The following is a 71103-nucleotide window of genomic DNA, read 5'->3' on the forward strand; positions in this document are numbered from 1 at the left end:
ATGATTGGAGTTGTAGTTGAGACATTCGATACTACTCCAATCAATGAAGTCCAATAGATCCACCTGATAAAAAGATTTGTGTCTAATCAAGAATTCTTTTGTCGAACCCAGAAAGGAACAACTTTGAGAATGTAAGCAAAAACAGGGAACGGGGAAGACTGGATTAGGGTTTTTTACCTGTGATCTTTGTACAGCAGATGTGGATTCCGAAGACATGGCGAGACGGATCAAAAGATGACTCTACAATAGAAAAGACGAAAATCCCAGAAAGGATGGGAATTGGATATGGTAGTGTAGAGTGGACTGCTATATTCTCTCCTCCTTTTATAGCGTTGGGAAATGAACCAGAATCTTTTCTCTGTTCAAGTCTTAAGAACAACGCAATGGCCGCTGCGTCGCTGATTTGTGAAGGGCTTCCCTGTCAGGACCTCGAAGAGGGCATGGAAGGCATTTTAGCCATTTAGGGTGGTAATACTGTCATTTCCCCTTCAGCCTTGTCACGGACTCACGTGCTAACTCTCAAGTCTCACTGTTTTTTGACTCTAAATGGAAAACACTACTGAAAATCTCTAAGCTTTCATCGTCATCACACACAGCCCATCAACAACCTCAGAACCTCGTCTTCTTCTATTAAAGGCCAACAGAAAACGAGAAAACAGAAGAAAAGCCACTTTACACCTTCCGTTCTTCTCCTTTCTCTGCTGCTTCGATCTGATCGTCACTCTCTATTCTCAATGGCATCCATATCCCTTCTCTCCCCTTCTTCTGTCAAATCTTCCTCCTCCACTATCCAAAACGCAGCGACCCGTCTTATCCCGCGAAGCCCTTCGTCCCTGAGCTTTCGCACCCCTCGTCATGCTTCATTGTCAATCAGAGCTTTCTCCACTCCTTCCCCATCTCCACCTCTCACCCAAGATGACCTCAAGAAGCTGGCTGCAGATAAAGCTGTTGAATACGTTAGCAGTGGCATGGTCCTAGGTCTGGGCACTGGTTCCACTGCGGCTTTCGTTGTTGCCAAAATTGGCGAGCTTTACAATTCGGGCAAACTCAAGGACATTGTGGGGGTACCCACATCGAAGCGTACCGCTGAGCAAGCTGCCTCACTGGGTATTCCCCTTTCGGTGCTCGACGATCACCCTCACATTGATCTTGCTATCGATGGGGCCGATGAGGTCGACCCAAAGCTCAACTTGGTCAAGGGACGTGGTGGTGCTCTGCTGAGAGAGAAGATGGTGGAGGCAGCATCGGACAAGTTCGTTGTTGTGGCTGATGAGACAAAATTGGTTACTGGTCTCGGTGGTAGCGGCCTCGCTATGCCCGTAGAGGTCGTGCAGTTCTGCTGGAAGTACAACTTGACGAGGTTACAGGAATTGTTCAAGGAAGAAGGGTGCGATGCAAAGCTCAGAGTGGATGGAGATGGGAAGCCTTACGTTACTGATAATTCAAATTATATTGTTGATCTGTATTTCAAGACTCCAATCAAGGAAGCAGAAGCGGCAGGGAAAGAAATATCGTCATTTGAAGGAGTGGTGGAGCATGGATTGTTTCTCGACATGGCCACTGCCGTTATTATTGCCGGGAAGGAAGGAGTGAGCGTGCAGACCAAGTGAATTTTGATTTTGTGGGGTATTATAGGTTTGGATTTTCGTTCTTATAATTCAAAGTTCCTTATTTGTTGAGAATGGTTTTCCCACGTTTGTGAAATCTAGTCAGATTATCAATTAGAAAATCTGTATTTTATCCATTATCCTCTACTTGGGTTTTTGTGTCTAATGAATGTCTAGCAGCTATTGGGGAACGCAGGCGTAAGTTTGATTACTTGGGCTATTGGTAACTTTTGTTTATGAAATCTGCAAAGTCCTCAAGGGGTTGCTCAATTGGTAAAGACCAAAGTTCCCTTATAATTTAGAGTCATAAATTCAAACTTTCTTGAGGCCTATAAATTTGTGCTTAGGTCTCTGAATCCCACGCTAAAGAAGTTGCGGGAGTGGAATTTTTCGAAATGAATGTGAATGATGCTGCCTTGTAGAACTCAATGAATTTTCCTCTTTGAATTACAAATGGTGATAGATATTTCCATCCATTTGCTCTTAGTACTCATTAAAGATTGAATGCTTGCAAACGATGAATGTGGGTGACTTTTGGCTTTTTGTTTGGTACTTGCCTCATATTCTGCCTTGTATGCATTAGAATAACAATACAGAATGAAATGTGTAAAACCCACATCACAGAATTTAACAAGGTCTGATTTGAGCAGCTTTTGTTCCAAGTCAGCAACTTGTATCTATACATGAATCTGATCATTGTAAATCACACGAGATGTAATAGCCATCATATGAGGATCATTGAGATGATGTCAGATCTTAACCGGCTTAAATATTCATCAAGTCATCTAAACTCATTTCTAGGCATTCTCTTCAAGCGAGAAAAACTTTGAGCTGAAAATTGGAGTAATTCTCTGTGGAATATTGTTCCTACCAAGTAGAAAAGGTTTGGATTCAAAAAGTCAAATGTGTATAGGAAATCTTTTCTCAGCCTTTTTTTATTTACTGCTGCTAGTTCACATTTTATTGTTTATTACAACTTCCAAAGTGATCCTTCTGTCACTGTCCAATCAACATAATGGAATTCCAGACCCTCGGTTCAGGTGTGCGGGACCCAACTTTGCCTCTGAGACAAGTTTGACAGCATTGAGTTTCAACATTGCAACAGAGATTCCTGAATTTGACATTTTCCAGTGCTTCTCTGGGAAAAATAAGTTTCAGAAGAGTGAAATGCCCAGGGTAAATGTTATGGTACTGAGGTACTCTCTTCTAATACTCTGGTGTGTCCATGTGTCTCTACTGGGTTTTTAGCATATGTGCTAATCAACTGGAGTTTTGTTGTGCAAAAAGCTAGAAATATTTCGAGCTCGAATGTCTACTTTTCTTGCAGCAGAAGATCAGGCTGTGGTTGCAGAGGCCGACTTGGATTTTAAAGAGGGGAAAGCAAGTAGCAGATAATCTCAAGAATGCTATTCTTCTAACCCTGGCAAGAAAACACCGCAACAAAGATAACTGAGTTTTCTGATTATGTCTCTATTGCCGTTAGCAGCTTCTGATTTTGCTTATCATATATGTAGTCTCTAGCATCATTCAGCTTATGAATGCTTGTAAACAGTAGAGAAGAACAAGTTGAAAACTGAGCAGCACCAGCTTTGGTGCACATGATGGGTTGTTTTGGGACAACTACTTGATTCATGCACGTGTAAACATAAGTCCCCATTATTCTTGTTTCATATAAAGTTTCTTTTCTCATGCATGTTAGAATGTTATATCTTAGACTACTGTCGAGCAGGATTTGCTGATTTTGCAGGGGCTTCTCTTTGTCAACTGATGAATCCGTAATTGCCTTTTCAATGGGTTCAGTTTCGTTGCATATGCCCACGTGGTACCAATTGTTTCGCTCTTTAGATATGGCTAACAGGTTAGATTGAAAGTTGAGCCTCCTTTTGAACTTATAAACTAGATATTGTTTAATCCAATATCCATTGCTTTTGGGGAATTTGGTCATCTGATTGATGGATATGACTGATTTCTGATTTCACCTCATCAACCGATGCACTATGCTGTCATGAATTGAGAGAACAGTTACCAGTTCATATTACTGTGATTTTGATCCGGTAATAAACTTAGAAGGTAATTTAGTTCTGCCCAAAAGATATTTTCTTTTGTTGCCATAATCTTGTAAGCTGCCAACTGTTGATGGGAACGTTCATTGCTTAATTCTTGAAATCAGAATCTTGAATAAAGAGTGCTGTAGCCTTTTAGGATTGTTTAGCATGGTCTACATAAATAGAACAAGAGGTCCATCAAAGCTCTGTGGAGTTGCAAGTAAATGTAATGGAAGGGAAGGGAAATGAAATTGTTTTAAACAAATAAAAGAGGAACATTCATTTGTACTCATAGCCTATGTTATTTTGTAACCTACTTAAGATTTAGTACTATATTTAGTATATTACTCTAGGAGAATGTTTCCATCTGGGGATGTAGTTTCCGCTAGCATTCCCAGATGAAATGACCTCTTTTGCACACTCATGCAATGACCTCTCTGCTTTCTATGTATTGAATTGATAGGGGGGCTTCCATTGGCTCTGACCTCCACACATACCATCCTTAACCAGGCATGAAGAACCTTTTCAGGTGTAATATTTATTTAACTTTACAAATCAAATGAATTTGATTGTAAAGTGAAGCAAGATTTAATAACCACAGTTGGGATTATTTGGAGTTGATCACACAAACATGTTAGATAGTGATTACAAAACTTTCATTTTTAGGAGGGATTTAATTTCACTTCCCTTTTGTTATATTTCCCTTGCAAGTGGATGCAGTCCAGCTGGATTTAGTTTAGCAACACCTCTGGAAATTGTGAGTACTTTGTTTGGGATTTCTCTTTTTCTGATTTGTTGGTTAAATCTATTCTATTTAAAGTAGGTTTTGAGTTTCAAATCACAATTATCAAATGAATAGTTACTGTTTCCACCTTGACTTGTGCAGCTAAAGGATGTTTGAAGTGCTAAAAACCTGTTGCTCTTTCCTCTCTCCCCTCCCTTGTGTAGGACAGAATTATTCATGGAATAGAAGGTCTGGCACTGAATTTTTGCAATCCCTTGTATTTTTACATTTGAATTTTTATAAACTAAAAGGTATAATTCTGACCTGTTCAATGGTTGAGGGTTCTGCCCTCTTCAATCAATAGACTAAACTTTTATGACCTTAAATCTGTTACTTGATTTCAGATATCATCTCTAGTCAAGACTGCATTGATATGCATGCAGGATACAATAAGAAATTTAGCATCCGAAGTGTAGATTTTTGGTTATTGCTCTTCACTACGGCAAGGCCAACTTCTTTACTTTAACAACTTAAGTTATCGTTGATCTGATATTCCTTATTTATCCATTGCATAAAGAAAGGATATTGGTCTTTCAATTGTTCTTTGACTTGCATGCTTGCTGGGTTTTCTTACTAGTATTGGTTGATTTGATATGCCTTGTTTATTTGCATGCACTATCCTCTTTTAATTTTAAATTGATATAGTAGAAGGACTTGGGACTTCCTGTTGTTCTTTGACTTGCATGCTTGATGATATGGGTTTTCCTACTTGGACTCTGATTAAGAAGTGGATGAGATAACAATGACTGCTTTCTCTTTTATTCTTGTCAAATTGTTAAATACACATTGGTGGTTCTGGGAATTTCTTGAATCTGTTATAAGTGGCATGTTTGTAATCTCGCAGGTGAACCTTATGAAGGATCCAAGAGCTATAATCATTTGATGTGTTTCCCTGACCTTGTAAACTTAACTTTAAAAGCAGGAATAGTGAGGTGTGGGTGTGGGAGCTTTTGAGAAGTGGGACAAAATCCTTTCTAATTATGTCTCCCAGTTTTTGTAGTAGATTGCCATCCTCAATGAGCATAGACATATTCTGCAGTGAATTGTGTAAATCTAGTAGATGCTATATTACTTTGTATTTAATTTGGTTCTTTTTTGGTTGTTTTGTATTCTGTTAAATGATATCCCAATAGCAGTAATATGTAGTGGCTGGATGATAAATTATCTAGTTTGATGAATTTGTAATGTATACAATCGCAGGAGCTTCTTCTAGTTAAATCCTAAACGTGGTTATGTTTCTTGACTTGGTTTTCCGCTTTCTGCTTGGTTCTGTGAAGCTGTTAAAAAGAGTATGCTTTGGGATGAATATATCTGTAGATGCAAATCTTTTTTATATATCTACATAGGAAGACATTACAGACTAAACATGTTTTATGTAATGGTTTATGTAACAGTTGTCATATGTAATCAAAGAAGAAGAAGATCACAGAACCATTGCAGAAAATGCAGCAAGAAAGAAGATCACAGGACCATAGAAGCACAAGGAATCGCAAGAAAAAAACCAGAAAAGCAGGCCAAAATTATTCAAGGTACAAGAAAATTAGCACAGGGGATCAAAATCATTTGCCAATGACTTTTGAGACTTTTAGGCCTTGGGCTTCACTCTATCAAAGCATGTACATCGCATACATTGCAGTCCAAGCTAATCCAAAAAAAATCTGCCCCCCCCCCCCCCCCCCCCCCACAACACTATTTTTTTTAAAAACTTCCCAAAATTTTACCCCGATATCAAGAGTCTATATTCGACAAGGAAAGCACTCCCAAGGAAACGATTGACAGTTTGAAGAGTGAAGAGAGTCCTGTCGTTTTCAACAGAGTCCTAGTGCATTCAGGCGACTGGCAAATTTGAAGCATGAAGAGTCCTTCTGCGTTAAGGTTATTAGAATTAGATTTAGAGAGTCAAGAGTCATAATACATCTAGGTTAGAGTTACATTACAGTTAGGTTTCTTTTGAAGAGTCCTACTCGAAGTAGGCTGATTTTGTTAATTAATTCGATAGGAATGTAATTGCTATAAATAGGGGGGAGGATGAGTAGAAAGGATATAGAGAGAAGTTTATGTGAGAGCCATTGCTCTTGGGTAGCCGTAGGAATCACCTACTCGCTGGTAGATTATATTGTTTCTTATTCAACTTTTATTCAAAGTCTCGTTTTTCTTCTTGAGTTATTCCACCTTGTTAAGTAACCTCATTCGTGTACTTAACAAATTGGCATCGGGCCATCGATTCTAGGGGAATGGTCAAGAGTCGAATGGAGCAGGGGTAGAGGAATTGGAAAGTATCGTGAAAGAGATTCAAGGTCAAGTGGGACTCCTAGCACAAAACATAGAGAAAGGAGAAAAGGCCAATGACGAGTTTAGAGATGAATTAAGGTTCATGTTATCGCAAGGAAAATCAGCAGAGATGCATACCTTAATGCCGGAGGTGACTAGAACCGATGGAGTTCCGGACATCAACAAGCGTACGATCGAACCGGAGAAACCGAGAGACTTCCTTCCTAGACATCTTGAGATGCCAATTTTCACGGGGAAGATCCGATGGGATGGATCGCACGAGCTGAAAGGTACTTTGATCCGTACAAACTCAGCGATGAAGAGAAACTCGTAACCGCAACCCTTTGTTTTGAAGGTGCAGACTAGGATGGATACGCTCCGAGAACTCGCAGCAGCCATTGTCATCATGGAGAAACTTGAAAGAATCAATGATCTATCGATTTAACTCAAGACAACTGAAGACTCCCCAAGAAGCATTGATTAATCACAAGCAAAGTGGAACGTTTGCAAGATATAGAGAAGGGTTTGAGAAATTAGCAAAGAAGAATGGAGCGGTAGATGGAGAATGGTTGAAGGGGGTGTTTTTCGCTGGTTTAAATGAAGAAGGGTGAAGTTCGATTATTTGGGCTCACCAATTTGGGCCAAATAATGGACCTGGCCCAAGCCGTGGAGGACAAAATGGAGTGGGGAAAAATAAGAAACCTCTTTTGGCCCAACCCACTCAATCAGCCCAAAATCTAACCTCACGTGTTATTAACTTCAGCCCACCCAACACCAATATTAAAGGAACCAATACGGTTCAGGAACCGGAATGAACCAAAGCTTTAACGGTTCAGTTCGGCCAAACCAAATAAGTGAACCCGCGTCTTCCTCTTCACAATCTCGACCCGCAACTACAATGCGACGGGGAGCTCGGACGCTCACGTTGGTTATCCCAGGAAGAAATCAAAGATAAAATGGACAAAGGGGTATGTTTCTGTGTGACGGCCCATACTCCAAAGGCCATCGATGCCCTCTCGAAGCAACTAAGGTTGTCATACTCCACGACGATGATAGTCCGTGGTTGCAGCAGCGGAAGGAGTGATCAATGATGACGATATGGAGCCGGTGCTTGAGACGGAACTCTCGCATACCTCTTTGGTGGGGATCGATTCACCACACACACCGAAACTAACGGGACAAATAAATGGCTATGAAGTCATCATTCGATCGATTGTGGAGCAACGCACAATTTCGTCGCTCAAGAGTTGGTGGAGCCGTTGGGATTGGAAATCCGTAAAACAAAATTTCAAAGTTGCTTTGGGCGATGGGACGATTAGCAAAGGTACGGGGATTTGTCGACGATTCCGATTCAGCTAGGCGGCGAGGTCTTTGTGCAAAATTTTTACCCTTTCAATTTGGGTAGCATTGATATAATCTTGGGCGTAGAATGGCTGCGACACTAGGGGAAGTACGCAGAATTGGCGCTTGAGAACCATGAGCTTTGAGTGGCAGGTGGACGACCCGTGAAACTAAATGGGGATCCAACCTTGTCGCGATTAGAAACAACATTGAAGAGTGTGCTACGCTCGGTTCAGCGGTGGTGATGGATACTAGCTACAACCTCAGCATCCCGTCGGAGACGATATAGAGGTACAAGAGAGTACAAAGCAGTTGTCACATTTATTAACCGACTTTGCTCAATTATTTGCTGAACCAACCGAACGCCGCCAAGAAGGAAGCAAGACCACCAGATACGGTTAGCCGAGAGGAGTAACCCACCTAATATTCGACCCTATCGTTACCCACATTCTCAAAAGAACGAGGTCGAAAGATTGGTACAGAAATGTTAACAGCAGGATTGGTACGACCTAGTGTGAGTCCTTACTCCACCCAAGATCGTTGGTTCGAAAGAAGGATGGCGGATGGCGTTTCGGTGGACTATCGTGCCCCGAATAAACTCACAATTCCCGACAAGTTTCCCATTCCCGCAATTGACGAACCGTTGGATGAGCTAGGCGGAGCCACGTTTTACCAAGCTTGATTTGAAAGCAGGATACCACCAAATTAGAATGACGGAAGGTGATGAAGAAAAGACGGCTTTCGGACACATAATGGGCATTACGAGTTCCCGGTGATGCCGTTTGGGCTCTCGAATGCTCCAGCCACATTTCAATCACTAATGCATGAGGTATTTCGAGAACACTTGCGAAAATTTATTTTGGTGTTCTTTGACGATATTTTGGTGTATAGCAAGACCATGGAGGAACATGTGGCCCATTTGCGAACCACCTTTATACTTCTCACACAAGACCACCTTGTAGTCAACCAAAAAATGCATGTTGGGGTTGCTACACCGAGTATTTAGGACATATCATATCTAAAGACGGAGTCACGCGGACCCACGGAAGATTAAGTGCATGGTGGAGTGGCCCCAACCTCGCCAATCTTAAAGCCTTGCGAGGGTTTTTAGGATTAACCGGTATTACCGCAGATTCGTCCGAAATTATGGTAAAATTGCCGCTCCACTCACAAACTTATTGAAGAAAGATGCATTTCGGGGGGTAACGAGGCAACGACGGCGTTTAATGCCCTCAAGACAGCCATGACAACCTGCTCCAGATTGGTGACGCCGATTTCACGAAAGAGTTTTTGGTAGAGACCGATGCTTCAGTTTTGGGTCAAAAGCGGTTTTGATGCAAGAGGGCCATCCCATTGCCTACCGGAGCCAAGTGTTGTCCCCTCGCGCACAAACCAAGTCCTCTCAGAGAAAGAACTAATGGCAATAGTACTTGCCATTCAAAAATGGCGTCATTACTTGATGGGGAGACATTTCAAAGTACGAACGGATCGAAAAGTCTGAAATATTTGCTTGGAACAACGCATTGTGGCTACCGATCAACAAAAGTGGGTCTTGAAACTTTTGGGATTTGATTTTGAGATATTGTATCGTCCGGTAGCGAAAAACAAAGCCGCCGATGCTCTCTCGCGAAGGTCGCAGGATGATAAGCACTTTATTCGATGACAACAAGAACTTGCGAAAGTGAGGGACTAGATACACGGTACACGCCCGGACCGCTACTTAAGATCGTTCAAGCCTTGTCAAGGGATCCCAGACTACCCCAGCCTACCTGCTTCAAAAGGGCACCTTACTCTATAAGAATCGGTTAGTCATCCCCGATGGGTCACCATTAATTCCCAAATTACTTTCGAGTATCATTCTACCCCATTCGGTGGGCATTCGTGGTTTTTGAGGACTTACAAGCATTAGCATGTGGTATACCGGGGTAGGAATGAAGGCCGCGTCCTCGAATTTGTGGCTAGTTGTGATGCTTGTCACAGTAAATATCAAGCCATGAAACCCGCCGGACTCCTTCAACCACTACCAATTCCGATCGCATTTGGGAAGACATTAGCATGGATTTTATTGGTGGGTTACCCAGACTAAGAGTGGAGATACCGTGCTTGTTGTAGTTGACCGGCTATCCAAATACGCGCATTTCATCGCTCTTTCACACCCTTATTCCGCCAAGGATGTGGCTATCTCGCTTCAGCAAGGAGGTTATCCGCTGCATGGGTTCCCTCAACCATCGTCTCCGATCGAGATCGTGTCTTCCTTAGTAATTTTTGGATGGAGCTTTTAAATTAGCGGTACCAACCTCAAGTTCAGCGGCCTACCATCCTCAAACGGATGGTCAAACAGAGGTGGTAAATCGCAGCCTTGAAATTTACCTACGATGTTTTTGCGCCGCCAACCGAAAGACCGGATTAATTGGTTACCGTGGGCCGAATATTGGTTCAATACGACGTTTCATTCAGCCACAAAATGACTCCCTTTCAGTTGTGTATGGACGAGACCCCCCTCTCTTGGGGATGGTCTCTGTGGATGAGGTTATGTTTCCTCAAAGCAACGTGTTGAGGATCTCAAACAAATCTGTGGCCCAGATAGGATGTCATTCCATTCAAGCGTAGGGAAGTGCATTATCAGTGGGGATGAAGTTTTTCTTAAGCTACAACCTTATCGCTTAAACTCGCCAAACGGCCCAACGAGAAACTCACCATCGCTACTATGGGCCGTACCGCATCATTGAGCCGGTGGGACCGCCGCCTATCGTCTACGTTTACCCGATGATTCACGGATCCACCCGGTGTTTCACGTTTCACGCTTGAAGGTGCACCGGGCAGCACATTGCCGCAGCCGCTTCCAACTTGTTTGCGGAAATGGCGAGTTGCACTCACACCCGAGCCTTGCTCAACATTCGTTCTCTACTCAAGGGTTGCTGGAGGTTTTGATTCAATGGAAAGGACTGCCGCCTTGTGAAAATACTTGGAATCTTATGCTGAAATACAGTCCCACTTTCGCATTTTCACCTTGAGGACAAGGTGAAACTTTTGGAGGGGAGTATTGATAAGCCCCCGATATCAAGAGTCTATATTCGACAAGGAAAGCACTCCCAAGGAAACGATTGACGCTTGAAGAGTGAAGAGAGTCCTCTCGTTTTCAACAGAGTCCTAGTGCATTCAAAGCACGTAAATTTGAAGCATGAAGAGTCCTTCCGTTAAGGTTATTAGAATTAGATTTAGAGAGTCAAGAGTCATAATACATCTAGGTTAGAGTTACATTACGCTAGGTTTCTTTTGAAGAGTCCTACTCAGTAGGCTGATTTTGTTTTAATTCGATAGGAATGTAATTGCTATAATAGGGGGGATGGTGAAAGGATATGAGAGAGTTTATGTGAGAGCCTTCTCGGTAGCTAGGAATCACCTACTCGTAGATTATATTGTTTCTTATTCAACTTTTATTCAAAGTCCGTTTTCTCTGAGTTATTCCACCTTGTTAAGTAACCGGTGAAGGAGGGGAAAGGGAAAGGAGAAAAAAAAAAAAAAGGGGGGAGGGGGGGGGGGGGGGGGGGGGGGGGGTTACACAAAAAAAAAGGGGGGGGGGGGGGGGAGAGGAGCACACCAAAACAGGGGCGGGGGGGGGGGGGGGGGGGGGGGGGGTTGGGGTGTGTTTGGGGGGGGTTTTCTCTTAGGGGGGGGGGGGGGGGTTGTGTTTTTTTTTGGGGGGGGGGGGGGTGTGTGGCCCCCCCCTGGTGGAAGGGCGTCCCCCTCCGGGGTAGAAAAAATTGGTCATTATCCACTAGCTTGGTTTGCCAAGATGTGTAACTCAGGAATATTTTGTCTATTTGTCTTTGGAATGAAAATTAGTTTACTAAAAAAAAATGCTTTAAAAATGAAAACAATCCAAATATTGTTTATTATAGAGATATTTTTGGAATTGAAACAAAATAAACACTGATTTTAACCATTTTCAGTGATAAATAATATATCCAATAAAAATTCAATTTTGGGGTTTTTGTATTTTTTAAACATAAAGTGAGATGTCAGTGCTTTAAGGCATCCATTTTGGAGTGTCAGTGCAATTTGCTCTTTTATTTATGACTTAACAGAATCTTGGATACAATGTTAAGAGTGTGTGACTTGTAATTTTAAGAATGTGTAATATGTAGGGGTGTCAATTTGCAGCCCGAACCGTTAAAACTAAATCGGACCGGCCCGTTATAGCCCGAATCAGCCTGAACCGAACCTTAATGGGTTGTGTTTGGGCTAAGAGTGGCGGAGCTTGCATCGACCCAAAACCGAACCGCAACCCGTTATATCCCGTTTTGTAATTTTACATTAAATGGTATTTGAATCATTATATTGCCACTAGGTAGTTGGTATAGACAATTACATAAATTAAGCATGAATTCAAAGATCAAATAGTCATTTTACTACTTAATATCTAGGTTCTTGATTTCTATAGAATGGGTGGGTTTTTTTTAATGAGAGTCTGGGTCATTTATGCCACCTCAAATTCCTACGGTGGTCTCGTAACAAAGTCGTACTAAACTCTCTCTTTCTTTCTCCCGCTAAACGAAGCCACCTTGACCGGCTTTTGAGGCGGAGAGGTTTGCCTCTGCAATCTCTCCACCCCCTGCTCCTTCTCCCGCCTCCTCTCTTGCTCCCACCTCCCTCCTCACTTCTCCTCTTGCTCCTTTCCTTGCTTCCGCCTTCTCTCCCTGCTTCCACCTCCCGCCTCCTCTGCCTGCCTTCCGCCTTTGCGGCTTCTCAGATCTTCTCTCTTGTCTCCTCTGATCCTCTTTGGTGCCACTGTCTCCGCTTTTCACCAAATCTCTTCTCCTCTTATCCTCTTTTATGTCTTCTCCCTCTTTCCCGTCTTTGTTTCCCTCTTTGTCGTCTCCACTTAAATGATCAAATCTAGGGTTTCCCCTCAGATCTGCTTGTTCTTATTGTAGATCTGGTTGCAGTATTTTTTCTTTTTTTCTTTTTTCATTATCAAATAACAAATCAATTCTCTGGATTGCAACGTTCTTTGGTGCACATCGCAGAACAACTCCAGCTCTGGGTACAAGTTCTTCTGCGGCAAGCTTGACAGGTACGCCTCTAAGGCAGAGCCGGATGGCAGGTCCGAACCTTCTCCGCACTTTTGATGCTACCATCACAACAACTGTACGAGTTTTGTGTCCGCCCTTGAGGCGTGTTGTATGTCCCCCTATGAGGGTGTTGTATGTCCGCCCTATGTGGTGTGTATTCTGTCCCCCTTTGTGGGTGTTAGTGTTTTTTTGATGCTTTTTGTTCTAAAGGTTTTTTGGGCGTGATCCATTTTGGGCTTGACCCAACCCTTACCTTGGATGACTCTGTCTATTGCATGTATGACAGTTTGGTCACTTTTCGCTCCTTGGTTCGGTTTGAATCTTGTGTACTCATGCAATTGTGTCTGTACTCTGTACTTTCTTTAGTTCTTTGAATGAAGTGCTATTTACCAAAAAAAAAAAAAGGGTGTGCTTTTTTTTATGGGAATTGACCAATAACACATTTGCTTATTATAAAATTTTCGTTTTTGTTTAAGGATGCTCAATTGTTTTTTCTTGTTCTTTTTCTTACACACCATAAACTGTTAGTTAACCCGAGTCTAAACCGTTAGCTCAAACCATTAATTAGTCCGAACCCAAACTGCACCAAAGCGGAAACTGATATTTTTCTAGTGGGTCATATTTGGGCTAGGTTTTTTTCAGACCGAAACGGTTAAGCCGAACCTGAAACCGCCCCCAACCGCGCTGTTGCCACCGTTAGTAATATGTAATTTAGAGCACTGCAGCACCCAACCTGAGTTTGAGCCCCCTGCAATTTGCAATTTACTCTAATATTTACTTACAAGCGTCTAACGCAGTCGGGCTACCGCAAAAGAAATTTCATAGCTAAACCCTAACATCTCGTCAGCAAACTGATCCGATTCCGACAGCCTAACCTCTGTGCTTTTCCTTGGAGGGAGTTAACTTTCTTTTCCAGGATTTTTGCGCTATTCTGAGGATTCGGACGCTGTGAGACTCTGCAAGAGCGAGAGCTAGGGTTTGCACTGCAATGGATTCCGCTAATGCAGACGCAGCGCCGCCTCAGCTTTCTCCTGAGGCACTCTCTGTGTTCGCCGAAGGGATCTCTTTGCTGCTCTCTCGATGGACTTCACTTCAGATGGCTGTCCAAAACGAATGGGGCGGCAGAAATTCTCGCCAGAAATCCGAGCAGCTCGCTACTGATATCTTCTCATGGTTCTCCCAATCTAAAGGTAATCCTGTTTTTTATTTAAATCTTAAAATTTTGGCACTTTAAAGGCTGCAGCGTTTAGCATAGCAGGGTCCGCGAGAGGGTCAGATGTATGTAGCCTTACCTGTTTCCAAAGAGGCTGTTTTCAGGACTTAACTGTCTCCAGGCATTCGCCAATTGTTTATGCACCTTAGTCGAAGATTATTTGCAAAATCTCCACTTTGGCTTCCACAACGAATCTTGGAATTGAGGAAACATTGTTTGGCTTAGTCAGTGGCAACTTTTTTATGGGCTTCCACCCCTTTGAAGACTGATGGTACTGATTTCAATTTGAACCGGCTTCTAACTGCTGTTCAATTTGGTCTTTCCAGAGCCACTTTACATTGATGATCTTGAAAATATGCTTGACGAGAATATGATGCTTTCTTTCAATGCGGAGATTGAGGACGGTAGCATTGAGGAGGTATGTTTGTCTGTCAATCACATTGGTTTCAATTTCAGGTTTGGGTTGACATTGATTTTCCTTCTATGTTGATTTCTTGTACTTATAGTATTAGAGCTCACTTCACCTTCTCTTAGATAAATATGTTAAAACAAGGGCGTAAAGCAACTCGTCTCTAATAGAGCATGTTGTTTGGAGTCAAGGGCATTCGCAGTCTTCTGAGAACCTGAATGGAGTGATTAGCTTCTGAAGTTTGGAACTTAGATTTTCACTTTTGAAATATCAGTTGTATAGGAAATAGTCATGTGGATCATCTGAAACTTAATCTGTTGAACTCAATTTTGATTTTAACTGTTCCTCAAACAAGGAAGAATCTTATTCATAGAGCTAGATCCCCTTTAAACACTGTGCTTAGCCCCCGGAAATTAAAAAAGATCAACTGGTTTTACTGGATTTTTAAGACATTGCATTGCAAATTCATCTATCAAAAGCTGGTTGATGATTGGCTTTTGAGAACTGGATACAATTTGTGAAGTGGTCATTTTCTTCTACTCTTTCAGTCCAAGAGAGAGGGCACTACCATCTCAATCTTCCCAACAACCCTTTAATTTAGTCTAAAGTAACTAAGTGATAAAGGAAACTTTCCACGTGGATAGGTGGTTCTTCAGGGGAAAACATCATTCAAGGGCTCCATGTATCCAAGGTTCCATGACATTATCTGTTTTCAGTATGAAAACACAGAAATATGTTTTTCTTCTTCTCTACTAGGTAATTGGTATTTTGTCTGAGGCCAGTGATATGTATTTTGTAGTCCCAGTTTAGCTTTCCTGATGTTTAGTTTCAGCAAAATTCAGTTTTATCTTTTTTTTATGTCTGTTTGCTATAGGGTTTCATGATGGCTTACTGTGCTTCAGTTTAGCAAGTCATTGCTGTCTTATGAGAAGTCAAGGGGTCAATTACGAATTCAGCATATTGTACCATTTACTGTCTTACAAACCTTAAGGTTTATGTTTTCTAGATTTAAATTTCTTGAAGAAGTTAATTTTTGTTGGCCATTTAGATGCAGTTTTTGCTTTGAATTATGTGAATTCTGTAATGACCTGGTTTCATATATCTTAGTTGATGGGTTATGTTGTCACAACCTCATTGATATCGAGGTCATTGAATTCATTGTAAATTAAAACCTTTGAAAAGCACAATCTCCTAGGTCATAATTTGGAATCGTGTCGAATGCATTCTCAAATAAACACCGTAGAGACGACATATAAAAGTAAAACATTCTTCAAAACTGAATTAAACCTTAGTGGTTAATATTGTGTTATAAGCATTGAAAAAAATTCGAAGGAAACTCAAGTTTTGATTAGGTGAAAATGGGAAACCTAGGTGAGAAACTAGGAAATTTAGAGGAAACTTAGGATTTTCTCGTGCAAGTTTCGACAGGTTTTAGGGAGTATTTTAGGGTGGGACTTTGCAGTTAAGTTAATTAGAGTATAAAGAACATATTGACACATGTATTTTACTAAAAAGTCAATGTATATATGCCATTCAATGTACATAATATTAATGTAGAGTTGTCCGAAAAGTATACTATAAACTTAACTACTTAAGTACATAGCATTCAATATATAACTTCTAAGTTCAAAGCATCAAATACGAAGTAACTGACAATAAAAGAAAGTACAACTTAGTTCCAAGAGGAGTGCCTCGATGGATCCATCCCGTGAGCTGAGTAGTACTGTGTCTATGACATCCTCTCCTCCAACTAACGAACATAGACATCCTATAACATTTTATGCCTATGGTTGTCAAAGTAATTGACAACTGCAACTTTATAAGTCTGGTCATCAACATGCCTAAGATAACTAGTTTGAAGGAATATGCAATTTGGATAGGGAAGTCCTGATGGAGGGGTATATGGGAAAATATTAAAGAAACAAAAAAAAAAAAAAAAAAAAAGGGAAAAACTACGACACTTGCAAGAAAAAGTCTTAGGTTTCCACAATTTCCCATGTTCCCAAGAAATTCTGGAATTTTTTTTTTCATGAACCATCAGGTCCAGCTAGTTTGAACCAGGTTTCGACAAAATTTCGACAGTTTTGATCGAAACTTGGGATTTTTTCGGTCACTCAAGTTTCGTTTCGAGGTTCCAAAATTGCAAAATTTCGTTTTGATCGAATTTTGTACGATGGTTATAAGTGTATAATTTATAGGACCCCAAACTTATCATGTTATTTTCGAAAATCTTTATTATATGCGTATCCTTAAAACTGCTTAGTTACATAAGACTACAATTAACAAAGTTGGAAGTATCTCAAGCTCACTCAAATGAAGCCAGTAATGATGCTGCCATCAAGTTTCTTTATTTCAGAAAACCTCCACAGTAGTAAATGCATAATTTCTGAAAAAGTCTACTTGATTTGGGTGAGCTTGCTCCCACTTGGGAAAGAACAAGTACTACACACGAACATCATTAGAGAAGGTATTATAAACATTATGAATCACATCTCGGAAATAAATTATTATTTAATGATCCATTACGCCACGGTCATTCAACCATCCCATGCAAATAAAAAGTATTTTCTATTTTATTGTTTTATTATTTTCTATAACTTTCATTACTCACATAATTGAGAACAATCCTTTCATACAGAGCTTTCACATTGTGTACAATACACTCTACTCAATCATAACGAACCAACACCATTAAGGTAAGCTCAATTGAACATAGGCAACCAACACCATGCCCTTCTCTTTTTTTTTGGGGTGGGGGTGGCAACAATTATCTCACTTCTTTGATGACATCATAGCATTGTACTACTAAACCTTTCATATCATTTCTCATTGTTCCCATAACACATCATTTCTCATCATTCAATCATTATGTGTAGAGGCATTATTCTCATTTCATCATTTTACTGAGATCTAATCCCTTGACACTACAACCATCATGGCATATATTCCATTCTTGTATATATATCCATTTCATATTACCACATCTCATTCACATGCCACAAACATTGCATCACATAAAGTAAACTTCCCTTGCACCATAACCCTTGTATTAATGCTACGATGTTACATAGCCTCTAATACCATAAAACAATAGCATATGTCCTTCGTGCATTGCTTACATGATACAAACATCATTTATAATCATTGTATCGTACTTGTTGTCATGCATAGCCATTCAATTTATACCTCTCATATATGTCTTTCCATGCATTGCATACATGATACAAGTATCATTATTATATCAAGGTGATGGGTGTTACAAATCCATCCTGAGTTGTGAAGAATTTTTAAGTGTTCGTGTTAACATTTCTAAGGATTTCTAAGACGCTAGATTTGAATTTGTACTTAATATATCTTTAGTTTTGCGTAAATGACTTCTGAAGTTTACGTATGGTTTTTCATATCCATGCAGGTAGCAGAACAGTTGATGGTTATGCATGAGGATTGTCTGCAAGGCAATTATGAGTCAGTTGAGAAGCTGAGGAACTCCGGCTCAGTGGCAGATGCTGTTTCTCAAAGCACACAGGTAATTTATAGACCCTGGATTGCTCTATGTGAAATTTTTTATCCTGGAGGGGGATGGGAAGGATAACCCTAGTGAGTAGCTGTTGTATTTGTCCATAACCGTGTCAATATGATATAGTCAATTTCCAATGGTCGATATAAGAATATTACCCACAATTGGAAGAATTTCGTCTTTACACAGGAGATGAAATGGATATAACTTTTTCCTGCAAATTCTGTGCCCTTTACTTGCGATTGCAGGTTTTCCTTTTGAGGCAGTGCTCATTGAGATATGTCTAGAGATGCCTGATGTCGTTGGCTGAATTTAGTGGTGTGGATCCTTTTGTGTCTGTGTGCATTATAATGAGAGTTATCAGAGGAATTTTATTTCTCAAGAGGATTCTTATCCGCCCTTTTTATTGTTTTTGTCTCTTTTTTTTTTTAAAGTACTTTTTTCTATAATCTTTGTACAGTTGGTAAATGCCAATGATGAAGACAATGAGAGTTCTGATGACGAGTCATCTGATATGGCAATGGATGAGCCAAAGCCGGATTTAGATCCAAAGCCAGAGTCCATGTCGGTGGATTTGCAGAGGCCAGCAGAAACCATGCAGGCTGAAGATGGTTGGACAGTTGTTGGTTCCAAGCGGAACAAGGGTAAAAGAAGTTAGGATGAAGAGCTTGAGTTTGTGTCTGCCCCATTTTGAGTTATAGGGTTTTGCTGTCCTCCCCAAAACACCCCCTCCCTCCCTGGTGGCCCAAAATTCTCTCTCTAAAGTTACAGGGTTTCTTTGTTCGTTGCTAAATATTCTGTTTTCCAAATTTTGGTTGGAGCATCTGAAGGCCCAGATTGAGTTTGCTCCTCCCCCTTTTTAAGTTATATATAATTTCATTTGTTAAATATTCAGTCCGGCAAATTTTGGTTTTGAATGTCTGCATACCCTATCTTCGCTTGGAGATGTGGTGAAAAGTAAATTTATTATAAGGCTATTATTAGTCTTCTTGTGTGTTCTATTTATTTATGTATGCTGTAGAGCTTCTTTAAAGTTTAAACTTCTCCATCTTTTTCTAGTTGTTGAAGATTGGTTAAAATCTAGAATAAAAATTTTAGAGGCCAGAATTAGTTTGGACGGGAAATGAGAGATATCTAATTACTAGAAATCCAACTGTTGGGTTAGTCCACAAATCTGGTCAAGTGTGGAGGGTAATCGGATTTTTCAACTGATAAAACGAATAATTGAAAACAAGATATGTAATTCGAGATGGTCAATTTGAAAGCATGTATGGAGGAAAGAATCTGAGAAATTGCAGCTATGTTTTGATGATCAAGAAGTATCTGAGAAACTGTTCAGCTGGAAATAATCCTGGGAAGGATACGTTATGTCGTTATCTAAGGAAAATAAGAAGCGGAAAAAGCAGTGAGGGTATATCACACTTGATAAAATATACGGTATTTCCATCCCATATGGATAACTCAATAGTTCAAACTCCAAAAACTCAAAATTTTTACTCAAATCATGCTCAGATGAAGGGGTTTTCACTGGGTTCGCTATAGACTTAGAAACAGCACACATGGAAAGAGTCATTATCTGACTGAAACATGGGAACAGTTTCTAAGGTAAAGCTTGGGCTGAGGGATTCCATCCGACCTTTGGGCTAGGTCAGGCCTGAGAGTGAGCCCTGGAAACCCAGAACTTGTTCTGGGTTATCAAAATCGAATCCCATTTCAACCTGGCCAGATCTCACCCTGACTAAGCCACAAAAACCAGTTTATAAAGTGAATTATCATTCCTCTTTCATGTTCTCCTCAATTCTGTCATTCATCTCATTTATCTCCATACATCTCCTACATCTCCTACATCTGATCGTCTCATTTTCCTTTTCTTAGGTTCGTTATTTAGACCTAAATGTTGAAAATGATCTTATCCCTCTTATGAAGTGTAAAACTCAAGAAGAAATTCATTTAAAATAATAATATTAATAAAATCATGGATTATATAACTATCAAAACAATCTCTCAGCAAAAAAATTGCTGAGGTAAAGCTACATAAGAAAATTGCCGCCCGCTCCCTCTCTTTCTTTTATACTGCTTTTGCCGAAGCCTTTAGCACCAAAGTATCATGTAACTAAAGGAAAACATGTTTGCTAAGGGAAGGGAATTGATTTTTTTTTCTTCCATTTTTTGTTTTTAATGGTAATCAACTACACAAGTAATGGTAAGATACCATGCTCTTAAAATCCATGCTCATCAAGAATTCTTGAGCATAAATCCACTAGGGGTACTATCTCATCACAACTGTTCGCGACACTCAACTTATTTGGCTATTCCCAGAAGAAAAAAAAGTGAAAAAAAGAAAAAGAATAAGGGAATCCACTAGGCTTCTTTTAAGGAACTCACAAATCTGCTTCCCTAATATATAACCTTTAAATAGATCACAAAACTGATTGCTGCTTCCTTTGCGGAGTGCAAATTTGTAGGAGTTGTTCATAAGTTCAATTATTGTAAATCCCAAAAATTGGACTTTCAGTGAAACAGTGGAAACATGAGAGAGTCCTGAAAAACCTTCTCTCGTGATCTCTGAACTCTCCAGCAGATCTCATGACAAAGGATTAGCTGGAAAAAATATATGTAACAAATAATAAGGGAAGGACTGGGCATACCAAACCATCATCAATTATTGGGTCAAATTGGATAATTTTTATAACCCTTTCTGAGCTGCCAAATTGATTCACCCAGATGGGTTTAGATACTCCCTTCAAAAGAAAGACAAAAAACAGGTATCTTCGTAAGACATCTTCCTTGTTTGTTTCAATAATTAAGTTCAGAGCACGAAAATGAATTAGCCCTTCATCAAAAAGTTATTACCAGTGCATCTGTGAATGTGCTTACTCGAATAAAATGAAGAACACAAACTGCAAGTAATTTAACGAAAGCAGCTGACAAGATAAAGAGCCCAGAGACTTATTCTCATCTCCCAACTAAGCAACGACCCACTTGCCCTTAATATCCCCTTTTGTCTCTCAGTATTCCTTCCTACTCTTTCATCATCTCCAATACTTAATAATTAAGCCTGCAAGTTTCTATAGATCCAATGGCTTTTGTCTCTATAGCTCCGCACCTGTAATCAGGTATAAGATGAGTTTTTGGATTCCTCACTATCCCATGAGTACTGAATAGGAACAGCAATCACGTTGTCTCAATTATCTTAAATTTAATATTAAAGAAATGGGTTCTAATTTTGTGAAATCTCCAAGAAAATTAATGCACTCTTGAAGCTGACTTCAAAACTTCATGGATGATTTAGTTAAAATTAATGTTTCTTAATCTTGGTGACAACACATCCACTGTCAACAGCAAAACCTTTTTTCAACTAAATGATTCATTTAACAGTAAACTGTTACGTTGCTCCTTTCATTCTAGAAACTAAAATAGGTTGTTGTCTTTATTGGCTCCCTGGGGTTCATTATGCTCTGTTTCCTCTAGTTCGGGTGAACCCATTCCCTTTGTGTGTGTCCCCGTGTTTTTCTGGTTCGCCAGCGTGTTTTCCTTTTTTCCCTGTCTCGCCTTGGTTTTGCTTGGCTTCCTGTGCTGACCAAACTTACAAAGACAGATGGGGAAAGGTGTTTCCCCAATTCCAACATTGGACTCAAATGAGGAGAGAATGGATACTATAAACAAGCCAATGTCACTGCAAACGATATGGTTTGAACATGTTAGTAAACTATATATTATTAAAATTGAATAGCTGTGCGTATGGTTTGTGTTGGATTGACAACCAGGGGCGCGTTTGGTTGCAATTTAATTTTTTTAACTTTGCAAGAATTGTTTTCTAGCTTTTATTTATTTATTTATTATTATTATTATTTTAATCAAAGAGTGGTGGTTTGAGCACAATTTTGACCGTTTGATAATTTATACTGAAAATACTTGAGGCAATGGAGATTTACAAAAAAAGAAAAATCTTATGAAGGCGGGAAGGAATTAAAAGTTGCATTTAGATAAAGTTTAGGTTGAATATAATTTTTTGACGTGCTTTTTGTATGAAACAAGTTAAAGTTGTTTGAAAATTTTTCTCAAGACAAGAAAATTGGACCAGTTTGTTCTCTGAAAACAAAAGAACGATCTATTTTACCGAACACTTTTTGGCGTTCTTCAGTGTTCTAAGAACTGAAGAATGCTGAAAACTGTTCCTTGGCTTGTTATTTTTGCATTTGTTTTCTTCTTTGATTCCCCTATTGTCTTTTGAATCAGGTCCGTCAAGAACACATCAACACGTGCCAATCACTTGTCTCGGGGTGGTTGTTTGTTTGTCTTGTTTTTTTCCTTCTCTTGACTTTGAAATCCAACCACTTCCATTTGAGATGAGAAGCAATAGAAATAGAGTTATGATAAAATAATATATATGTTAATAATATGTTTTTTTAATTTTCTTTTATATGTATAAATAGAGGATGGAAACTTTTATATATATACACCACATGAAGTATCTAATTCATGACCTTGTTAGTCGTTACTAAGAGTTGCAAGTCATTACCTACTGGGCATCCTTCGCTGGTAGTTTAGATATTGTGCATTCTTGATATCTATTCCATAGATAACTGTACATCAATCTAAAATCAGCAAGGTCAATCTTTCTTGATCCCGTTTCTATTAAAAAAAATCTTAGAATTTATCCATTATCTCAGAAGTTTTAAGATAATTCACATAATTTCTTTCTATTTTTTTAATTCACAAATCTTAGAATTTGGGGGGGAACCTATTTCTATCCAGTTTTATTAGTGATCAAATTGACATCTTCTGGTTGGCTATCAACCATATACGTTTTTATTTACTCCCAAACTTTTTTCTCCATCCTGAATAGAATGGCATATAAATGGCTAGATGAAAGGGGAAACTTCTATCCCTTGTTTTATGATTTCCAAGGAATTATGTGAGAAAATGACTCAAATAATTAAACAATTTTGGTGGAAGAATTATCAGGGTAGGGGTATTAAATGGGTTAAATGGAATACCTTATCTAGAAGCAAGCGAGATGAAGGCCTAGATTTCCATGATGTGAGTTTTTTCAATAAAGCCCTTCTTGCCAAACAAAGCTGGAGATTCTTAATATCTCTTGATCCATTATGGACTAGAGTCATGACAACTAAATACATTAGAGACAAACCTTTTTGGAAGTGCAAATCCCCACCTCATGCTCTTGGGGTTAGAGGAGTGTGCTTATAGGAAGGTGTATATGTTCTAAAAGAACACAACTTGAAACAAATAAGAAATTGATTAAGTATTGATATCTATAAAGCCCCTTAGATCCTTTCCTTGCCCTTCAAGTGCATTGCTAACCCCACTCCCTCACATGGGGGCCCTAGATTGGTTCATGAGCTTATAGTATGGCAAGACTTTCAATGGAATTTACCTTTATTGAATAGCCCATTGAAGTAACTGCTATAACATTTATCCCAATCCTATCTCCCTCTACAAATGATTCGTGGATTTGGTATAAAATTAAACATGGTAGCTTCAATGTCAAGTCAGCCTACTACCAATACATGACAATGGCAGATTGTCATGGTTATAATGTTGCATCTTCCTCAATTGTATCTTCATGTTGGAATAAGATTTGAAATATAAAAACTCTCCTCCAAAATTAAATTTTTTTTTGTGGCACTCCTCTCATGAAGCATTGGCTATTGGTAGTTGTTTATTTCCTTGAGGTAGCTCCCAAACACCTCTTTGTTTAATTTGTGGTGTTGGTATGAAATTGTAGGCCGTGCTTTATTTTTTTGTGATCAAGCTAAGGAGTGGCGGCATTTGTTCTCTCTTAAGATTTACGCATCTAACTTTTTAGGTGACTCACTATATGATTCGATGGGTTTTATTGTTCATTTCTTTAAGAATGTAGATGATAAGTATATATAGTGGATCAAATTTGGAGTGCAATGGTTTGTTGTATTTGGAAGTCTAGAAATGCTACTTTATTCAAGCATATAAAGCCTATGGTCATTCATTCCATGCACTCTTACCATTCTTTGTTTGCAAAGATTGAATTCCATGTTCGCACTGACCCTCCTATGGAATGGGCCATTGGAAATGGAGGTGGGCTTCTTCCAATTGTACGTTGATGGTTCTTGGGGGAATTTAGGCGCGATGCTTGGGATTCGGGGGTGCAAATTTAGCTTAGCCATTTGATGATGGAATTGGAAGCCATCCGTGACGGCCTTCTTCTAGCATCTTCTCTAGGAGTTTTTGCAATCCAAGTAAATTTTAGATTGCCGGTTTGCAATTTTTGCTTTACGGGATTCTTCCATTTCCTTAGACTGGTTATGTATGAGTCTTTTATGTGAGATTAAACTCCTTGTTAACATAATTATTTATATTTATTTTCAGTTTGTTTTTAGGGATCTTAATAACTTTGCTACTAGATTTACTTATGTTTTTTTTCTCAGTTCCAAGGCATCTTAATGGCGTTGCGGACTTCTTAGCCCGTGGTGCACGTCAGTTTCAATTGTTTAGGGTGTCATGGGATATCCCCCTTTGTTTGTAACTAACTCTACTTTGCTCTCTTTTGGGTCTCTTACTGGAGACTTCTTCATAATGAAAATTTCCAGCTTTTGAAAAATTAAAAAAAATAACTCCAGAATCTATTTGGAGTATGCATATTTAACACAGGTTAAGTGTATAGACCTCCTTTCAATTGCACTCTTGAGTTTTGCTGGTAATTTGAAAACCACCACCAGTTTGCCTGCTTCTGAATTTCATGTGGCAAATCCGTTTCTTCAAACATTGCATGGCGTTGGGCCTTAATTGGTTACAGTTGATAAAAAGACACAAATGAAAGGGAAAAAAAAAAAAAAAAAAAAACAGATGTAAGTCACTACAAGTATGCATAGGTTTACATAGGAAAGCTGATAACAACCAGTTTGTTTACTTGGACAGTTAATACTTTCATCTACGCAAATGTGTTCTTGGGTTTGGTAGGTACCAAATATACAGCTTCAGCTCTCATATCTTTGGGACCTCCCAGCTCCCAACTTCCAGGCCATTACCTGGAAAACAAAACCATCAAAGATCAAAAAAATTTAACTCAACCAGGGCGAAAATGCTGCATTTGCGTCAACCAGAGGCAGTTTTAAGTTCAACCTGGTGCACTGCCCCTGCACCTAACAGTTAAGGTAAACTATGACCCTCATCAGGTCAGGGTGCGGTGTTTGAAAACGCCCCAGGAACATAGGCACATAGCCCATTTGTCATACCTATTCGGATACACTGCCTCACATAACTTGTAAGATTGGAGAGGATGATGTACATGTTTCATAGGCCAAAGTGGTGAAGGTTGAGCAGCATCAGGTGCTATACCGGTGATCTGATTTCACTGCTCAAAGTGGTTAAGTGTCTCAAAACTTCCTCTCATTTCTATCAGCAGTTCGTATATCTCTCAAGACTACAAAATAAAATCAATAGAGACTCCCCCCCCCCCCCCCCCCAAAAAATAGAAAAAAAAACCAACCCCCCCCCCAAAAGGGGGGAAAAAAACACCCCCCCCCCCCTTTTTATAAAAAAAAAGCCGGCCCCCCAAAAGGTTTTTTTGATTAATTTTTTTTTTTTTTTACAAAACCTTTTAAACATGGTTTATTATAGGGTTATTTATGAAAATAAACAGTGATTTCACACCCCCTTTCCCTAATAACTTTTAAGTTTAAACATGATAAAACATAACAATAAAATAGAGGGAGAAATACTAAAAGGATCCAAAATTAAGAAAACTTACCATCCGGGTCAAAAAAGAAAGCTTGCTTTGTTTTCCCATCGGGCTGGGTCTTCAGAAAAACTTCAACACCTTTTTCCTGCAAGACCAAGCAAACGGATATATCCACTAGTTAACTGTGCTTCTACCCAGAAAATCAGAAGAGACAAAGGAAGGTGCATACAGATCAGAAATTTATTCCACACGTAAAACAAAGCAAGAAAAACATCAAATTACTTGAATAGCCCTGTCTGTTACAATTAAAGCAAAGGGACATTAAGTGATTTTTTTTTAAACTAGCAAAGTGAAATGAACTTTTGTATATGGTCTTTGATTAAAACTAAGGCAAAAGGTTATTTACCCCAAAAACCAAAGGCAAACAGTGATCTTATTCTTTTTTGGATGAATAACAGTTATCTTATTTTACTTCACTTTCACTTCATTTTCAATAAGGACCAATAACAGCCAGAAAGGCCTTTCACATGCTTAGAAACTTCCTCCAAAAATCAACTTCAGAACAGGTAGACTGAGTATTCTCAAGTCACCAATTTTGAAGAGAAGAAAAAAAATTTTGAAGGGAAGAAAAAAAATTGATGGATAAACAATAAAGGGCGTACCCAGTGCCGAAGCTCCCACACTGTGGGGTCTGGAGAAGGGACTTTCTAGGCAGCCTTACCCCTGCATTTTGCAGAGAGGATGATTGATAAACAATAAACACTACAAAATGCACAGGAACACATTCCCTTATATCTGCTGCATATAGAGCTTGAGAAGAAGGACTAACGGTACTTTGTGTTGTTATATGATACATTTACTTCCAGAATCTGTCCTGAAAACATTTGTAAATATTTCATCCAACCCAATGCAATAGTTATTACTAAGTGAAGTACAAAGACCTTCAGTCCATCAAATCTACTTGGGTAATTTCTTTGAAATATAAGTGTCCATTGTTACATCAGCAATCGACACTTGATACATAAGCACTATCAATGCAATCATATATAGCTCTTTAAAACCATTCGACCCAGATAATAGATCTAAAATTCAACTATATATGCTTTCAAAAACACGTATGCATGCATCAAAGTTGAGCTTCATGCAGTGAGGCTCATAGCTTATTGCAATAGTTTCAACTGAAATCATCCTTGAAAAGCAATAGCAAAGAATTCCAATCCTCATTGTGAAATCTATATTTAAATCTCACCATATGTGGTAAACACATTTTGCCTATTTTAGATTTTCAAATAATAAGAATGCACTAAAAAAAATTGATGTGTTTCTGGCCAGTAACACTAACACCTCATGTGAAGTTATTATTTTAAAACTTTCTATTGCAGTATCCATTTGAATTCATTTCTCCTTCTTTTATTTTCTTTATAACCGAATACAATTTATGACATTCCTAAAGTTCATTCAAACTTCCCATCAAGGCCGGAACCAGGATTTAACATTGAGAGGGGTGAAGAATGAAAGTCTAGATAACTTCTCTAAACACTAATGTTTTTTTGCTACACATATTGTGTGGGTCCTTATAAGACCCATTAAGAGTCCCACTTCTGAATTATTTTATTATACGAAGGCATATGCCACATATATTTTATGGGATCCATACATACTTGAAAATATAGGTAAATTATAGCAACAATAAAATTTATTCTCAATATTGAGGGGGACCACCGGATCGAAGAGAAAAAAAACTGAAAATTAAAGAAATTAAAAGGAAAAAAAAAAAAAAAAAAAAGAAGTGGCCGCCCCCCCCCCTCCCCTGTGGTCGCTGCCTTTGGAGACAAGAAGAAAATGGGATGACCAACATAAATTGAGAAGCCTTCCCATAGGTCGACCTGACGAAGTTTCATTTCCATATTAATCAATCTATGATCTACCCACAGAATACTGAAAGAATCAGAACCATTCACAAACAATAAAAAGGGAGGAAAATTTTACTTTCTGCATGAAGCCATGCATGAATAAGGAGAAGCGAAAGGATGAAGAAAAGAAGAATTACCTTGAGGGTTTGAACCAAGGAATCAAAGTTGGAAACGGAAAAACAGATATGATGCCCTCTTGCGAGATGTTTTGGGTCAGCGATTGGCTCCGAGGTGCTGAAAGGTCCTTCTGGGAGCCTCGACTCCGGGTTCCTCTCAATAAGGTGCAAAGATAAAGCAGGGGGAACCTTCACCCAAACCGCCTCACACTCATCAAATTTTGGGCTTTCGATCACCTCCAATCCTAGGATCTGCACCAAGAAGATAGTAAATTCAGGAATCTCATGCGAAAATTTCAAGTTTTCAACATAAATAAGTAGACCTCTTGATAGAATTTAGCAAGGCGTTGTAGGTCTGCTGTTTCCCTAGCTATATGATGAAGACATACTCCTTGCGCTGCTGCCATTTTTACTCCTGTCGTTTCTCTCCAGTTTCGACTCTGTGTTTTTAAAATTCGGTGAAGCTCTGGAATTTATAACGTTATAGTTTCTCTAGAATCTCGACTCTGTGTTTTTAAAATTCGGTGTAAGCTCTGGAATTTATAAATTCCAGAGCTTTAAAATCTGGAGTGACGTGCAAGGAATTCAGCCTCTACTTAACGAATATTTTTATAGCACTTCCACAATTTATGTTTATTAATACAAAGCATAAAAAAATTGCTTAATATGTATCGATAGTCAGGGTGATCTTGTAACAAAATGGGCATGATCTTATGCTTGATCAAGGTTCTAATCTACATGAAACAAAATTTCTCTACTGAAACATTTTTTAAAAAAATCATAAGAGAGTCATTGACCTAGTGCATGATATGTTATGTCTACGAGTAAAGAAAAAGAACTTTTTAATATTTATGAAAGAAGATTAGCACGATGGTCTCTTAAAACCACCAAAATTGATTAGAAATTCCACTAAGTCCAAAATTGTTCTTTCAAATTTGAAGAACCATGTGTTTTTAGGGATTGTCAACTATCCAGTTTGTGATGAGATCAAAGTCCAAGTTAAATTATCAAACACTTGAACAATTTGTAATGTTTAACTCAAGTGAGGTTGTATTATCTCTTCATTTTTTTATTTTAATTTATTTTGTTTGGGGTGAGGTAAAGAAGAGCAGTTGCAAGGGCTTTGTGTTTTTGGTCTAATAATAACTGGTTATAGATATAAATTAATAGGAAAAATGATGAACTGTGACTTCGGAATATGCGTATACAATTAAAGATGTGTTCTAAGTTTGGAATTAGAGGGTCTCTTAATTGCTATGGAGCCACTGTAAGGAACTAATTTGTCCATTCTGGCCGTTGGTTGGAGACACATGCATTGCCTGAATGGTTCAACTCTATGGCCAACTTCATAGAGAGAGATTAAATACAAAAGAAGATATTATGGAAAATAAAGGAGAAGCATGCTTCTTGAATTGAATGGTAATGCATTCAACATAGAAGCTGTTACAATAATTGAAGGATATCTCCAGTTCCCACTTGCCAATTTGAATTCAATCCATATCATTTTTTCTCTTCCTGATTTTACATTACAATTAGTGTCAATTTCAACTTTTAATAGTAATACATGCTGGCTCTCCTTGCTTTTGTCTTGTTTTCATCAACATAGAAGCTATTTCAACCACCATTAATGTGCATCAGATGCTTGATCTCCTCTAATCTGTACTCTAATGGAACTCCCTCCCACCATCAGTTTGTTTGTCTTGATTACTACATTGAATTCTCACTTCTATTCAAAATCCAGTGAAATAAATAGATAATAAGAATAGTTGCCAGGAGTAATTTCACATTTACTCCACGAGGGTAGTTTTCAATCCTGTTAGCTAGGATTGGCAGCATTCCCTCTTCTGGAGATTCGAGGTATGTGGAGCTGTATGATGACCTTTGTGGGTACTCATCTACAAATAAAGAAGTAAATTGACATCACTATAATACTACAAATAACAGTATCTTGGGTGGTATACTCCTTTCATCAGATGGTTTACTTAAATATTGAAAAAAATTAAAACCATTTGAAGAATCCTGATATTGAAGAGGTCAAGAAGTAGTACCCAAAAATGATAACCTAACCATGGCATCAACCAGAACTTGATCCATCCCATCAATCTTGTCTTATAGATGATCAATGGCCGCCCAATAGTGATGAAGGCAAACACACAAGCATATCAGATTTTATCAATTACAATCTTAAGAGCTTTCAGACTGCACTTATAGCTTATTGTAACAATGTAGGCCTCACTTGGAACTACTAGTCAAGCCCTTTTGGTACAGATATAATTCTGCAAGTGACAAGTGATCTTATGTCTTTGTAACTTTCAAACATAGAGATTTAATTGTAGGAAAGTCTATGAGTTCAATGGGTGCTATAATTTTAATGGCCACCTTTAAGATCTCTTTACCTTTCAAGTCATTACACACTTTAGAAAAGGAAGAGTTAGGACTAGAAAATGATCTGTAGTAACCTGCATACAATGTATACAAGCGTAACCACAAAAAACTCAAAGTGTCGAATAAAATTGATCCAAAATAATCGTGGTTCCTAACCAACCCAACTCTCACATTTAACAGTTGGAAACCTAGAGTTAAAGATCTATTAATAGATAAATCACCTGTTCAACCATAGCTCCTGAAGTACTCTGGTTCTGTGATAGATTTACTGAGACAAGACCAATGACACCACCTTGGAAGAAGAAAGAGATGTCACTTCATTTGAGTTTTCATTTTCAAGAAAAATGTAGCAAGGAAAAGTCATCCTTTACAAAGACAATGGACATGAAAACCATTTTCACCTAGGTCTCCAGAAGAGTTGCTAGAACAAGAAATGAAGGGGAAGGGGAGAAAGAGAAATGCCAATGAAAGAGTGAGAGGTCCTACCATTTATAAATCTACAAATACATACCTAAAGCCAATCAAGTGAGCATATCAATCTACATATCTAAAGCTAGGAGTGCATACCTAAAGCACCATCAATGAATTCAGGTTTCTGTTTGTACATGACTAAGTAGAGCTATACAACTCTTAAAACTCCATTCATGCCTCAAGGAATTTACATAATCGAAGTTCAAACAAACTATGAAATCTAAATACCAATTGCTCCAGATTCTCATATCACCAAATCTAAATACTACTTGTTCATAAAGAAAACCAGTGTAAATTGTCCAAAGTACTCAAGTAGCATATTATCAAGAAAAACTTAATAATATGAGCTGCATCATCCTCTTTCTTTGCCAGCATTGAGATCCCTAAGTGTTTGTGACATGTGAAAAGCTGCTTCACACACAACCAAATGTCCAATTGAAGCTTCATGACCAACACTTGTTAGTTTTCTATTCACCACTTCCACCTTTAAAGAGGATACCGAAATTCAAGAAAATATTACAAATAACACATATTTCAAGTGATTGTAATGACAAATGCATCAAAGACAGTAAACACATATCTTATCCTCTTCAAGCATATCTATGTAAGTAAAAATTGATAACAATTGCCCTATCCTCCTCTTTCTCAGTTAGTAGTACATTTTCTAGCTGGCTGTTTTTGCAAGCAGGTGGGTCTCCAAGTCAAGCTCTGTTACTGCATTAATTGTCTCACAAATAAGTTCTTCTTTATCCTTTCCTGCATGCTTGACCAAGTCTCTCAAAGCAACAGAGATCTCCTTCAACGGACTCACAACTTGTTCAACTCATTTCTTCTTCTTCTTAGGCTGTCCAAATCCATCATCATCCTGTGGTTTACCTCGAGATCGACTAGTACCTTCCTCTTATGTAGTTTGGCTACATGACATGTTAGTTGCATTGGTATCAAGGTCAAAACCCAAATTTTCAATCCAATCCGATCCAATGGGGTGTTGTACTCATTCTTCAAGCACACTGAATGATGAGTCATTCATAAAATCTAGAGCAGTTGCAGCCTCATGACCAGTTGCAATCTCGTTGCCTAGTGCTACAACAATGTCTAGGTGAATGCGACACACCAAATGCTACTTCCAATATTCTGCTCTTTTTTCTACAATTTTAAATTTAAAATTTAAAATTACAACTTAGAAGCTACCATAAAGTATTGTGAACTGACAAATGATGGTTTGTGAATATATAATGTTACCTTGACTTCACTCCAAAAGTGAGGACCAACATCGAATCTCATTTCACTTGCATTCCATCCTAGTCCACTTTGGTTTTACAAGTCACAAAGTGCACGGAGCCTAGTTTTTCAGATATGAAAATGATTGCGGCACTGTTCCCAATCATAATGTTTGCCATACATTTCATGTATCCTTTTACTAATCTCCACCCAATGTTCTTTCTTCAAACAGTTGTCTCCACCTCTACCATTGTTATGGATTTCTAAGAAAAACTCCAAGAGCGAGAGCGAGAGCGAGAGAGAGAGAGAGAGAGAGAGAGAGAGAGAGGAGAGAGAGAGAGAGAGAGAGAGAGAGAGAGAGAGAGAGAGAGAGAGAGAGAGAGATTTCTATTGGCCATGAGGCAATTTCCTTCTCTCGCAACTGTGATGTATTTCCAGGGTCCATCTAGGACAAATATAATTGAGTAACAAAGTAAATATGTGTGTGTGTGTGTGTGTGTGTGTGTGTGTGTGTGTTGTGGGGGGAGGGTGGGGGTAAAAAAATAAATTTATTTGTTTATTTATGTGAAAAAAAAAAAAACCACATAATTAAGAAACAACTAAACGGTGAAGTATATATGACAAAAAAAAAACAGTTCTTAAAGTAACAAAATACATCCATTTTTAGAGCACAAATCCTTAACCAAGCCTAGCAACTATAAATAGGATTACACAACACGCAATAAATTGTCCTATTTGTAATAGTTTAACTATGTCTATATCTTGAACTAAAATTTCCAACTGTTGCACTCCCTTCTTTTGAGATTTCAACACATCTTTCACATCCATTTTTTGTTGCCATATCTGCATATCATTGAAGTCTCTAAGGGTGGGGGTATGTTCTCCAGTTGGCTCACACCAACAAGAAAAAGAGCATCCATTAGAAAAGTCTTCACACCCTTGGTACAACCTATCAAGATACTTGGATGACACATAAATTCTGACTGCTGCCCACTTTCCTACAACTGCATCTCATACTTCAAGTAAGAAGTTCTCACATCATTTACATTAGACGTTAACATCTTGAAAGAAATGGTGGTGAAAAACAATATATGATGTACATAATACTACAAAGATGGTCGTATATAGTAGAGTTTCTATGAATAAAAAATGTATGTTGTTGATAGTAAATCCACACATTCTAAATAGTGATGCAATTCTAACATTTGAAGTAATTATATTGTGACAAATTTGAAATAATTCTATAAAATTTTAGATAAAATGAAAGAAAAAAAAAGGATAATTACTATTGCCTCCTTGTACTTTGGTTTTATTACTAATGGAACCTCTTTCTTTATGAGATTACTATTGCCCCCCTCATTTTTAATGGTGTTAAGTGGTTGTTAACATTAAATATGTAATGTCTATTTTGCCCTTCATTAAAATTAAGAAGTCAAAAATATAATATTACCCTCATTTATAGAAATTATATTGAATGTCAATTATATCCTTAAAATATTATATTTAAGAATCAATTGTGGATTTGGTGGGACCACACACTTATGGTTGTTGAAACTCTCATGTTCCACTTAAAATTTTCACAATTACAATGATGGAAGTTTTACAAACAAATTAGTATATAAAATGCTAATTGATAGGAAATTTGGTGACATGCATAATGGTCAACATATATTAGGTGATTTTGATCAATTTCCAACTGTGATTTACATTTGATATTTCCTAATATTTTAGTTTCTATTTTAGGTTTTATTCAATAACATATTTTCTTTATTCGGTGATTTCTTTTTAGAGAAGTAAAGCCAAATATTTCCTTTATTTGGAGGTTTGTTTTTAGAAAAGAAAAGTTAATTTAAAGCTGATTGTTTCCCATAGTTAATTAATGGTAGTATTATAACTTGATAAGATAGTAAATAACTAAAGAGATAGCTGCAAAGTTATTTTTGGGATTTTGAAAAATATATAAATGCCACATCATCAGTAAACTAACGGAGCTTAACGGTAAGGGGGCACTAGTACTTGTAGACAAAATTAAAGGTTGGATTAACAATTTTAAAAAGCACAGGGGATAAAGTAGTAATAAAATCAGAGTACAACAGGTCAACAATAATTATCCCAAAGACAAAGTACAATTCAAACTCAAAGACATACATTAAAATTAATGCAGCAAGTATATATGTAATTTTTTTTTATCATGGTCGCATGCAGTTAAAATGTTTTGTGTAATATGATCCTTTCTATCAGAAAACTTCTTATGTTGTTTAACGAAGACCCATGTTGGTATATGAAATCCATCAACGGCTCCAATACAATATTTGAAGAATGGGTAGAAGCTTTTACGGTTCTCTATTATCTTTGGATGCGAGGTGAGACTAGGGGTGTTTAGAAGCAATGGGTACAGTTTCATCATTGCATCTAACACTTTATTAAAGTATCAACTAATTGTCTCACCAGAATGCTCAAAAGTATGCTTCAAAGTTGAATTTTGTAATGTCCAATACAATGCAGGAACGTTGTCCCTTGTTCTCTAATTTTTCAGTAAATTAAATATCAATAAAAGAATTTGGTTTCCGGATTGGATTATCTCAGTTGATTCCTTTACCTAAGCCACTTCTCTTAACAAATGCAGAATTTAAGAATCTAGAATCTATTTTCCAACCTAAGCTTCAAATTTTGCTTGAGCACAAGCTTTAGTGTCAGTAACTTGATAGACAATAATATGTATTTTAGTGAGGCAATTGATAGCAGCTAATTGTTATTAAAATATAGAGTTAGACATTAGGGTGCAACAAAGTGAATGTTGCATACATTTGTCAGCTTATAATAAGCCCCAAAAGGAAGGGCTACTAAACTTCCAAGGGATTAGGATTGGCACAATTATTTTGTTACACCATATTGTATAGTTTAGTCATTCTTGGCATTAAAATCTGTGTTTATAAATCAATAGAACTTACTTAATTACAATCCCACTAAATACTGCCATATAGTGGCTAGCTTACTATCTCTTCACATGAAACCCAGAATAGTATTTTCCAATTCATTTCTCTAAGTATAGATCAGTCAACTTGATATACATTGTAACAAAACCTTTGACATTTTAGTAGGAGACTTATGATCAATTTGTGAAATTTTCCTTTTGCACAAATTCTTTAAACAGATTCACAATTTGCAACTCAAAACATACCACATAACATGAAAAGGGTTTTTTTTTAAGAGAGACAAAATTCTAGTGACAAATAGATTTAGATATGAAGTCAATACATGAACATTTCAATATATTCTAGTATTAGACATTCATTATCAAACCAGAACTTTACAAAACAGATGACAAACATAGATGAAATATAGGTTCAGGTTCCACCACTTTCTAAGTTCTAACACAAGATAAAATATATATGAACATTCAATATATACTAGTATTAGACATTCATTATCAAACAAAAAACTTCACAAAACAGAGGGCAAACATAGATGAAATATAGGTTCAAGTTCCACCACTTTTTAACACAAGATTAAATATACATGAACATTCAATATATATTAGTATTAGACATTCATTGTCAAACCAAAACTTCACAAAATAGAGGACAAACATAAATGAAATATAGGTTCAAGTTCCACCACTTTCTAACACAAAATTAAATATACATTAAACAGGTATCTACAACTCCAAATAACACCACAAAACAAAGAATAACAAAAGTAACTCCAAATAAAACCATGAAACAGAAGCAACTCCAAATAAAACCACGAAACAGAGAAAATTTCAAGAAAAGAATGTTTGATGTGCCTTTGATTTGGTAGAAGCCAAATAAGAAGAAGATGTAGGACTAGTTTGATTTTGTAGAAGCCAACGGAGAAGAAGATGGATGTGAGTTGTAGAGATTGGCCGCTTGAGTTAGTTTGATTTTGCAAAAGAAGAAGACGATGACAAACTCGCAGCGATATAGCTCAACGATGGAGCTCAATGATGGAGTTCCGAGACAGAGGCAACTCTTGATTCACCTGGATTTTGCAAAAGAAGAAGATCAGATAGCGTGAACTTGAGATACAGCTCAACGGTGGAGCTCAAAGACAAGATTTGCGAGACAAAGGAAAATCTTGATTCAACTTCATTTTGCATAAATGGGAAGAAGATCAGACAGTGTGAAGCCAAATTGCAGCTCAACTAGCTCAATGATGGACTTCGCAAGACAAGCTAGGGTTCAAGAGTTCCTCTTTTTCACGATAATGGGTGATTCTATGATTTTCATGACTCTATTTGGAAACCATGCACCTCTTCCATGGAATCATGTTTTTACACTAGGTTGTGGAATCACGTGGATTCCAAGTCAATATAGAACCAAACGGTTTTTTTTCTTTTCTTGGAATCATGATTCCTTGGAATCCGATTCTAGAGAATTGTGGAACCAAACGCAGGCTAAGGTAAAGCTTGGGCTGAGGGATTCCATCCGACCGTTGGGCTAGGTTAGGCCTAGGAGTGAGCCCTGGAAACCTCGAACTTGTTCTAGGTCATCAAAATCTAGTCCCATCTCAACCCGGTGATCTTACCCTGACTAAGCCACAAAAACCTGCAAAACTCAGTTTTTAAAGTGAATTATCATTTCTCTTTCATGTTCTCCTCAATTCTGTCATTCATCTCCTTTATCTCCATATATCTCCTACATCTGATCGTCTCATTTCCTTTTCTTAGGTTCGTTATTTAGACCTAAATGTTGATCGAAAATGATTTAATCCCCTTATGAAATGTAAAACTCAAGAAGAAACTCATTTAAAATAATAATACTAATAAAATCATGGATTATATAACAATCAAAACAATCTCTCAAAAAAAAATTACTGGATAAAGTTGCATAGAAAAATTTCCCCATCCCCCTCTTTTTCTCTTAGACTGCTTTTGTTGAAGTCTTTAGCACCAAAGGATCATGTAACTAAAAGAAAACACACTTGCTGGAGAAGGGACTTGATTTTTTTTTTAAGGGTAACCAACTACACAAGCAATTGTAAGCTACCATGCTCTCCTAAAATCCATGCTCATCAAGAATTCTTGAGCATAAATCCAATAGTGGTACTTTCTTCCCTTTCTCACTGTTATTACCAAGAATGGCCAACCAGATCCAACGGGGATCACCTGGAAAAAAGCCAGGGCAAACTGACCACAGTGACTAGGCCAATTAATCTCAGTGGTTAAGAACACGCTGCAATTGCCCGAATGAAGGGTCGGGTTAGACCCCATGCCACAAGAAGATGTGAGCATATGGGATAGGTGTGCAAGCAGGAAATGCAACCAAGTAACCTCTTAGGAATCAACCTTCTGTAAAAATCGGCTTTTCCCAGAAAAAAAAAAAGTTTAAAAAGAAAAAGAACAAGGGAATGCACTAGGCTTCTTTTAGGAACTCACAAATCTGCTTCCCTAATTACAGAACCTTCAAATAAATTACAAAACTGGTTGTTGCTTCCTTTGTGGAGTGCAAATTTGTAGGAGTTGTTCATAAGTTCAATTATTGTAAATCCCAAAAGTTTGAACTTTCAGTAAAACAGTGAAAACAGGAGAGATCCTGAAAAAAAAATCTCTTTCTCTCTTTCTCTCTTGTGATCTCTGAACTCTCCAGCAGATCTCATGACAAAGGATTAGCTGGAAAAATCTATGTAACAAATAATAAGGGACGGACTGGACTGGGCATACCAAACCATCATCAATTATTGAGTCAAATTGGATATTTTTATAACCCTTTCTGAGCTGCCAAACTGATTCACCCAGATGGGTTTAGATGCTCCTTTCAAAAGAAAGACAAAACAGGTATCTTCGTAAGACATCTGACTTGTTTGTTTCAATAATTAAGAGCACAAAAATGAATTAGCCCTTCATCCAAAAGTTATAACCAGGGCATCTGTGCATGTGCTTACTCGAATAAAATCAATGAAGTACACAAACTGCAAGTAATTCAACAAAAGCTGACAAGATAAAGAGCCCAGAGACTTATTCTCATTTCCCAACTAAGCAAAACCCACTTGCCCTTACTTAATATCCCCTTTTGTTTCTCAGTATTCCATTACTGTTTCATCATCATCTCCAATACTTAATAATTAAGCTGCAAGTTTCTATAGATCCAATGGCTTTTCTCTAGCTCCACCTGTAATGAGTTTTTGGATTCCTCACTCTCACATGAGTGAATAGGAACATGGCTGGAAAAGCAATCACGTTGTGTCAATTGTCTTAAATTTAATATTAAGTAAATATTAAAGAAATGGATTCTAATTTGGAGAAATCTTCAAGAAAATTAATGCACTCTTGAAGCTGACTTCAAAACTTCATGGATGCATGATTAAGTTAAAATTAATGTTTCTTAATCTTGGTCACAACACATCAACTGTCAACAGTAAACCTGTTTTCAACTAAATGATTCATTTAACAGTAAACTGTTGAATCATTTGCTCTCTTTTTCAAATTTCTATGAGAACATAAAAATAGGGTTTAGTTGTTCAACATCACAGATAAATTCTTCCTTCTTGAATATGTGATGGAAAGAACATCAAGATAGAATTATCCTCTAGTTTCGAAAGGTAGAAGTCTCGAATTCATGAAACTTTTAGATAGACGTGAATCAAGAAGGAGATTATTTACTCCACTTATGTTCCACTGAAATCTCAAGAACCTTGGAAATGCATTGGACTTCCCTAAACATGCATAGACCAACTTACAAGAACAGATGGGATAAGATGTTTCCCCAATTCCAACAATGGAGTCAAATGAGGAGAGTATATATGGATATAAACAAACCACGTCATTGCCAACGATAAGGTTTAAACATGTTAATAAACTATTATTATTAAAATTGAATGGCTGGGCATATAGTTTGCGTTTGATGCACATTTTTTGATAACGATATTCTTTGCAAGAACCATTTTTGAGTATTTTTATCATTTTAATGGTGGTTTAAGCATCTATGCTTAAACATTTTAATGGTGGTTTAAGCATCTATACTTGAGGCAATGGAGTTTTTTTTTTCTCCAAAAAAAACACGAAATTCTTATGAAGTCAGTAAAGGGTTTGAAGTTATATGTGAATGAAGTTTGTTGTTTTTGAGAACATCAAAACAAGTTAAAATTTGTTTTGTGAAAAATTTTCTCAGACAAAATAATTGAACTAGTTCGTTTCCTGAAAGCAAAAGAACAACCCATTTTACTGAACACTTTTTGGCGTTCTTCAGCGTTCTTCAGGAAAACCGAAGAATGCCAAAAACTGTTCATTGGCCCATTACCAAACATTGCCCTAATGGGTTGCGTAACCCCTACGTTCATCTCCTAACCACCACCAAATCAAGATTCTATATCTCTTCACCAAATCAAGATTCTATATCTCTTCATTTTTTTTTTTTAAAGTTCAGAAATTATTATATATCTTTGCCCAAATGATAAATAAATAGATAAAACAAAAGAAGAGAGATATCAAAATCGTATCGCTTTGCTGTCTTACCTGTTGGAATCATGTGGATCCAAAACCTGTGTCATGTTTCTCCCATATATAATTTGTGAGGTGGAAGATATTTTGGTCATGAAATTTTTCAGAGTGATTGTGAATTCTTTAAAAGAATTTTAGATTTTGGCTTTTCTTTATGTTTATTTAATAAATGATGTCTATGTGAAATGACATGAAATACCCTCATATTCTATTAATCCTATTTAGGTTGAGTATGTTTAATTACAAGAGAAATAGAAAATGAAAGCAAAGTGAAAGGAACACTTGTTCTCTTTTCTGTTGTTTAGATGCAAATGGAGTAAAGTGAAATTAATTTGACCAAATTGTTGGCCTAGTAGCAAAACTGATGTAAAATTCTTTTAAATTTATAAACACGCATACTGCATTAAAACAACCCATTTCTTGTAAATACATACTAAAAACTGCATTGCAGACATGCACGTTCTTGTTCATCTACTCATCCGCATGAATGCATTGATAATCTCGTCCTTTGACATTTATTATTTCTTAAAAAATATAAGATGGAGTTGTCTATAGATTTGCTATAGACTACCAAAGAGTCAAAATTCTTTGTGGACTTTTTTTTTTCTTTGTACAAACAGATTCTTTGGACTTTTAATTTACTTGTATTTTTAATAAGTTAAAATTACATTTTTATTTCAAATAGAAAAATGATTCTACTTAAAAAAAAAATACCCTAAAAACCAAACACCCAAATAATTTTATCTACGGATTACAAAAAATAATAATAATAATAATAATAATAATAATTTTACCTAGAAGAATAAATTTTACTCAAAATTCCTAACCTCAACTCCCTAGCATCTCATGTCCCCAACCCATGCACGACACCAAGAAAGTTACACCCCACCAACAAGAATGGAACAATTCCCTTTAAAGACAATTGTATGAAATAGAGAATAATTCCAACAGCTATTTTTGTTTTTGGATTTTTCGTAGACATTCCATTAATATTAATTTTTTTGGTTTTTTCTTAGACGTTCGCGATAGTGATTTTTTTTTGTTTTTTCGTTTTAGCTAAAATTCCCTATAGTGATAGTGATCCTACTACGATTAAATTCTTTTGGGCTTTTAGGGTCGAGAATGTTCTTCTCCAATTGCCATTATCCATCGAGTATAGATTGTGGGTTAAAGGTCGTCAGTTCATTCATTTATTTGGTTCCTTAAACTCCACGTTATGATAATGGGAAGATAAGATTTTGGTTTTTTTTTTGCCTTCAATAAATTATTTTGATATTTCATCAACATATATTTATGGGGGGTCTACTTTGTAGATTGTCAAGTGTTTAAAGCAGTGGCTCTCATGGGTTTTTGAGGTTCATCCGGGCCAGTTTGTGTGCACCTCGATTACATCGTCAGAGGGAACTTTATCATCTGTAAGAATCGAACTCAATCACTCCACTGAGAAGTATAGATTTTACCACTCTATCAACCCTGCATTGACTATTTTTTCTTATTTTTTGCTTTTTACATGTGAAATAACACTTTTCGGCCCTCCAAATATTGGAAAAAAATTTAATGGTAAAAATGATAGATATAAATGTCTTCCTCAATAATTATCCAATGGTTGCCAATGGTGGGGTAGTTGAGCGGTTAAAAGTTCAAACTACCATGGGGAGGTCATGGGTTTGCACCCATCTCGCAGCATTTCGTTTCCAGCATTAAAAAAAACACCAGTGCCGAAAAAAAAAAATTTATCCAATGATTATCATTGAACCCCAATTTTTGAGAAAAAAAAGTTCATAATTCCTAAAATCTCTCTTTATTTATTCTCACTTTTCATTACTATTTATTTTTTCATCTTTTTTTTCACTAAAAGGATCAGTATATTAAGCGAAAAACATGGGGTGAGAGAGGCTCGAACTCTCGACCTCAGGATCACTCTTTAGCTATGAGACCTACGCGCTAGCCAACTGCGCCACCACCCCATCTTGTTTTTTCATCTCTCTTCTCTCTTCACATCTCGTTTAGAAAAAGAAAAAAAAACTTGAAAAAACTAAAGATAATAGTTTTATTCCTAAATCTTATTCACAATCATGTATTCTCTTACTCTTTCTCTATTTTTATTATCTCTCTTTCTTGATTTTTTTTATTTGAATTTATATGGTCTCTCTTTCTCCATTATTTTTTCATCTCTCTTCTTTCTTCACATCTCGTTTAGAAAAAGAAAAAAAAACTTGAAAAAACTAAAGATAATAGTTTTATTCCTAAATCTTATTCACAATCATGTATTCTCTTACTCTTTCTCTATTTTTATTATCTCTCTTTCTTGATTTTTTTTATTTGAATTTATATGGTCTCTCTTTCTCCATTATTTTTTTTGCCCTTCTTTTTATTTTATTTTTAAATTGTGAATTGATATTTAGAATCTACAAAGTAACCAATTACCATGATTCATTTGGTTTGCATCTAGTTTTCTATTGTTGAAATCTTCTTCTTTTTTCCCTTAATGTAGATTTTGTAAGTTTTTTATTTTATGAAAAAAAATTAAAACTAAAAGTATTTTATAAGATATTTATTTGTTATCTATCCTAATGATTTAATTTACCTTTTTTTTTGGTAAATAATTTAATTATATTTTTGCTAAGGGTAAAAATATCATTATTAATGATTACCTTTATTTTAAATATGAATGGTCTATGTCTAAACATTACAATATAATTTAGAAGTGTGATCCTTAGTAAGTCTCGCATGAACCCATACAATGTGTAGTGAAAAACATCAGCGTTCTTCCAATGGAGAGGTGATTCAGACTCTCATTATCAACCTCCCCCCCCCCTCCAAAAAAAATATTAAATCCTGACTTTGCCTCTAGTTTAGAGATAATTCCCTTCTTAAATATATGCTAAAATAGGTCTCAACATAATGTTTTCAGGGACATTTTACAAAATGAAAGTGTTATCAAGGATTTCAACTCATCCATTTCCTCAAAACTTAGGTAATGGCATGGGGGATATTGACCCTAATTTTGCTTATTCGGCTATTAGTGTTAATTGTGGTGGGTTCAATCTCTTGCTACTTCCCAACCTCCATGATTCTCCCACAATTAAACACTTAATTAAGCCAAATGTGGTGTCGGCAGTGATTAGACATGGCTCGGTTTCAAGTCTCAAATCTATCAGAATTGATAAGGGTTTCATGCCCAAGTTGGTTTTGATTGGACCTTACATTGTAGACCCCCTATAATTAGACAATACACATTGAATTTAGCTTAACAGGCAAGCCTTCCTCTGCATTATTAGCCTTAATGAACCAACAAACCTACAGTTAGTTAATTAAGGATTTAAAAGTCTCATCAAAAGCCAATGTCACCATCAAGAGGAATAAAACAAAGTGTACCCACTGATCCCTTCCTTCCAAGCTTTCATTAAATGGATAGGGATACCCAGGAATATGACAGAAAGGTTTATAAGTTAAAAAGAATGCATAAAAGAAATTCTACCTCATGGAAGCTTTCTGCTGCTATAAGACTAGCTTCCTTTGCCTTGGGATCGCAGTGAAGAATAGCTTAACCCTACCCACATGGGTTTACCAGTCACCACGTTATAACTGTGTGGTCCCCTACTCCCCTCCCCACCCCTCCCCTCTAAGAACCATGTAGATGGAATTGCTATTAAAATCTAGTATGTATGTCTAGGAAAGTGAATTTTAGGGTTTATTTTTGTTTTCTAACTTGGACCACTTCAAGCTGGCTCCAACTTAACTCAGACCCATTAGAGCTGATGGTTTAAGTTCTGTACTGGGTAGAATTGAAACCAAACCATTAAACCACTCTTCAGTTTCAAACTGTCTCACCATCAATTTTTCCTTCTTTTTTTTCTTTCTTTGATGAAATTTCCCACCATCAATTCACAGATTAAACCTGTTTCATATTTTAATTTCGATTTCTACCGGTTCATGAAACCAGACCAATAGAAGTTTGATTCAATTTCAATTGGTCAGACCGGATGGGTTAAGAAACCGACACCTACATTGTGGTAGTCTTTGCAAAGTACAACCACCAGGCAGGGAGAGGCAGAGAGTATCTTACACGCAGTCTTTGATGAATACAGCATGGCCCTCTCTCTCACATGGTCACTGAGCTCTCTCACCGACCCCTTCCACCCCCACTAAACGACGCAACAGCATTTTATATAACATACCACGCTAAGCTAGCCAGCAGCCTTATTCTCCAATTCATCTCTCTTGCTGTCCCAAAAATTGGTTATCTTATTTAATGGGTATCCGTTTTCTTGAACCTTAGAGCTAGAATTTTCCTCATAGCTTCCCTTCCCTTCCCATTCCTGCTGGGTCATCACGCATAAGCATGCTAAACCTGTAACACAAGCTTAATAGATGAGGAGTAAAGAGGAGAGAATTATGAGCTCTCTCTTCTCTGTTATGGTTTCTTAGTTGGCTTGGAGCTTGGCAGAGATGGGGAAGACTAGCAAATGGATCAGAAGTATCTTATATGGTGGGAAGAAAGACAAGGAGAAGAACCGTAACTACAGCAGTCAGCCCACTTCCATTGCAACTGATAATCCCACCACACCCATTTCAACTCCATGTTCTACTCCCAAGGAGAAAAGAAGATGGAGTTTCAGGAGATCTTCTGCCTCGGCTATGGCTACCAAGGATTTGAATTCCCCAGACACGGTTGTTTCCAACACTGCACCAACCGACGCACTGGTAGATGCTGAGAATGACCAGAAGAAGCATGCCATGGTTGTTGCTGCTGCTACGGCTGCAGCTGCCGACGCAGCTGTTGCGGCAGCACACGCTGCCGCTGCTGTTATCCGCCTTACCAGTGCTCCTCTTGCCCCTGCTAGAACAACTGCAGTTGAAGAAGCTGCCGCCATCAGGATTCAATCTGCCTTCCGTTCTTACCTGGTATGGATTCACCAATTCTCAACCTTTCAAATCATTTTATCATTGCAAGAACCAAATTTTGTGGTAGAAGAGGGATATCTGGGGAGGTTGCAGATGAGACCAAAAATTGACCAGTTTTTAGTGTTATTGACAGGCAAAGAGGGCATTACATGCGTTGAGAGGATTAGTGAAGCTGCAGGCACTTGTGAGAGGCCACCTAGTGAGGAAACAAGCCACTGCTACCCTCCGGTGCATGCAGGCATTGATTATAGTTCAGGCAAGAGCTCGAGCTCAGCGGCTCCGGATGGCCGAGGAACCACAGCCCATCACACAGCGCCAATCAATTCAAAGAAAATCCCCACAGACGAGACAAGCATACGGCGTAAGCTTCCTCTGCTAGCAAATCTAACAATTCCTGCATCCTTGAGATCTTAAAAATGAGGAATTATCTGATTTCTTTACTGTTGGATTGAAATCTTTTGTTTCCTTTCCTTCTCTGGTCCGTTGACTCTGTTTTCCATCTGAACTAAGAAAGAAAGCTTATTCACTGGCTAAAATCTGGGCATTTCTCTGTGTAGGAGATGGATAGAGGCCTGGAGGAGAATATAAAGATCGTAGAGATGGATATTGGCCAACAAAGGGGAAGCTCAAAGAGCAGGAATAGCTACTCAAACCACTCACAAGAACGAGTAGATCCAAGATTCTCTGCGTATTACCCAAGTAATGGTGCGAACATGAAGCAGGATGAAATTCAAAACTCACCTGCTCCATCAGCATTGATTGAGATGAGCCCAAGAGCTTGCAGTGGTCATTTTGAGGAGTACTCCTTTGCTACAGCACAAAGCAGTCCTCAATACTACTCTGCCGTATCCAAAATGGACCAAACAAGAGCTTTTGCTTCCCCCCATCGTGAATATGCAGACTCTGCATCCTCTGATTACCCATTCCATCCACATTACATGGCCAACACACAATCTTCCAGGGCTAAATTGCGATCACACAGTGCACCAAAGCAAAGACCTGAATCATATGAGAGACAACCTAGCAGAAGAAGATCATCAATGGAAGGACGTAACATTCCTCGGGGTGTTCGGATGCAGCGTTCATCTTCACATGTTGGATCTGGTGCTCCTAGTTTCCAATACCCATGGTCAATCAAGCTTGATAGATCTACTGTGTCACTCAAGGATAGTGAGTGTGGTTCAACCAGTACAGTGATGACAAGTACCAATTACTGCAGATCTCTTGTTCCATATGAGGTTTGTTTATGACCCAAAGTATAAACAACTAGCACTGTTTGTGGATTTCTTACATGTTTCCTGTAAAGTAATTTCAAGAGTCAGACATGGGTTGTAGTTAGCTGCCCTATTGGGTTTCAGTTAATGGTTGGTTTTTTTAAGTCGAATTTCCTGTTAGAAAGAGAACATGTTCTGAAAAATGTTCTCTTCCCCTCCAGATATGATAGTTTTTTCTATGCTATACTGGCGTCTTAGCTCTCACCACTCACCACCACTACGATCAGAACTAGACTCTTCAAAGTAGAATAACAGTGTGGACATAACAAAGGATGACGCAAGCTGCAACCGGAGATTGTTCAGATTACAGAGCATTTGATGTGGATGAAGCTCAAAATAACCTACTGTGTTCTATTCGGAGTTTCAATTGTCTCAACAGTGGGATCTTGATTCAAGGAACACTTAGCCTGGTTGTGTTTTGGGTGTGACAGTAAACAGTTCTTCCATAAATTACCTTGTTTTATTGGCTTGACACAGAGTGAAGGGTTAAATAATTCACTTGTTGGATCAGCTGATTCACCAACCTGAATAATGAAACTTTCATTATTAGTATGAAATTATTCTTTTGCTAGGTCGATTAATGGATGGCATTAGTAGAGAAACATCAGAGATGCTTCAAGAGAGTGAAATACCATAGTCATTATGGCAGTTCTGCCAAAAGCTCGAGAGGGTTATGTAGTATCTGTCATGTCCCTTGAGTTCAGGTCTTCCACAAATTCCAAAGGGTTCTCTAGTATGTGTCATGTCCTTTGGAGCTCAGGTCTTCTGCACTTTTTGTTATCTGCTGTTCTTGCTCCAAAGTTAAGTTTGACTGATGCTTCGCTCATCCTCTACTCCATCCTTAACTTTTTTTTGGGACTAAAGTGTTCAGAATTGACACCTTTGCGTGATGCCAGAGTCCAGTATTCTCTTGCTCTAGTAGTTGCTGACCACTGAGGGCTCTTGTCACATAACTGTTCTGAGCAGTGCCCAAGTTTCATCATGCATAACCCATGCTCGTTAAAACTCCTATCCGGAATCTTACATTCACTATCTTCAAGCTATGGAATCATACATTCACTATCCTCAAGCTAAGTTAATCTTTTCTCCTTCAGTATGACTGCCCTCACCTCTGTGGTTTGACCGGCAACGTTTGAGTTCTAAACTTGATTGTTCAATATATTCCAGTTGCAGTATAATATATTACACCCTTCCATCCAGATTCTTCAGGAAAATCGCTTACTAAGCTACTGCCCTGGAATTTCACAAATTGTAAAATAGAGTTTCAGGCTGATTGACATAGATCCAACTAAAGCTAGAAACAATAAGAAACTGGCTAAAATCGAAATGCATTAATAGTATTTGTATAGTAACCAAAACAATACTTACACCTATAAAATCAAAAAACAGCCAAAGCAATTCAGTTTGCACCTAAATTTTATAATTATGATTAAGAAGTGAACCTAGTAAGCCAGTAACCACATCGCAGGGCAGGTGCTTATGGTGTTAAAGATAGCTCTTTCAGATGTGAAAAGTAATTACCACCAAATCTTTTAGCATAGTGACTATGGTCCATAGGGGGAAACCTCAGTTTAAGGATATTCGAGTTAAGTATAGTGATTTTGCTTCAGTCCTCTGCAACTGTTGGATTGTCAAACGTGGTCAAGATTCGTTGCTTTAAACCAAGAGATGCAACAACTGGTCAAGATCAAAATCTCGACCACATTTCCAAGATCCAACGGGTGTAGGAATGAAGCTTGATCCTAAGTATAGACATGAAGCGGGTTAAGATACAAAGTGAAAGGGTTGTTTGACTTGTCCAAAGTTGAAGTCTCCCAGCAGATTAAAGTTTACAAAATGTACAGGGTGTGAGGATTAAGGGTTGAATTCCTAATAAGGAATTATATTTTGAACACCAAACATGAAAATCCAAAGATTTCATATCCAGTGGTGGAATGGCTCATTACCCATAAGATATGTCAAAGCCTTGAGGCCTACACACCCAACTATCCAAGCTTTGACCCCAAAAAACAACTATCCAAGCTTGCACAATAGGCTACATGATAGAACTCGGGGGGCCTCTTCCCTTGGAAATCACTTTGAAGCTTTCCCGTGTGGCTAGCAGACAACAATAGGATAAGAGAGAAGAAAAGATAGAAAGTGTGAATATCCACCAATATGGCCCGGTTTTTCCTCCTCAAAGAGAAACCCATCTTCCCCAACCAGCAAAACAGGGGACACTTAAAACACACAAGCTCTGCTATTGATTACGAAATGAATGAGTCTTCCTAACTTACTTTTATTGTAGTCCAGGACAAGAAGTTAGAGATCTGATTCTGTAACCAAGACATGCCATGCGCCCCACCAAATATAAACTCACCGATACCAAAACTGAATTCAATAGTCTTGAAATAAGTCAAATAACAGAGAGTCTAGTAGACCAGGGAGGGAGAGGGTTACCTTAAGAAAATGGCGAAAACACTCGTGAGTGGCGTTCTGGGCAAGTTAAGGAGATACAGACGGAGCTCCGGAGCTTCCAGTAATCGCAACAGAGCAGACCAAACATCGCCAACAGTCCCAGGTTTCCTTTATAAAGTCAGCGATATGAGATCGGAGGGCACTGTAGGTCTGTAGCAGCTTGCATTGATCGCTTCTATGTCACAGGCACCGCATCCAAAGAGACCAAAATGGGAAAATGATCCCAGTGCTGAAGCTTATGGAGTCCCATGCCGGCCTCCATTTTCCTTTATGGGCTCACAAACTGGCAAGTCATACCTGCAACCCCACCGGCTTAACATAATGCCTGCTTTTGGACCGGGTTGAAGGAATGCTGAAAAGCCTATTCACAAGATTCTAAAACTCATTGGTAAAACACTTGAAAATAAAACAGGAAAAGGAAGAAGATCAAAGGAACAGATTTTCAAGTAAACTTGTTTTTGTTTGATCGTTTATTATTACTCAACACAGTCTTAAGGATCTGGCACAAAATTTAAGACCTAATATAAATCGCGTAGTAGCTATTGCACCTACCACTACTTGTTAATTTTTTTTTTCTGAAGTGTTACAAACGCTTAATTTTCTGTTTTTTGGCGACTTCACAAGGGAAAAATGGGTTTCCATTGGTCCTGCGATGTATTGGCATGAATCCATTTATCTATGTCCATGGTAATCTAACCATTGTGCAGTCTCCCATGGCATAGCATTTTCAAAGCTATGCTGATGCTAACAAATTCAGGCCTAGGATAACAGGAAAATGGAATCAATTCAATTGATGACTTGATTATGAAATTGGAGGCAGGTAATTAAATTCATCTCTCATTTGAGGCCATAATGTTCTTAATCTTCCTGTCTCATGGTAGTGGTCTCCTTAAAGCTTTTGCTTAACCAGATGGCAGTCTCCCTAGGAGAAGCTTTGCCAGGTCCAAAAGGCTTCAACAAAACCCCAAGCTCATCAAACCTCTCTTGCTGCAACAACTGCGCACTAAATTCAAGCAAACCTTCCAATGCCTCAGCTCGTTGCCGGTATGACGAGGTGTCAAACCGGCGCTGCTGATGGTCAGGGGTGGTCCATTCCGATGGCCCAGCGGTAGGGTTCCTGTCCGAGCATTCACTTCCATCTTCCCCATCCACCCAATGAGTTCTGTGTCGACTTCCATGCCATAAATCATTGAAACTTGGCCTTGCAAATGTTCTATCACGAATTTGGACTGTACACTTATCTTTGGTGATGGAGCGGTCAACACAGTGAGGTGAGGCAGAGCTGTGTGTAGACCGTGACAAAGTTCTGCGGAGGGGAGACAAGGGATCCTCAGATGAAGCCAAGGAAAACTCAGCAATCTTGTCAATTCGAGGAGAATTTACTGAGACATCTGGAGAGTTCATTTGGCCAAGGAGACGAGCATTAGATCTACAAGGGGATTCCACTCTAGCACGCAAAGGTAGTGAGGCTCTACGTATTGGCTGAACAGGTTTATTTGCTGTAGTTTTTGATGCAGGAAGCTGCATGTACAAAGAATAAGACACAATCAAGAACTGAATGTATCAAACAACAAAATTAAGAAATCAAATTAAGAGAAGCAGGAAGGATAGGACTACATTGCACAATGGCTGCACAATTCTTTATCACTATTCAAGTGACATGTACCTTAGATATCAGATGCAAAAAAGCAACAGAGGGGGGTGGACAAAATAAGCATAGATTTCTTTTAGATCTTACTGTTACCCCATGAATGATAATAATGGGTGATACGGCACTAAGCATATGTCTTCATATTTGCCAAAACTAAGAGTCAAGGTGGGATCCATTAGGTACCTTAAACCTACATGTCAACCACAGTATGTACATTTCTAACAACAGGCATGGAACCAGTCTGTTGCCCCTCAAGAATACAGTGCTTATCAATCAGTCTTGTACTTTTATATTCTCTATGAAGCTAAATTATGTGATTTGGAAAAACTTGGTGCATTTTGTAGTTCTATAACAAATTTATATTCAAAAACCAAGACATGCAGCTTTTATATAATATGTTCACTGTTAGCTCACCGATTCACAAGTTGGACGAATTTGAGTTGTCTTTGGTGTCTCTGCCCATCTCTTTGGTGCTGCAAAAGCTTTAACTGGAGTCATTCTAGAGGTCTTAGGCATGTTTGATGTCTTTTCAGTTTTTGGGTTGTGGACATCAGTTTCTTCATGGGTGCTCTCAACTGACAATTCTGATAGCTTTTCATTCAGGAAGCTTGGGAATGCCTGTATTCCTTCAGTAGAACAAAGAAACTCTTGCTCAGGACCAGATATATTTGCATTCAAGATCCTTTCATTGTTGATTGGATGTCTATTCTCCTCATCCTTGACAAGATGAACATCTTCTGGTTGAGAAAATCTTGTTTTTTTCACATAATCAGACGCAGTCGAGTGGATTGGTACAGCACTATGTCTAGGACCATTAATTTTTTTATGGATCTTAAGAATGTAAGGCTGAAGATGTGGATGCTTGAGTAGCTCTGCCGCCTGAGACAATGAAGAAACAGCTCAAGGTTAAAACAAGTGTACAACAATAAAAACTGAAAAATAAGAGAACAACCTAAAAATCTGAGCCATGTCTTGAAGTTCTTCAGCAGAACAACTACAATCTAAATGAAACCAAGGACACAGGCATAAAAAGCATATGTTTGAGCCACAACATCAGGGCATGCACGTGCTTAGGACTTTCCTTGGTATCCTGCCCAGGAGACCTAATGACACCTGATCAAGAAAAGCATGGTAACTAATTTGTGATACGGAGCACATTGATTATATCAAAACTCAGGCCACCATAATTATTGTCTGTTGGTAAAGAAATTATTGCTATTGTCATAACTTCTATATGAAATGCTGACAGCTAGTGGAGTTGGGCAAGGGGGGGGGGAGGAAGGGAGAAATAAAACATTAAATATAACCCAGGAATTGGCAGTCACATTTGAAGATCAAGCAAGTATCAGTTACCAACTTACCAAAGTTTCTCCAAACAACCCCCCCCCCCCCAAAAAAAAAAAAAAAAAAAAAGGACGTATACAATGATAGACAGTAAACATCCAGATAAATAGCACCATCTGTCAATGTACTTAAGGTTACAACACATACACTTGGCCTAAGTTCTGGATTTTTCCGCAGCATGCTTTTGATGAGTCCCCGACTGAACAATGGTTGAAACACAAGAAACCTTCATTAGTAATCAAAGCAAGACTTTCTTATCAAAATTAACAATAACTATAACAACCAAATCTCCGAGTAGCAAGACACAATGACACATCCCATATCTTATAACCTCTACTCTACTCAAAAGCCATCTTTAAATGTTACCACTTAAGAAGACTGTTTACGAAATTTATAAACATTTCAAGAATGCTGAACAAAAATATCAAAGTGAAAAAGATACTCACAATGCAGCAGAATACATGGTTGGAAGTGGAGACACTATGGACTTGTTTATTTTGTTGATGAGCGCTTGTATATCCTGCTCAAAACAGCTGACTAATTAATCTCCTGTGTGCACTAGTAAACCTCAATACCTTTGGGCCAACCCCCCCCCCCCCCGGAATAAAAAAACTACGCCAACAACAACAACAACAAAAATAATAAAAAAGGAAAAGAACTGAACTTTATTGTGAGATTTTATTTTTTTCGAAACGGTACTCTGTTGAGATGATACCTAGGTTATAACAAAGTAAATCACTAACCTAACAGCAAAAAGGTGTAAATAAAACAAGAATTAAGGATCCAGAGAAAATTATGCATTCAACAAATAATACATTAGTAGAAGAAATGACAAAGCTGTCTACACTTACAAAGGCTTTAAATGCATGCTTGTGAGCAGTCATTTCGTATATGCAACATCCTGGATAAATACATACATTAGGATATCCATCTAAGTAAAAAGTATAATACAGCCACACAAATGTCAAGAAGGCAGATTACCTAAAGACCAGATGTCTGACTTTGAACCATAAGGTATGTCAGCAAGCAACTCAGGGCACATGTAGCTAGGAGTCCCCACAACCTAAATAATGAGAAAACCCTAGTAATTACACAATCAGCTAAATAAGTTGAAACTCAGAAAAGAAACCAATATGTTCATGTCACTCACAGATGATGCAAGGTCATCTGAAGTCAAAACTTTAGCAAGTCCAAAATCACCTGCAATCAGATAATATATATGGCTCAGCAACATTGTATGTTCTTTGGGGACAAAACATTGAAAACCCTAATACATACCTATCCGTATGTCTTGCTGTTTCGTCAAGAATATATTTGAACACTGAAGAAAACTTCAAACACTATCAGTACTACAGCACAACTCTTTCAGGGATTCCATGTGGGAAAACCTAACAGAAACTATTGTCCTTATGAAGAGAAATGGTACTGACCTTCACATCACGGTGAAGAATATGATTTACATGCAAGTAATCCAGTGCCATCAAGAGTTGGACCAGCCACTTGCAAAGCTTCTATACAGTTCAAACATTCAACCATGAGATAGGAAGCTTGCACATAATATTTTTCTCAAGACTACAAACTGAAACATGATGGAGAAGCAGTGAAGAAAAGAATATACAAAATTTTACAACCTCTTCAGGAAAGTGGACTCCATTTGCTTGTTTTATAGCTTCTGCCCTGAAAGACATTAACATAATGGGAACAAAATCAGAATAACCCAGAGATATATTTTCATGCAGGTGGATCCAAAGTTCAGTAATAAGTGACTGAAAATGGATACTCACATGTCTCCTCCCTCACAGTAACCTATGATGATGCAAACGTAACAACTCTGTAGCAAGTAGTCAACAAACATTGCATAAGTTTATAAATCCAAAAAAAAAGTGAAAGGATGGTGTATGAATTTTACTCTATACTCATGTTCTGTAAAGGTTAAAGGATATACATGAAAATAAAGATTTCAAATTAAGTCAACTAGATCCTTTGAAGAAATTGTGTACTAGATTAAAGACAAAATTATAATTAATATATTCAACGTCCAACTGAAGCACTAATGCTGAGGTGAACAAAGGAAGGGAGTAATTCTCAGTCCTCTAAACAAAGGCATGTACTAATTGGTCATCTTGCATTATGTTGTAGAGAGGCCCACAGCAGTAACAATGCCACAAGTTCATAATTTCTATAAACAGAAAGCAAGGTTTCAAAGGCCTCTTTTCCCCTGAGACTTGAACCAATGTTTTGAGACATTTATCTCATGCATCTAGCGGTTCAAAGACCTTGTCTCAGGCTATGCTTCATAAAAAAGATGAAACAAATCCAATTATGGGTTTAGGATTATAAATCCAATTATGGGTTTAGGATTATAAATCCAACTCTCCTTGACAAGTAAGGACAAGTATAAGTGTCCAATCAGTAATTTAAAAATAATGTCACCCAAGATTTGATGATAACAAATAGGGAGACAACTCCTATCTTCATGTCCATGTCTACCATAGGAAGTTTGGCTGACACCCAAGATACATTGATATGCCCATAGCAACTCTACTCACGTGTTTAAGTATTAGTCCAACTGAAGTTGGGCAAATATCCATTGTGTTGATCCTAGCTGCAATCGATCTCCCACCGGTTTCCCCAGTTCGAGGCTGACTTTTGCATTATCCCTCACCACTGTCTCTCAGGAATTACAGAAGAACAATTCAAACTCATCCAGCATTTAATTGCATCACTCTAGTGGCACCATGGAAGAATCAGCGCACAGTTTGAGAAGCTAAAGGACATGGTCTTCAATTCTTGACACTTTGATGTAGTGAAGTGGGTAAACAAACAGAGACATGTGGAGACTTTACAGGAATAAAAATAATACAGTAGACAAGTTTGCTTCGACCTCTTATCACAAGTATATACCAATCTGTCTGTAGCCTCAGGCATCATCCTTGTACAGGATAAGAAGGCCAATACTTTTCTTGGTTTGAGTACCCCCCTATGGATACTGCCTACACCAACAGCCAACCTATCCTTCCCTCCTTGAGTTTAAACAGTCTTAGGGATAAGTAGGCTTGTATATGACGACGAACATCTCAGCAACAGAACAGAAGGAGAAGATTCTTGAATTGTGAAGCCATTGGGTCCCAACCAGATAAGATTATCAGATCCAAACTTAACAGCCTTAAGAAAAGATTCTCTGACTGTACATTGTTTAACATCTACCAAGCCACCATAATGCTATCTACTTTCGAAAACAACCATGACTTGTTCTAACCTTGATAAGATAAAAATACTGCAACATGGGATCATGTTCAAACACATGCGCACCATTGGCAGTCAAAATATCATCGAAATTTTAAAAAAATTAGGTACATTCATAATGCACAGAAGAAGCAGCATCATACACTCAGACCCCATGAATTTCAAAATTTGGATAAGTGTGAGAAACAACTGTTCACAGGGAAGCACAATCCTTCAAGAAACAAGAAAAGGAAATATTATACACAACACCAACATCAAAAGGCAAGAGAGAGAGAGTAGATATTTACCCTATATCACTGATCAACACACAACATGCATGTGGTAACTGTACATACAAGCAATGAAAAACTGTAAACTACCATATTAAAAAGAATGTCCTGCAGAGGTATATACTAACCTTCTCCACCCAAGAATCTTTGTATTCAACAATAAATGGGTGTCGTACTTTTGAAATAAGCTCCATCTACATTATCAGGAAAACAGTTAGCACCTAAAAGGCAAGCATATTGCTAGACAAACCAGACCAGCATCGAATTCTTTTGAGATCGAAACTCATATCATGACAAGAAAGAAAATCCAAGATGCAGCATGTAGGAATTCTAGGATGCTGTTCTTATAGGATTCAGAAGCAAGCAATATTCATCACTCAATTTTGCCTTCTTTGCACTTCTTTATTGAGAGGTGTCGCTTTAGGCTTTCATTAAAATGAATCAAAAGGAGCAGGGAGATGCAATTCTGCATTTTGATGAATCCTTTAACATGAAGAGTGGACTTTCTCATGCCAGAGGGGCACAAGAATTTGGTGTCGCTACCTACTAACAAGATTTACCAGCACAACACAAATTTCTTGCCTTATCCCCTGAACCCTGGAATAAAGATTGCCAGATACCCTTCAGCAATAGATGATATCCACATACCACAGGGGTAAACTCTACCTTAAATGAGAGTTCTGTCATCTGCAACACACTTTAGCCAAACTGATAGCTCGCAGTTCATACATTACAGATTCTTATTGGCTAAACGGATTATATATTAAAACCCTTAGCCAACACCATTTTAGGTGGGACAACGTTATGTTGTTGAAATAATATATTAAACCCAATGAGAAAAGGAAGAAACAAGGAAATAAAGCTAGAAACTAGCAACGACAAAAGAAAGCTAGAAAAATAGCACCAGAAACAAAAAAGAAAGGGGGGAAGGAAGCAGGCACTGCCTCGATGGAAGGACTAAACAAGCCACACCAAACTGAAACTAATCAAAAGGCCCAAGAACACCAAGATGCCCAGTTCACATTACAGGAAAGTCCAGTGTTACTCTCTTATGCTAATAAAACTAGTACCAGCAGATTCTGAATGCAAACTTGGTTTTGTTTGGAACTGAAGTAGCCATGTATTACAGTCTTGATTCTCCTCAAAACCAGAAGTTCATCAATTAGATAACCTCATTCCACATCAACAAGCAGATTTCAGAATTGTCTCCAAGACAAAGAGGAAAGACTACACTGGGGACCAATGACCACAAGAATTTTATTTAATCCAGCCTTTGAGCAAAAAGAAAAAGTTCCAAGGAGTCAGAAAATGCAACAAGTACAGGACACTGACCTCTTGCAATGCAGATCTGCGGCACCTGTCAGTCTGACGAGCAAGCCGAATTTTCTTCAGTACATATCTTAACAAAAACCCAAGGGAAAAAAGAGCCAAATATCAACTTAATGGGCAAAACAAGAAGAAAAAAAATAATTATGAATATGCTGCATCGCAACCCTCACTTTTTCTTTTCAATTTTATGCCTCACAAGAAGAGCAGAACCAAAAGCCCCTTTTCCAATCTGTTCTAGTACTTCGTACTGCTCCATCTTTGGTCAAGTACTTCTGCCTTGATATCTTTGAAGATCTACAAATCTAGTATAACATATTTGAAAATTGGAGTGCAAATTAAGCACCTAAAATCAACATCATGCATTATAACAAGAATAGAAACGCAAAGGGTAGAAAGTAGAAGCATAAAAATGACAAAAAGAAAAAAAATTTCCATTCTGCAAAGAGAGACAAAAAGGTGACTCTTCAGTTACACAGAGAGATCACCAATAGCCATACATGAAGGATATCTCCAATAGGCATTTATGCAAACTCCATATAACTCTTAAGTTCTTTCATAGAGATTATTTAAAAACTCACTATGTGAAGGAAAATCGTGAATACAGTGCAGCAGGACATAAAGAAAAACACAAAAGGATGGAAAAGATCAAATCCAAATAACTCAAACCAAAGAGGGCCAAAAAAATAACAGCACAAATAGCAACAAAAGAACATGAGAAGACTCCCGTATACAGTATATTCCAATTCTACAAATTTCTTGAAAATCCACATACACGTCATATAAAACTGCAATAAGTTTATCTACTAAATGGTAGAACTTGTTTACAACCAAACGAAACATAAATGCATTATGCAAATTCTTATAGACCAAAGGACGGCATCAATTGGTTCTGAGACATAAATGTATTACAGTAGTAGCATGTTCACGGAACTAAGAAATCCAAATTTTATGTTCATTTGTACTTATTATTTTGCAAAAAATGGTATAATTCTTCGAGAGATTGACAGCAATCGTCCCCAAGAATTATCTTGTAGGAAAAAGAAAGCTCCGAATGAATATCCTAGGATAGAAGTGTTTGACTCGCGGATCGAAGCAAAGAAAAGAAAGGGCAACAGAATCTGTAATTAAGGCATCGATGACTCAAGCAAATTTTCTTAAAAAAAAAAGAAGGAAAAAGGAGTAGGTTATACAGTAAGCACGCCGTTTGGAAGTCAAATCGTACAAGTGAGCAAGAAAAATGCATATACTTGCAGAATCCATGAAATTCACTTGATACAGAGCTCAACAACCAGAAACAAAAAGAAAAAGAAAAAGAAGAAGAAGAATATGCATTACTGAGGAAGGAAATACTTCAACGATAGTTCACAGTTTAGCATAATATATAAAAAATCAGATTAAATTCAGCATTTTCTATCAGTTGAAGAAATTTAGCACTAGTGAGGAAGAAAGCAAAGTAAATATATGAAAAAATGGAATCAGGACATAAAAAGAAACAAACATGATACCTGTAGTTGCAGTAACGAGATCCCCAGTTTCTCTCTATCCAAGAGACAAGAAGGAAAGAATAATCCAAAATTCTACATCTTCAGAGACACTTCGAATCATCGAATATCATATTCGGAAGTAAGAAGAGCGGCAAAGGAATTAGAAATAGAAAAAAAAGTAGTGGCGTTGAGGTTTTTAAACTTCGAAGTTCAAAGAAACATACGAACACTCGCAGTAGCTTCGAGCCTTCGTCGTCGTCCATTAATTATTTAATCCAGTTTTATTAGTTTATTTTCTTGATTCTCTGTCACCAAAAAAAGGAAAAAAGTTTGAATCGGCCGTTTTTGTCAGTTTTCGTGTCTTGTTAAATTTAATGGATGAATATTCGATGCGATATATCCGATCCAATCCACTTCCAAGAAAGGTCAAATTGGTAATTTACGGTGAAAAGCATAACCAAATAACTAATTATCCATAATGCGGATTACTTTGAATAGAGGTTGAAAAGATAAGACTCTGAATTCAACCATTTCAAAAATTCTTACTTTATCTAAAGTGAAAGTGCTACATCTTCCTTCTATTACTAAAAATTTGTTCTCTTATGAGTAAATTTACATGTAAAATGATGTTTATGTGTAATTTCATCCAAGTTCTTACTTTATGAAGGATCTCAAAATGGGGATCGTTCTACTTCAAGGATCAATTGAAGCTGATTTCTATCACTTTTATCCACCCTCTGCATCTTTTTTTGTTCATCTCAGTGAACGTGTGTCTCATAATGCGTGGCATGACCGATTAAGGCATTCGTTGAAGAGAACTTTGGAACTCTCTCTTTTGCAGTTATGGTCTGCACCAACCTTCATCAAACTCTAAAACTTGTTGATACTTTAACTAGAACCCAAACTTTTCTTGATTGGTTGGAGATAAGATCACTCGATGATAAAGTTAGTTACGGTGGAATTGAATTTGAATTTGCATTCAGAGGCTTATCATTTACAAGGGTGTAATTGAAATTTAAAAGCAACACTGACAAAAAAAAATCCGATTCGTATCGAGTAAGTCTAATAATTCTCTCCAACCCCATACAACCAAACATGAATCTCATATCAAGCAAGGGTAGGTTAGACATTTCACCCCTACCTCCTAAAACTAAAAACAAAACCAACAAAGACAGGAGCCTCTTACCCAATTCTCAACCTTCAAAATTGACCCTGCTCCTATATAAAGCTCCTCTTGAATTTCCACTTTACCTATGCAAAAGGAGTACCGAAAGACTTCTTGTTTTTCCTTTTTTCTAAAGAGCACTATTAATGAGAGTATGAATTTTGTAGCCATATGAGTAATTTGATGAAGTCACTATCCCCTACCAAAAGGAATGGCACCAAAAAACCTCAATATAACTTATAATATATAGTAAATTTTTATCACTCCTTAATACTGGGACTCTATTTATCCTAATGTTTTTAAATACCCTCTTCTCCCCTAAGGTTTTTAAATACCTAAGTAACCCTTCTATCTTTAATCCAGTTTGTTTTTCTCTTTCAAATTATGTCGGTTTCCATTATTCTGTAAGTATATTTTTTTTATATAAAGTTGAAAAATAATAATTATGATTAACTACAAAAATTCAGTTAAAAATATTTTATTCTATAATATAATAAGTTTTAACCTGTCCAATAGTTAAACTTGGCCACTATCATAAATGTTATTATTATTATAGATATTAATTATAATTATTATTTTTTCAACTTCTTGAATTAATTTTTCTTTTTTATTAAAATATTTTAGGACTTGTTTAATTACATGATATTCAAGAATTCAAATCTCTAGATTCACAAATGAGAGATTTATACTCGTTTGGTTTTGTAAATCTCTAAATTCATGAAATCTAGGAATTCACCTTTTTATACTAAAAATTAACTATTTGGTTAACTAGAATTTTTAGAATGAAATATGTAGATTCATCTAAAAAAATGATATAGTAAAATATCTAGATTTCACTTCATACCCATAAATCTAGGAATTCACCTTTTACACTAAAAATGTGAATCTGTAGATTTATGGGTATGAAGTGAAATCTAGATATTTTACTATATAATTTTTTTTTGATGAATCTATAGATTTCATTCTAAAAATTCTAGTTAACCAAATAGTTAATTTTATGAACCATGACTCCATAAATTTGAAATCTATAGATTTTTGAAACTCCAGACTCAAGTGACCAAACAGCCTTATTGACTGAATTTTTGAAGTTGACCATAATTATTATTTTTCCAAATTATTATTAAGAAATATATTTTTCTTTCTCTATTGTTATCCATTTAAGTGTTTATAAGATACATGATAGTTCGATAATTCAGGTAATTAAGTTTGAACCAATTAATGTGAAACGTGACCTGGTTCAACTTAAAAGGGAAAAGCATTAGATAGATAGCGAAAAACTTGGGTATTTAAAAACATCAGAAGAAGGAGAGGTGAGAATTTGGTTTTTTGAAAGAATAAGATGTAAAAATTTGAACAAAAAAGTACCTAAATCTTTGAAAATTATTACATCCAACATGATTGTATAGAGTACCCGATTTTTTTTTCCACCATATTTAGTGATAATGTTTAGTTGTTATTTTACTTTCCAAATCCAAATGATTTGGATGCAAAGTATACTGTACTTATATAACCATATGGAGAATGATTAGTAGTAAATTATAAATATTTTAACCAAATGGGCTAATAAATGCAAAAAGCATGCTATGATGGAAAATGAGTACGATTTCCTAAAAGGAGCAGTCAAATTTTTCATGATAATGTCATGTAATGTCATCATTTTTCTACCATACGAGATGTTTTGTTGCTGGCCATTATCCACTTGAAAATTTATTAGGTCCATTTCTGACAAGGAAATGGACAATCTATTTCCCTGTAGATGCGTGTCATGTGTCCCAACACTACATTAAATGGTTAAAATATGTTTATCAATCACATCAAAGAGTTGATTTATGTGACTGACAAATGAATTTCAACCATTTGATGTAATGTTAGGACACATGGCACACATCTACCAGGAAATAAACCTGATATTGACCTAATATTGGTCCTTAGTCCTTACTCACTCTAAATATTGATTCCTTTTTTAATCTTCTTGGATTGTATACGCTTGGTTAAAATCTTGTGAAGCTTAATTGGGCTTCTCTAGATTGTAGTAGAAACCATTGTTTTGCTTTTTTCAAATTATTCTTATATTTGTTTTTTTCCGGTTTCTCTTCCTTGAAATGGTGATATTCTCCTTCTAACAAAGAGGAAAATGTCATTTTGTTGTGCATAGGTCTTTGTACATCGCACTGCACATATATACAAAATAATTGGCTGAGAAAATAAAGCAAATACAAGACTATTAAAACATTTTAAAATTTAAAATTAAAATTTTAATCTCAACCAATCATTTGATACAAAAATGCATTAGTGTTAACACAGATGATTTTTTTCCCTAGCAAAAAGACATGAAATCTAAGAATCTCTAGATTGAGATGGATAGAGTTTCCAACATGAAAATTATTTCCTAGTCATCCCCTTGAGGGTGTCTTTGAAATTTTCCTACTAGCAATTAAAGCTAATACATTGTGGATCATATGAAAGAGAGAGTCAAACAAATGACATTGTGGGTAAATTATATAACTGTGAGAGTCAAATAAGTAATATAAAACTTAATCATAAATTCCTTATACTAATATAATAATTGTTTTATCATAATATACTTGTTTTATCATGCCTAGAACTTTTGAATGAGCAAATGGTTCACACAACCTTTGGTGAAGCTTCTACGCTTTGAGTAGTTCTTGGAAATTTTTTAAAATGATAGTTGAAACAATAAAGGAATTGAGTTGACTTCTACGAAGGGTCATTGGTACCACGATAATGTTTTATGAGTCTTTGGTTCTAAGAGCGAAATATTTTCTTTGGATGATCATGGAAGGCATGCATCTTGTTAATTTTATATTTTTGTCCTATTGATTTATTTTTTTAAAATATAATTAAATTTGGTTGAATCAACATTTTTAAAACTTGATCAAAAGTCATATAGACTAGGTCTGGATAAAAAATGATATATTTATTTATAAATCATTTGAGTTTTAAATGAGAGTCATGATAAACTCGACAAATTTACTTATATTTTGAAACGTTATAAAGTCAAATTATACAGATAGTGAATTGATAAAGAATTATTACCAAAAAAAAAAATAAATTATAAAATAATAATTCCATATTATTAACAAAAAGGAGCACTCAACTCATTTATTCCCTCGTGCATAATGATATAAGCTTAATTTTTTGTATAATAAATTAAATGTATTTATTTTAACATAAAATTTATAAAAACGAATGATTGAATTTGACTAGCTCGAGTCAGGTCTATTAGAGATTGCGACATGAAGTACATTTGTACATGAGCACTACTATTCCAAAACTTCATGTATTTATGGGATAAAGGTTAGATCTATTCAAAAGCATTAGTATTCATTTCTCTTGTATCCACTTCCATTTGGATTATACTCATTCTGATACAACGTACCAAACTATGGCTTGGATTGAATTCTTCATGGATTCATGATGCACAAATGATGTTAAGGTAGCTTTTGAGAAGAAGATAGAACTGAAGATGATGAGGAAGACAACATAATCTCAGTGGTTCAGATGGAGTATGCAACCTCCGTCCATCATTGAATGGGTTCTCTTAGTTTTACTAAAAAAAAAAAAAGGCTGGAAGACTCATCACTCATTAATTCAGTCCTTATGGGAATCATTGCATACTGGCTGAATGTAATCCCGGTTCCAAAAAGCATTCTCCACAAACTAGAGAGCAAGTTGGCAAAATTCCTTTGGTTGGGACATATGGATAGTGGCTCTTATAAAATTGCATGGTCAGATCTTTGTATTCCCAAGCAAGGAGGATTAGGCTTAAGAAGACTTGAAGATTGGAATAAAGCTGCCTTAGCTGGCCATGTGTGGAACTTGGCCTTATCATCCAATTCCTGTTGGGTCCATTTCATCAAATGTCGATGGTTAAACAACCTCTCAATTTGGGCCATTCAAAGGCCAAGTGGTTGCTCAGGTACTTTTCAAGCCATCCTCAAAATTAGAATGTAGGTAATCGGTTGTGTTAAATATCTTATTAAAAATGGTGAGAAAACCAATTTATGGTTTGATCCTTGGCTTGCGCATGGTCCTCTTTGGAAGCCGGGTATATTAATTGCACCAGCTCTTGGCCGATCCCACAGTGATACTGTGAAGACCTTGATTGCAAAAAATAATGTTTGGATAAATCCATCTGCAGATTATACGATTCAACAAAGATGGGGAGACATTATTTCAACTAAACTACACTTGGCGATTCCTCACGATTTACCAGTATGGGTTCCAAACTCATCTGGCGTTTTCTCTCTCAAATCAGCATGGGAACATGTTCGACAACACCGTCAGTTGATTACATGGTATAAGGTCATATGGGGTAACAGATGCCAAAAACGTTTCTCCTTTGTCAATTGGGTTGCTACTAAAGAAAGGCTACAAACTAAGGATAAACTCATGAAGTGGGGAGGTGTGATTGATAGTACCTGTGTCTTATGCACTCACGCTAACGTAGATCATAATCATCTTTTTTTTCAATGTGGATTTTCCAATGAGATTTGGTTTTCGATACTGAAGCTCAATGGATTTAGACATATTACCACTGGATCATGGGAGGTGCTTGCATGGGTGGCAGATCACTTCATTGGTCAGACTCTCATGAATCGAATACAATGCTTTAGCTTTGTATGTACGGTGTACAGGGATCTGCCAGAAAGAAACTTAAGAATTAACTCTCCTAATCGGCAAAGTTCTACAGTGGTACTTAGTCAAATTGTTATGGACACACGACGCAGCTTTTCCTCAACATCAGACAAGGTGTCAAATAATGCGAGAACGAGGGAATTTTTTCAATGTTGGCAGATCCAAGCTCGATTTATTTCTGACACAGAGAAGATGTTCCGTTGGATATGGCCACCAAATGGTTGGGTTGCAGTTAATTGCGATGGTTCTCAAATTGGTAGCCGTGGACGCTATGGGACACTTGGACGTGACAACACTAGCAAACCGATCTTTGCCATAGCTAGTGGTATGCCCAGCCTTAACATCCTTCATGCTGAGCTTAAAGCAATTGTTGTTGGCCTGCTGAAAGCTCGCAATTTGGGGCACAACAGAGTCCAAATACGATCCGATTTTGAGTTAGCTATTAAGATGATACAGAAGATTTATCAGGTTCCATGGTATGTAGTTGATCTTGTGCAACAAATTCTTGAGATGGCTGGGGACTTTGTTGCATGTTCTTTTGAATATATTGTGCGTGAAGTGAACTCTTATGCGGACTTCCTGGCTGGATTCTCGCAAACCACCCAAGAATCCCACCTTCACCCCTTTTATCTCCCTGAAGCTCTTTCGTGTCTCATTAGGAATAATGCTAATGGGAAAAAATACTATTGTCTGTAAACTCTTGATTTTTTTAAAATTTTAATATAAAGCTACCTCTCTCCAAAAAAAAAAAAAAAAAAAAAAAAAAGGTTCTCTTAGTTGTTTATTGATGGAGGTGGTATTACCTCTTATAGAAGTTTTATATAAAATCTTAGACTTATCAGCCTTTAGATTTAGGATTCATTTTACATTTGAATTTACTGAATCCTTATCACAAAAGATACAATTGGTACGTACGTAACTCTTTTGAATTTGAAATCGGAAACAATTCTTATCCTTATCTTTTTCCCATCTTGAGTTTTCTTGATGTAAAATTCTTGATGAATTCAAATTCAAATTGAAAGTACTGATTCAGTTATTAAGGAGTCCATGTGCAAATAGTACTCTAACAAACCTCTCGGCACACTCAATAAGGATAAATGCACATTGAGGTTATGCGAAGAGTACTTGAACTGCGGGTGTGATAAGGCGTTGTAAAAATGTTAGCCAATTGGTCCTTAGTGGAGAAAAATCAAACTTCAAGCTTCTTGGTGACTACTTTGTAGCACACAAAATGGAAATCAATTCCCACATGTTTTGTTCTAACATGGAATACCTGATTTGTTGTAAGATACATTGCACTTACATTATGGCACCATAAATTGGAGCTTGCAGTAGGGACACCTCTAGTTCTTGAAGAAGAGATTAAATCCAGGTCAATTCCGCTACTGCATTAGCTAGAGCTCTAAATGCGGATTTTGTGCTAGATCAGGCCATTGTGACCTGTATCTTTGAACTCCAGGATACCAAAGTTGGGCCTATAAAAATTGCATACCTCATGTAGATTTCATATCATCTGGACATCCAACCTAGTCTACATCAGAATTCAGAACATGCAAAGAGATTGAGCGTAGGGTGTTTTCAAAACACAAGCCCATGAGTTATTGTGCCCTAAAGATAGCGAAGAATTTGTTTGCTAAGAGCCCAATGCTCTTTTGTGGGTTTATGCATGAGTTGACAGGCTTTATTTACTGCATATTGAATATCAAGTATGGTTAGAGTTGCATATTGCGGTCTCTAACAATGCTTGGTATTTGGTGGGATCTATCATTGGTTCTTTGTCATATTATTGAGATTTTTTGTGGTGGAGATTGGAGTGAGAACCGGTTGGAGTCACCCATGTTGGTGTTTGCAATGAAGTCCTAAATATATTTGGTTCGATTAAGATGGAGGCCATCAAAGAATCAAGTGACGGACATCCCTAAAAAGTAGTGCATTTGCCCCATATCCTTGACTTATCTTGTTTGCAAAATAAAATAACTGCTAGCGCATTGTATGATGTAGCTAACGGGTCGATCTCAGGGAGATATGCCACTTTAGAATTTAACCTTTTAATGGTAATGCGAGAGTGCAGTGATTTAAAATTTTAACTAATTAATTAAACTAAATGAGCGGTCCTAACACATACATCTTATGCGATCGAATTGAGACTAAAATTAAAACAAACATAACCTAACCATTTATTATCTAATAAATAAATAAATAAATAAACGCATAAATAAAAGGCTGGAATAAAAAAATGTGAACAATAAATAAATAAATAAATGGGAAGTGATCCGAATGTCAGCTTTTGATCGAGGGTAGGGGAGTATAATTAGGATGATTTTGACTGTTTGTGAAATTTAAAAGTAACCGCAAGCGCACGGTATCGTGTAGCTAACGGGTCGATCTCAAGGAGATATGCCACTTAGAATTGAACTTCTTAATAGTAATGCAAGAGTGGAATGATTCAATTTTTTTAACTAATTAACTAAACTAAGCGATCCTAATCTATATGTCTAATGCAATCGAATTGAAACGAAAAATAAATTAAATACAATCAATGCATAAATAAAAGACAAGAAAAAAAATGCGAACAATAACAAAGCAATAAACAAAGCAATAAATAAAGAAATAAACAAAGCAATAAAAGTAAATGGAAATAGCTAAAATGCAGATGCAACACCACCCGTCACCAGAAGCAGAGGCACGACTGTAGGCTTGCTCCGGTTATGTGGTCCGAGATAATGAATGAATAGGCAGAAAGTAAATAACAAAGCAATAAACAAAACAATAAAAAGAAAAGGAAATAGCTAAAATGCAGATGCAACACCACCCGTCACCAGAAGCAGAGGCACGACTGTAGGCTTGCTCCGGTTATGTGGTTCAAGATGATGAATGAATAGGCAGAAAGTAAATAACAAAGCAATAAACAAAGCAATTAAAGGAAAAAGAAGCCTTAACCAAAGAGAGGCACGACTGTAGGCATCTCTGATCAATGATCCAGGGGAAGGGAGAACAATAAATAATGTTGAAAGTAAATCCTAAATTAAGAATATAAAGGGGTAGATAGAAGCGGGAATGGAGGGAGGAGAGAAGATTAATAAAGAAGGTTACTTACTTGCGAATTGAACAAACGATTCGAATCTCAACCAACCCTAACAACCAGATCTAGATCTAGAATGATCTAAATCTGCAATTGCTAGACCCAGAGAAAAACGAATCTAAAAAAATTGAATCTTGAACTTGAAGCTTTAACTTGAATTGCATTACATAAAAAGATTAAACCTAAACATTGAATCTAGAAATTTAAATCTCACTAATGCAAGCAAAGAAAACTAGAGAAAACCTTAATAAACTAAAGAGAGAAGAAAGAATGCTTCTACTAAGCTCTAGAACACGTTCTCCTTTGATGGAATATGAAGCATGACTGAATTTGAATAAAACTCAGGGTTTCTATCTGACTCAGCCAATTAGGGTTTTGACGTAGTAATTGCACCGACTTAGAGAGATCAGATGCATAATTCCACCGTTGGATTTGAGGTTTAAGTAGTTGTGAAGTTCTCCTCCAAAAAATCAGCACGATCGGACATCGGATGATCGTTCGATGAAGGGTTTGATCGAAACTGGACAGAGGCATTCAAAAACAGGATTTTTCCTCTTTTTCTTTCTGAATATAATTCTTTTTCCTCTTTTTCTTTTTTTTTTTTAATTAAATCCAAGATAGGAAATAAGATATTGAGGTATGCAAGGACTCTTTTCCATTTGGACTCTCTCAATAATATCTCTGTAGATTTGATTTAAAATCTCAGCCGTAGATCAGATTTGCCTTCTTTATCTCTTCAATATTTCGGAGTTGGCCCATAATCACACATCTCTAGCCCATCATGCTCCAGATCAGGCCCATTTTCGCATTTGAGAATTTGAATGAACTTCTTGACGTGTAAAATAGCATGATTCAAGCCCAAAACTCCAAATATTTGCTTAAATCTTGAAAAGTCCTAAAATTTGCAAAAACAACATAAAACCCAAGGTAACTCCACTCTAAGTGTATAAAATGCATGCTTTATGCCCTAAGATTTCACACATAAATGTGCTCATCATTGACTGTGGACCCTTTGCCGTAGCTTACAGTCCACCAATTGGGGGAACGGATATTAAAAAGAGAGAAAATGCATAAAGCAAATAACAAAACAATAAAAAGAAAAGGAAAACCTTAATCAAAGAGAGGCATGATTGTAGACATCTTTGATCAAGGACCCATGAGGAAAGGAGAACAATAAATAAATGCTGAAAAATAAATCCTAAGTTAAGAATATGGAGGGGTAAACAGAAGCGAGAATGGAGGGGGGGGGGGAGAAAAGATTACTAACGAATGCTACTTACTTGCATCTTTTTTTTTTGGTTTGCCAACCCCGGTTTATAAACCGGTGGTTCGACCCGCGTCGCACACTTGGTTTTGGTGGGTGAGTCTCCCTTACTTGCATCTTTGAATCTTGAATGACAAAAATAATCATTGAACAATCAATTCGAATCTCAACCAACCCTAACAATCAGATCTGAATGATCCAAATCTGCATTTGCTAGACTTAGAGAAAAATGAATCCTCTTGAAAATTGAAACTCGAAATTTGAAGCTTGAACTCGAAATTAAAATTAAAATTGCATTGATAAAAAAAAAGGAAATACACTTGTATAAAATAAACCAAACAACTTCAATATTCCTTGCATTACATAGAAAATTTTAATCTAAACATTCAATCTAGAAACTAAAATCCCACAAAACAATCAAAGAACTAGAGAAAACTTAAATAAACTAAAAAGAAAGAAAATGTAGACGGCCTAAAAAACCTAAAGAGAAGGGAAGCGTTAAAAACTAGGTCGAAGAGGGGGAGGGTATATGTATAGGAGATATTGAATGATATAAAAATAAGGAAATAAAATTAGAATAATACTAATAAATGAAATAGGAAAAAGGAAAAAAAAAATAAAGAAAACCTAATTTCTTTGGAAAATCAAAGGAATAAAGAGAGAGAGATAATAAGTGGAGAAAAAATAAAATAAAAATGGTTGTATGTAGAAACGTGGAGAAGAAAGTGGAGAGGAAAGAGAAAATAAAATACATATATTTTATTAACAAAAAATAAGTGAGTTATTAAGGAAATAATAAAATAAAAAGAATAAAAAGTGGGGAGAGAGAAAATTAACTTATGAAAAAAAATCTAATTAAAAAAATATTCTAGGAAATTCATAAAATATTTTTTTTTATCTTTGACTACTTGTGGGCCCATACATTTTTCAATTACAATAAAGTAAAATAAAAATCCTAACTAATCTCAACCGTAGATCAAAATTGGCTTCTTTATTTCTAAAATATTTTGGAAGGCCCATAATCGTATCTCTAGCCCATCATGCTCCAAACCAAATCATTTTTGCAATTGAGAATTTGAATGGATTTCTAACAAGTAAAATTACATGTTTCATACCCAAAACTCCAAATATTTGTTCAAATCCTGAAAAATCTTAAAATCTACAAAAATAACATAAAACCCAAGGTAGCTCCACTCTAAATGTGTAAAATGCATGATTTATGCCATAAAATTTCACACATAAATGTGCTCATCATATCTCCATGTTGTTCCAAAAATTGCTTAAGAATATAATCATTACTGCCAATCAAGATTATATCAAGTATATAAATGATCTTGTTCTCCCTGAAATGAATGGTCAAAGAAGTGTCAGTTTTAGAACTTTGAAAACTAGTATCTAGTAGAAAATTTCTCAATCTATCAAACCAAGCCCTTAGAGCTTGTTTGAGTCCATAAATTGAGCAATGCAATTTGCAGTTATGATTAGGATACATAGGATCCTCAAATTCTGGTGGTTGTTTCATGAAAACTATTTCTTGTAGAATTCAATGCAAGAATGCATTCAGAATATTAATCTGATGAATGGGCCAAGAACTTGAAACTACTGTTGACTGTTCTAGCCATATGGTTTTTTTTGTTAAATCACTAGACTGAATGTCTCATTATAATCTAATCCCTCATGTTGGTTAAAACCCTTTGCACCAACCTTGCTTTATAGTAATCTATGGATCCATTTGCTTTCATTTGATTATGAAGGCCCATTTGTAGCTAATGATGTTTTTTTCGTGCTGAGATCTAAAATAAGGGACCAAGTATCATTCTTTAGAAGTGTTGTGAACTCAGCATCCATGGCTTTTCTCCAATAAGGAAATTTATTGGCAGTAGTGAAGTTGGTTGTTTTAGTTTCGGTCATGTCTAGAGTTTGGGTTTTGGCAAAAAATAGTTTAGGCTTACGAGTACCATTGTTATTTCTAATTACCATAGGATGTGTATTCCTGGGTTCGACAGGTAAGCTCACCTCAAGTTGGGTTGGAGGGGAGGATACCAATGGATGATTAATAGGCAAGTTTGTAGTTGGGGCTAGTTGTGATATCCCCTAAGATCCTAACCCGAAAATCGTATTATAGATCCGAGAACCCAATATGTGAGTAAAAGATAGCTGTGGGCCATCCAAGTAGAGACTATTGGATTGGATCCAATACCAATGTCATTGGATGGTGGAGATGAAGAATCTAGAGTTTTGCTAAGTTTCAAAAGAAGGTCTGACACAAGCATTGATGGATTGGGAAAGTGGATTAGGAGTTCATAGTCGATGCATTTAGAAGGTCCCCAAGATCATGTAATCAAGTTATCGCGATATTTTGGTGATTTCTAGAGATATTTTATATGATTTCTCGTGATAAATTTGGTGATGATCTTGGAAATTCTCAAAAAATTTGGGAAATGCAAAATGATTCTATAGTAGAATCTTCAAGGTCAGCACACAATCTTACCAATTCTATCCCAATGATTCAAGCTTTAAAATGTAACATGCCAAATGTGGTTAAGAAGGAGAATCTACATGGAATAATTTCTAGAAATAATTAGGAAGGTATTTTGTAGCGGAATCTTCAAGATCAATGGATATTTTTTCAATTAAGTGCCAAGCATCAGTGTGTTTATTGGCATTAAATTATGCTAGACACCAAATTTCGGCCCAAAATGATCTAAAATAACCCTCCAAAAATGATGAGTGAAATCTGGTCGAAACTTGGCAAAATTTTACCAATTTGCTAGTTTCACCATGGGTGAATAGGCAAAATTTGTTGAAAGTTCGCACCTTGTTATGCTATAGCCTAAATTTTCAGCAAATTTTCATAAATTGTAGCGAGCTCCTCCTCTTTTGATATTCTGGAGTTGGAATTGAAGTTGCATAACGCCGGCTGTAGATGTTTTCAAGTAAAAACGACATAGTTACTCCCAAACTTCTCGAGCAGTGTTGCATCCAACTACTTGAGCATGAATTGGCTCAGAAGGGAAGCTATGAGCCAACACAAAATAAATTGTCCTTGTTTCTCCCATTTGACATATGCAGGATTGGGAATGTACTGTAGAGATTCTTTGTTGTTGCCGGATTCATTGGTGATGTTTGATGCAACTAGGATCATAGGATCTGGAGATGGCTTAGATCCGTCAACGTAACCATGCAAACCATGGCTTTTCAAGAGAGGCACAAACTATGATTTCCACAACATGGAATTCATCTCATTAACCTTGATAGAGATGAAAGCTACTGAGGTTAGGGAAGGACTTAGTGGAGGCTGAAACTTGGACCTGTGATGTCATGTTAAGGTAGGATTTGAGAAGAAGATAGAAGATAAGAAGATGAGGAAGACAACAAAAAATTAGAGTACTTTAAATGCAGTGTGCAACCTACGTCCACTATTGAATGGGTAATTCTCAGTTGCCTATGCCTCTAGATCTAG

General features: G+C 37.0%; 6 protein-coding genes and 1 non-coding gene across 8 annotated transcripts in view; 3 read left to right on the forward strand and 4 right to left on the reverse strand.

The window, feature by feature from the left end:
* LOC149028495 (PITH domain protein (DUF1000)) overlaps positions 1-410 on the reverse strand; it is a 16806-nt gene extending 16396 nt beyond the window's left edge. The window contains exons 1-2 of the mRNA XM_089137146.1: positions 178-410; positions 1-63 (exon numbers count right to left, since the gene is read on the reverse strand). The exon at positions 1-63 is cut by the window's left edge and continues 24 nt beyond it. Of these exons, the coding sequence (XP_088993272.1) occupies positions 1-63; positions 178-216 (102 nt within the window). The 5' untranslated portion in view covers positions 217-410. The remainder of the gene's footprint in view (positions 64-177) is intronic.
* A 151-nt stretch (positions 411-561) lies between these two features.
* Positions 562-6048, forward strand: EMB3119 (Ribose 5-phosphate isomerase, type A protein). The gene has a single exon (XM_089137136.1). It carries the CDS (start codon positions 735-737, stop codon positions 1608-1610), a length of 876 nt encoding a protein of 291 aa, XP_088993262.1. The 5' UTR covers positions 562-734; the 3' UTR covers positions 1611-6048.
* A 7824-nt stretch (positions 6049-13872) lies between these two features.
* On the forward strand, positions 13873-19713 carry LOC149028497 (uncharacterized). The gene is made up of 4 exons (XM_089137149.1): positions 13873-14313; positions 14663-14754; positions 18158-18271; positions 18723-19713. Exons 1-4 carry the CDS (start codon positions 14112-14114, stop codon positions 18918-18920), a joined length of 606 nt encoding a protein of 201 aa, XP_088993275.1. The 5' UTR covers positions 13873-14111; the 3' UTR covers positions 18921-19713.
* A 5225-nt stretch (positions 19714-24938) lies between these two features.
* Positions 24939-28483, reverse strand: LOC149028498 (lactoylglutathione lyase-like). Its single transcript, XM_089148589.1, has 4 exons — positions 28296-28483; positions 27994-28224; positions 26013-26088; positions 24939-25290 (listed from the first exon to the last, which is right to left on the reverse strand). The coding sequence occupies exons 1-4, from the start codon at positions 28377-28379 to the stop codon at positions 25247-25249; spliced, it is 435 nt and encodes a 144-aa protein (XP_089004715.1). The 5' UTR covers positions 28380-28483; the 3' UTR covers positions 24939-25246.
* A 12907-nt stretch (positions 28484-41390) lies between these two features.
* Positions 41391-41475, reverse strand: TRNAM-CAU (transfer RNA methionine (anticodon CAU)). The gene is given in 2 exon segments: positions 41391-41426; positions 41438-41475. It is a non-coding gene; the product is annotated as a tRNA-Met (tRNA).
* A 2230-nt stretch (positions 41476-43705) lies between these two features.
* LOC149028500 (protein IQ-DOMAIN 19-like) lies at positions 43706-46656 on the forward strand. 2 transcript variants are annotated; one of them, XM_089137175.1, is made up of 4 exons: positions 43706-44416; positions 44550-44777; positions 44974-45654; positions 45852-46656. In XM_089137175.1, exons 1-4 carry the CDS (start codon positions 43961-43963, stop codon positions 45855-45857), a joined length of 1371 nt encoding a protein of 456 aa, XP_088993301.1. In that variant the 5' UTR covers positions 43706-43960; the 3' UTR covers positions 45858-46656. The 2 variants fall into 2 exon arrangements, with proteins under 2 accessions (XP_088993301.1, XP_088993296.1); XM_089137170.1 differs by lacking the exon at positions 45852-46656 and having other exon boundaries at positions 44974-45845.
* A 186-nt stretch (positions 46657-46842) lies between these two features.
* Positions 46843-57742, reverse strand: LOC149028501 (serine/threonine-protein kinase Nek2-like). Its single transcript, XM_089137159.1, has 16 exons — positions 57492-57742; positions 56157-56288; positions 55990-56056; positions 54786-54851; positions 52927-52973; positions 52774-52819; positions 52573-52653; positions 52421-52463; positions 52293-52342; positions 52124-52205; positions 51994-52043; positions 51589-51662; positions 51290-51341; positions 50213-50677; positions 48130-49668; positions 46843-46924 (listed from the first exon to the last, which is right to left on the reverse strand). The coding sequence occupies exons 2-15, from the start codon at positions 56240-56242 to the stop codon at positions 49006-49008; spliced, it is 1872 nt and encodes a 623-aa protein (XP_088993285.1). The 5' UTR covers positions 56243-56288; positions 57492-57742; the 3' UTR covers positions 46843-46924; positions 48130-49005.
* Positions 57743-71103: the final 13361 nt, after the last annotated feature.

Source organism: Hakea prostrata, chromosome 1 (genome assembly GCF_041222555.1).
Source record: "Hakea prostrata isolate BN-2017 chromosome 1, UWA_Hpros_2, whole genome shotgun sequence".
NCBI lineage: Eukaryota > Viridiplantae > Streptophyta > Magnoliopsida > Proteales > Proteaceae > Hakea > Hakea prostrata.

Coding starts and splice junctions, on each gene's coding strand:
- EMB3119 (XM_089137136.1), top strand. CDS start 735: ATGGCATCCATATCCCTTCTCTCCCCTTCTTCTGTCAAATCTTCCTCC.
- LOC149028497 (XM_089137149.1), top strand. CDS start 14,112: ATGGATTCCGCTAATGCAGACGCAGCGCCGCCTCAGCTTTCTCCTGAG. Junction 14,314..14,662: donor ATGGTTCTCCCAATCTAAAG/GTAATCCTGTTT, acceptor TGGTCTTTCCAG/AGCCACTTTACATTGATGAT. Junction 14,755..18,157: donor AGGACGGTAGCATTGAGGAG/GTATGTTTGTCT, acceptor ATATCCATGCAG/GTAGCAGAACAGTTGATGGT.
- LOC149028498 (XM_089148589.1), bottom strand. CDS start 28,379: ATGGCAGCAGCGCAAGGAGTATGTCTTCATCATATAGCTAGGGAAACA. Junction 26,089..27,993: donor CCTTGGTTCAAACCCTCAAG/GTAATTCTTCTT, acceptor TTGGTCTTGCAG/GAAAAAGGTGTTGAAGTTTT. Junction 25,291..26,012: donor TTTCTTTTTTGACCCGGATG/GTAAGTTTTCTT, acceptor TTTGTTTTCCAG/GTAATGGCCTGGAAGTTGGG.
- LOC149028500 (XM_089137170.1), top strand. CDS start 43,961: ATGGGGAAGACTAGCAAATGGATCAGAAGTATCTTATATGGTGGGAAG. Junction 44,417..44,549: donor CTGCCTTCCGTTCTTACCTG/GTATGGATTCAC, acceptor TGTTATTGACAG/GCAAAGAGGGCATTACATGC. Junction 44,778..44,973: donor AGACGAGACAAGCATACGGC/GTAAGCTTCCTC, acceptor TTCTCTGTGTAG/GAGATGGATAGAGGCCTGGA.
- LOC149028501 (XM_089137159.1), bottom strand. CDS start 56,242: ATGGAGCAGTACGAAGTACTAGAACAGATTGGAAAAGGGGCTTTTGGT. Junction 52,654..52,773: donor GAGTCCACTTTCCTGAAGAG/GTTGTAAAATTT, acceptor TGAACTGTATAG/AAGCTTTGCAAGTGGCTGGT. Junction 49,669..50,212: donor TTCGTCCAACTTGTGAATCG/GTGAGCTAACAG, acceptor TTGTACATGCAG/CTTCCTGCATCAAAAACTAC.